The sequence below is a fragment of the Squalius cephalus genome (genome assembly GCF_949319135.1).
Source record: "Squalius cephalus genome assembly, chromosome: 2".
Taxonomy (NCBI): Eukaryota; Metazoa; Chordata; class Actinopteri; order Cypriniformes; family Leuciscidae; genus Squalius; species Squalius cephalus.
The window spans coordinates 387,267-459,355 of NC_137123.1; the positions used below are offsets into that span (position 1 = coordinate 387,267).

The 72,089-nt window shown below is 43.9% G+C and overlaps 2 protein-coding genes across 3 annotated transcripts; both read left to right on the forward strand.

The window, feature by feature from the left end:
* Nucleotides 1-8,541: 8,541 nt before the first annotated feature.
* wfikkn1 (WAP, follistatin/kazal, immunoglobulin, kunitz and netrin domain containing 1) lies at nucleotides 8,542-13,155 on the forward strand (the record flags this gene model as incomplete). The annotated part of the gene is made up of 2 exons (XM_079864855.1): nucleotides 8,542-8,700; nucleotides 11,653-13,155. The coding sequence occupies 2 exons, from the start codon at nucleotides 8,542-8,544 to the stop codon at nucleotides 13,153-13,155; spliced, it is 1,662 nt and encodes a 553-aa protein (XP_079720981.1).
* Nucleotides 13,156-15,529: 2,374 nt separating this feature from the next.
* On the forward strand, nucleotides 15,530-53,810 carry LOC307154374 (integrin alpha-L-like). 2 transcript variants are annotated; one of them, XM_079864264.1, is made up of 31 exons: nucleotides 15,530-15,822; nucleotides 16,662-16,776; nucleotides 16,922-17,019; nucleotides 17,184-17,251; nucleotides 26,595-26,709; nucleotides 26,999-27,129; nucleotides 27,239-27,381; nucleotides 27,619-27,769; nucleotides 28,228-28,363; nucleotides 28,471-28,544; nucleotides 31,487-31,616; nucleotides 31,694-31,836; nucleotides 32,618-32,764; nucleotides 33,177-33,368; nucleotides 33,541-33,671; nucleotides 33,927-34,075; nucleotides 34,155-34,321; nucleotides 34,396-34,518; nucleotides 34,674-34,744; nucleotides 34,883-35,024; nucleotides 37,830-37,928; nucleotides 50,899-50,981; nucleotides 51,128-51,208; nucleotides 51,429-51,507; nucleotides 51,602-51,706; nucleotides 51,788-51,820; nucleotides 52,324-52,437; nucleotides 52,514-52,615; nucleotides 52,809-52,829; nucleotides 52,910-53,020; nucleotides 53,112-53,810. In XM_079864264.1, the coding sequence occupies exons 1-31, from the start codon at nucleotides 15,789-15,791 to the stop codon at nucleotides 53,364-53,366; spliced, it is 3,543 nt and encodes a 1,180-aa protein (XP_079720390.1). In that variant the 5' UTR covers nucleotides 15,530-15,788; the 3' UTR covers nucleotides 53,367-53,810. The 2 variants fall into 2 exon arrangements, with proteins under 2 accessions (XP_079720390.1, XP_079720389.1); XM_079864263.1 differs by having other exon boundaries at nucleotides 15,574-15,822; nucleotides 16,644-16,776.
* Nucleotides 53,811-72,089: the final 18,279 nt, after the last annotated feature.

Here is a 72,089-nt window from a genome sequence, read left to right on the forward strand (position 1 = left end):
GATTGTCTGCTATATTTACTTCTTAAATCCAGGCAATTGGTTCACGAAACATTGATTAAAATTAAGACATAATTAATACAAAACGAAATTCGATTTAAAGAAAGGCAGCTGTTCTGTTTAAGGTCTCTGTGAAAGTTTTAAAGCAGACTTTTATTGCCGCTTTTAGAGCGCTCACGTCCATAACCGTAAACTGACACGTTGTTTTTTCCCTCATAAATGCGAACACGAAAATTAAAATAAAATGAATATTATAATTTTTTTTTGTTGTGTCAGACAATGATTACAAAAATTTTCTCTCATATTGCTCCTCATAACCACTGAAAACGGTCAACGGAAGTTAAAAGTGGTGGGTACAAAATGACTCATGGCGAAATCTGGTGGGTACACGTACACTGTCTTTGTATCTCTTTAGAATATTGCTTTTAGAAAAACTTTGAGTTTTTTTACTTTTACTTTTAGAAAAAAACGACATAATTATGAATCAAATTATTATGAACAAGTAATGAAACTGTGTCAAAATTCGACAACACAAATAATGATCAAAAAGCGATATAACGCACATCTCAGATTAAATTAATTATATAAAAAACAGGGAACATTTTGTAAAAGCAAAACTGAACAAAATGCATACTTAAAATAATTGTATTAGGCTATGTGTTACCGAATATTTAATACCACTTCCCCATAATGTTGTAATTATTTTTTTAAAACAACATCTGTCAAACTGTCAATCAGATACCTCTTATCTGGTCATTTTTATTATATTTTAGAAGTCATAACTGTTGATCACCCTTTGTATGGAATTTGTGAATATGAATATTTAGAAGATTTACAAACTGTCGGCAAGACCTCAAACCAACCCCGGACATTCTGAGACTAACGTGGAAAAATCTTTATGCTTAATGCATTAAGACAGTTCAATTAAAATATTTATTAATAATGTAATGGCAAATCAGATGCGCCCAAAATATAAATGCTACGCGTTGAGCTGCAACATTACCTCACAAGAAATATCTGCACAAGAACAATCACACAAGAAATATTTTCACGAATTAAGAATCTGGGTAAGTCGCATTATTTAATTGCATTATGTTAGGATGATTTTGTGTATATATATAAAAAATACTGCTGGGTTTTTACAGGCAGAGTCACGTGTATTATGCTCACACTAAATTCTCTGTTGCACTTATATAAATGCGCATTGCATGCACAATCATCTTAATAGTTGTACAAAAAAGTTATGCGCTGGCAAGAACGTCACTTTGCTGTTTTAATAAAAGCAATGTTAAATATTCTGCATGCACTCATCTCCTGGAAACCACAGCAATGACAAAGCATATAAAAATTCGTAAACGTTGTCCAATACCCCTTCTTGTCTTAATGAACCTTTTGCATTTACAAATATTTTCAAATGTCTGTATAATACAGTAGCCTACTGTAAATATTTGTGTCTATTACTATTTATAATTTATATTTTATTGTGGATGTTTTCTCACAATCGTGACGTAATGAAGTAAAAGAAAAAATCTAACGTAAAGTTGTTTTTTATGCGCCACCTGGTGGATATTCTGTGAAGCGAAACACATTGAGGGAATTTGTAAGTAGCGCCCCCCGAAAGCACTTGCAGAATTCTGCGAGACTCTACGAGACGAATTGCCGAATGCCGCGGGAGAAAACGCGCGTTTTTAAAGGCCAGATCTGTAGATCAAAGGTTTTTTTGCAATGCTTGCAATATATAGAGCTAACTTACCTTATTGATTGTTCTGTTGTGCCTTAAAGTCTAGTTAGTGGTTCCCTCCCTATAAAACAGAGTTATAACCAACGCTTCAGTGAGATCAAGGAAACGGTGATAGTATAGAGTGCTTGCCTTCTTAATGTTGGTATGTTGGTATGCATCAAGCTTAAGGCGGGCATACACTGTGTGAATTCAGCAAGGTTACCTACTCACACTGAACGAGTAGATCGCATGCGATGTAAAGTCACAGCTCAGGATTTGTGCTCACACGTCCATCGAGCTGCGACTTCTCACACTATACGTGTGAAATATATGTGTGATAAACCGCTCTGCCTGCTAGCGCCAATAGACAATATCATATATCCAAAGATATTGTCAAAACAAGCATCAGCTATCAATATCAAGATGATTTAGCATTTCCAATTTATGTATTCAATTATTTTTAGTATTTTTGTATTATTATTATTATTATTAGGGAAGGCCTAGGCTATTTTTATTATTAAACTGATAGGCTATTATAATTAATTTGCCACGCAATAATTTCATAACCAACGCGCTGTGAGGATAATAAAATATTACATAGAAGCTTCCTCCTTATTGAATATTGTCTAAAACATTTAGGTGATTACAATGAATTATAGGCAAATCATTTATTATTAACAGTCTATAATATGTCCGAACACTGCAAAAATTAGTCATCAATGAAAATTAAAAACAGCTCTATTTCAAAAACATTGTTTAACAAATTAATAAAAGAGGCACGGTGTACATCACAGGTGGCTTGGAAGACGTGGGTAATGGTTAATCCATTCTGCAACACGAACTGGAGGTAAGCAACAGTAACTACAGAACTTAAAGATCTCCCTCTTTTCGTTTTATTTATTTTTTAGCTGCAGGTGAAATGGTTAAACTTCTGTTTTCGCGCTGGCGCAGTGAGGGAAAAAACACTGAGTTTAGGGCAATCGGTTCATATCTTTGCTTTGACTGTGCGATATAGTCACGAGGAGCGACCAACATTTCTGACATGCCAGAAATTCATCCGACCATCCGGTTGCCTAGCCTGGATGCCAGCAGAACTTAGCCCCGCCCACAACATTTTAGGTCGGGAAGTTCGGTCTGGACTTGATCCGTTGTGGAGCTGTTATGCCCGAACAAAAGATGTTCGGACCAATCAGATGGTCAGGGCGGGCTTTATACGATGATGGACAGATGATCAACAGGAACATAATCATCCACGTCACCAACGAGCGCTTGGGTTGAATTCGTTTACAACAAAGATGACTGCCGCTGGAGAATCGAGATTTCACGAGTTCACACTTACAAATAAGTCAGAGAGAATAAATGCATATTTGGCGTGCTGTCCGAGGAGAGGCTCCGGCTCGGTATTCGGCCCGAACCCAGAGTACTCGATCCACCCGTAGACCAGGCTGTGGAAGAACAGGCCGAGAGTGAGTGGAGGGATGTAAATATATGCTTCCTCTCATGCTGATAGGGTAGACATGGTAATTGTTTGATGACAAGTTGATTGGATTGATTATTTGAACGTGCTCCTCCCGAACTTTGTTTATGAAACATCATGTGTAGATTCTGCCATCTTCATGTTATAGAAGATATCGACCGCGCATTCATTTGAAAAGGCATTCAAGGCGTCTGTCGATCGGAAAGATGAATGAAGAACACACGTCACTTACTCCGTTGCTCTGATTGGTTGTAGGTCTATCCAATTGAGTGCAGAGGCATTTTCCTTCCTGGTTCGGTTGAAACACACCCCATAATCACAGCCCAGTGGAGCAGATCAGACTCACATTCTGACTAGAGTCTGAGTATGACGACGCCAGGCTAGCGACTGCCGGTCGGGAGAGCTTAATCGCCTCTCGTTACCCCTGTACACGGCACGAACACCGCACGACAAATGACGCACGATAAAGATGAAAATCGACCCGAAAAAGAGTCGCACGAGTCAGATTTCGGCTCAAAATCTGACGAAAATCGCACAGCATATGCCCGCCTTCAGTCCAGACTGAAAAACAAGACATCAGCTTATCTGTAGGCTTGGTGATGCCTTGGATGATCTGGGTCTGGAGCAAGGTATAGACTGACCTGTACAGAAACTCATCTCCCTATTATACAGTAGGGCTGTTGGAACGAATTCCGAAATTCGAATATAATTTGAATATTAACAAAATCAATACTATACAATACTATAGAATTACTATTCGAATATTGCTTTTTTATGTATATATATATATATATCTTTTTTTTCTATATGCAATCTTGCCTTTCTCGCCGCCTTGGCTTACACGCATGTGAAAATGAAATGCTTTTGTTTCGTCTGATGAACAATAACGTTTTTGAATCGTTACACAATTCCACGCTGTATCATCATAACAATACTGTCAAAAATGGCGGAGAGCAATGTCTCCACGGAAACGGAGATCACCACTCCTGACAATCTGAGAAGCGATGTGTGGAAGGTGTTTGGATTTCAAACCATAAATGGAAAAATTACAAATAAAGAAGTGGCAATCTGCAGAATTATGCAAAATCCGAATGAAATATCACTCCTCAACCAGCAACCTGAGGACACACCTGACAACGCTACACCCTGACAAGCCAGGCGATCTGTCCGAGGAACCGCCGCTAAACAGGCAAGAATTACTTCTTTTCTCCCTCTCTCCTCCTCAGGGCTTAACAGGCGATAACAGACAAACTGACACGGTTTATCTGTGAAGATATGAGACACTCTGAGGTGTGAGGCCGTACACTGAAAGATGTTCAGCAAAGATAACATTCGTTTATCAGCCTTGCATGCTCATTGGATAAATACTTCAGTACTAATTCACTGTCAGTCCAAAATATTTATGTTTATAAATCCAGCTGTAGTAATTCTGACTTGAGAAGTGTGTCCACCTTAGTGGCTCGACCTGCTGAACTGCTCCAGTCAAAAACTGCTCCACTTTTTCTTCCTGGACTGGTATACCTTTTCCACCACCATTTCAACAAATCCTTTAAAAACTTCAGGAGGAAAGTTGTTATATTCCTTGTTAAAATCAGGATATCTTTTGAATTTCCTTTTTAATCTCTCCAGGTGCTTCTAGGCAATGTGTCGTCGTTGTACTGGGATATCATCGAGTCATGCGAGCTAACACAGCGATATACGGCTCACATTGACTTTAGTACTTCAATAGCTCCTCTTAATGGACTGGTAACCGCCAAACCAAGCAAAGCTCTTACGGCAAATGGCCTTCTCCTTGGCTGTTGGTTATTTCCCAGGGATCCAGTACTTTAGAGGCCCGTGTGATGATTACCAGGCCAGTATCTGCTCCTGTAGTGGGAAGGGATACTCCTTCAGGTAAGGTCCTCTAGATGCTTTGCTCTGGGTTAGGTTAGGTGTTCACTGACAGGCATGGAGGTTTGTGCGTGCATCTTAAAGGGCCATTAAGCAGTGCACTCACTTCCAAACCAGGCACCACAAGACTGACCACTGGCTTTTCTTCATGTCTCAGTCCCAGCAGAATGTTGGTCCTTCTCCCAGTCAGATCCAGCTGATTCATGAGGTCCACGACTCTAAGTGTGGCAGAGCTGCCGGGGTCCAGATATACATACGTTTGCACCCTTTTGCCTTAACCTTGACTGGCACACTGGATGGTACACTTGTTCCTCACCGGCCCCAATGTGAGTTTTGGGTTGTCATGATCAGGACTGGTAAAATAATGGATCAGGAGCATAATGCATTTCGGCTGTTGTTCAGCTGAACTCACTAATAACTATATTATATATATCTCACTAATAACTCAGTTCAGTGCTGATTCAGTTCTGTTGTAAAGATCTTAAATTATTAAATTATTAAATGAGTTCATTTCATCTATAAAGCAGCTTCAGTACACTGAAGAAAAAGTTTTTTGTTTTCCAGTTCAACTTAGAAAATCTACAATAACTGTTTTTGTTGAAATGAAATACATTATTTAAGATGACTTATTATAACTGAATTCAACCAACCTGAAAAACAAGGTTTTACTGAATCATAACTGTTGGTAGATGTAACCTGATTTCTCCAGCTAGGTAAAATGACTGAAGTTCGATCAAATCTTTTTTGTTTTATATGATGAAAGTTTCCCACTTCTCCACCTTGATGTAAGTACACTCAACAAATAATTCCTTAACCTTGTTTAATTTAATTGAAGACACTTTTACACAGGATTTCCTTCATCTTCGTGACAGATGCAACATGATGTGTTGAAGCTAAATGTGCCAGTTAGCCAGAGCAGCCAAACACTCTTTTCTTCTTTGTCCTTCAGAGGTCCTGTAGCTGACAGGAGTCACGGCTATACTGCCCTCTATAGGCCTGGATAAGTTTGAATAAACCAGATTCAATAAGGTTACAGCAACAGAATTATAATGTATAGGTAGAAAAACCTCCTTAAAAAGCAACAACTGACCATGTTCCCTTTTTACAGTGTACAGTCAAATCAATAATGTTGTTGAACACTGAGTGAAGAACACACACACACACACACACACACACACACACACACACACACACTTCTTCTTACATCTGGTATTTTGCAGAACTGAGAGACGACTGCGCAGGGAGGGAGAGTGTTTGGTCAGAAGACTGAGAAACTGGTCATTATCAGAGCTTTACTGTAACGCAGTTTAGCCGAGGTTGCTGAATTAATCTTTTATTTTTTACTGTACTGTAATTGACTATAATGTATTGTATTGCAATTCCAATGTTATGTTCAATTCTTTGGTATTTCAGCTTTTCTTTTCCAGTGTTCTTCATCTACTGTGAGATCTCTTTACAGTAGTGTAATGAACATCTACTCTTCTGAAGGCTTATAGTTGGATATCTGCACCGCTGTATATATGTAGAGTACTGTAATAGACACTGAGCTGAACAATTATTCCTGACTGCCAAAAGATGATTTTTGTAACTGTTTTGAATTGATCTGACTAGTGTGCAAGATTATGTTGTAGTGTGTGTGTCGTGTGTGTGTGTGTGTCATGAGGGCAAAGTTTATCAGCAAGATTGAATGGTTATGAGTGTCTAGTCGAGTCTCCTTCATCTATACAGCGCTTTAATAGAGTTTCACAGCAGCTTTACAGTGATAACAGGAGATTACAGTAACAGAGAGTGTTCAGGCTTTACAGCAGATCTAGAATAAAGTTATTGTCCAGATAAAGTTAGTTTTGATTGATTCACTTCGGTCACAACGATCATTAGTTATTAACTTAGGGGCCGCTAACACACACCGCTCTCACAGGAAACCCTTAACACACTCCCGCTCACTCTACAACAGCAGTGCCTGGAGCAACACACTCGCGGTGACTCTGAACAGAGGGAAAGGGAACAGGAGTGGAGAGCTTCATCTTCATACTTCAACCACACACACACACACACACACACACCTGCACTCTCTCTCTCACACACACACACACACACCTGCACTCTCTCTCACACACACACACATTGAACACTAGTGTGAGAAACCAGGATCATTCGAGACCCGTTCTCCTCTAACGAACACGTGTGGTTTAACACACACACACACACACACACACACACACACACACACACACACACACACACACACACTCACACACACACACACACACATTGAACACTAGTGTGAGAAACCAGGATCATTCGAGACCCGTTCTCCTCTAACGAACACGTGTGGTTTAACACACACACACACACACACACACACACACACACACACACACACACACACACACACACACACACACACACACTCACACACACACACACACACATTGAACACTAGTGTGAGAAACCAGGATCATTCGAGACCCGTTCTCCTCTAACGAACACGTGTGGTTTAACACACACACACACACACACACACACATTGAACACTAGTGTGAGAAACCAGGATCATTCGAGACCCGTTCTCCTCTAACGAACACGTGTGGTTTAACACACACACACACACACACACACATTGAACACTAGTGTGAGAAACCAGGATCATTCGAGACCCGTTCTCCTCTAACGAACACGTGTGGTTTAACACACACACACACACACACACACACACACACACACACACACACACACACTCACACACACACACACACACATTGAACACTAGTGTGAGAAACCAGGATCATTCGAGACCCGTTCTCCTCTAACGAACACGTGTGGTTTAACACACACACACACACACACACACACACACATTGAACACTAGTGTGAGAAACCAGGATCATTCGAGACCCGTTCTCCTCTAACGAACACGTGTGGTTTAACACACACACACACACACACACACACATTGAACACTAGTGTGAGAAACCAGGATCATTCGAGACCCGTTCTCCTCTAACGAACACGTGTGGTTTAACACACACACACACACACACACACATTGAACACTAGTGTGAGAAACCAGGATCATTCGAGACCCGTTCTCGTGTGGTCTAACCCAGTGCAGGTCCTGGGCTTCCACACGCCGCTGACCCCGCCGGCTGCTGTGAGACGAGCACTGGTCCTCGTAAATCACCGCTGCTGCTGAATGGAGGTCTGAGGGGTCGTGACCCGCTCAGGTCAAAGGTCACGGCCGCGGTCAGCCAATGAAAGGCCCGAGGCTCCTCACAGGACAAAGAGTGTGTGAGAGTGTGTGTGTATCACGGTCAGATCCTGGGCTTCACTCACTTTCCCAGCGGGCTTTGCATTCGAGAGGATCTCCGAGAGTCTCCACACACACACACACACACACACACTCCTGAAGACCAGTGTTAGTGCAGCTGAGGGACGGGATCGTCTGCACGCCTCACTCATGCGGATCTCCTGCTGCTCGTGGGTCTCTCTGCTCCTGGTGCGCCTCTGGCTCGGCTCTGCCGCTCCGGATCATCCCGGCGTCTGTCCGAACCACGTGAGCCTGAACCTGTGGGTGGACGCGCAGAGCACCTGTGAGAGGGAGTGCCGCACCGACCAGGTGAACACACACTCTTCTCAGTCGTCAGTGTCACATGATCCTGCATCCTCTCTCTGATGATCTGAGAAACACGAGTGATTATGATCAGTGTGAAGAGTGGAGGCAGAGCTGTGTTCAGGACGCACTGACGAACAGGAGCTCTGAAGAACTGCAGCTCTGCGGGGGTTTTGTAGCTGTTCTCCTGAATTCACACCCTGCTGCACTTTTCACACTCACACACTCACACACACACACACACACACACACACACACACACACACACACACACACACACACTCAGACAGACAGGAAGCCGCTTGCAATTGTTGCTCATTTTAAAACAAGCTTTGCCGTTTGTGTCACATCTGTGTGCATTTGTTCACAGGATCTTTCATCAAACACTGATGTGTGTGTGTGTGTGTGGGGTGGGTGGGGGGTGGATGTGTGTGTTGGAGGGGAGTGTGAAAGACCTGCACTGCGTTTGAGAAGAACTAAATCAGTCAGACTGTGCTGTTTTCAGAACGTCTGCATTTACTCTAATAACCCTAACACTAACACACCCGTTTCCTGCACAGCCTTCCATCCTGCCAGATCACTGAGATCTAACGGCAGATCAGAGGGGTTTATATTTATTAGTCTGGGTGAACTAGACCTGAGTGTTACTAACTCTGAAATGCTGTGTTGCTTATAGACTGTTGAGTGTGTGTGTGTGTGTGTGTGTGTGTGTGTGTGTGTGAGAGAGAGAGAGAGAGAGTGTGTGTGTGTGTGTGTGAGAGAGAGAGAGAGAGAGTGTGTTTGTGTGTGTGAGAGAGAGAGAGAGAGAGAAAGAGAGAGATAAGAGAGCCCTGATAGCAACATTGTTTCGGCCCGGATACGGCCCACATCTTTCATTTAAAGTCACCATAAGAGTGATTAGTGTTTCCATTAGTTGGGCTCTTAACTCTTAGTATAACTTATGTCTTTTTTGTCTGCTGTGACAGTGTGTTAGTTGTTGATACACACACAGATATCAACAATCAGCGTATGAATCTCAACAATGGTGACAATCACAAATATTTTGATAAACAGATTAATTCAGTGAAAAGCTATTAATTCACAACAAAAACAACAGCAAAAGATAAAAGCAAATATTTAGAATCAAACAAAATTATAGGACAATTCAGCTGCATAATTTATCCATGTTGCAATGCATGCTGGGAATTTTGCACTATGCTGGTACCCAGCATGCATTGCAGCAAAGTACTTTTGATTGTCACCATTGTTGAGATTCATAAGCTGATTGTTGATGTCTGTGTGTGTCATATTAAACTGCTTTTTTGTGCTCATGTCTGTTAAAGTCTTCTAACTTGTTATGATATTGCTGGATCTCATTCTGCAGTAACACAGGGTTTGTGTTGTGACAATATTAATGGATCAACACAATTGTTAGATTCCAAAGACATCAGTGAATCAGGTTATTTCATGATGAATATAAAACCATCACCAGGTAACCATCATCACCTGAACTCATTTCACTTTAGCTTTCTTTGCTGCTGCAAATGTGTTTGACTAACACACTGTCACAGCCGACAAAAAAGACATAAGTTATAATAAGAGTTAAGAGCCCAACTAATGGAAACACTAATCACTCTTATGGTGACTTTAAATGAAACACATTAGAGTTAAACCTCTGTTAATTCTCAATAAAACTTCTGTAGACGTCTGCCAGAAATAAAGTCAGTCTGGTTAGTAATAAGTGAAGCTGGTAATGCTGTTTGTGGAGTTGTTTAATCCTCCTTTGCTGAGATCTTCACAGATTTAATGTCTTCTTTTCTCTTCAGTTGATTTCATCTGAGGCTGTGGCTGAAGTCAGTTGTAGTTCTTGTGTTTCTGCTCGTCTCTTTTTCTGTTCTCTTCTTTCTTTCAGTGATTCTGCTTGTTAACAGGCTTATTAAGGCTGAGATGACTCCATATTTAATATACACAGACTTTGTGGCTCAGATAAGGTCCAGTTCTGGTTTATTTCTTTGCTCTTGGCTGACATGTGGCATTGCTATGGCCTGCTTGTGGCCCAGATCTGGCAAACAGGAGCGGCCCACCCAAGGGCCGTCATTCCACGCCGCATGTGGGCCAGATCCGTATTCCACAAGTGCCAGATGTGGGCCGTATCCGGGCCGAAACAATGTTGCTATCTGGGAGAGAGAGAGAGAGAGAGAGAGAGAGAGACTGTGTGTGTATGTATGTGTGTGTGTGTGAGAAAGAGAGAGAGAGAGAGAGAGACTGTGTGTGTGTGTGTGTGTGTATGTCTGTGATGGGTAAGTTTAGGGTTAGGGTTAATGTGTGTGTGTGTGTGTGTGTATGTCTGTGATGGGTAAGTTTAGGGTTAGGGTTAATGTGTGTGTGTGTGTGTGTGTGTATGTCTGTGATGGGTAAGTTTAGGGTTAGGGTTAATGTGTGTGTGTGTGTGTGTGTATGTCTGTGATGGGTAAGTTTAGGGTTAGGGTTAATGTGTGTGTGTGTGTGTGTGTGTGTGTGTGTATGTCTGTGATGGGTAAGTTTAGGGTTAGGGTTAATGTGTGTGTGTGTGTGTGTGTGTGTGTGTGTGTGTGTGTGTGTGTCTGTCATGGGTAAGTTTAGGGTTAGTGTGTGTGTGTGTGTGTGTGTGTGTGTGTGTGTGTGTGTGATGGGTAAGTTTAGGGTTAGGGTTAATGTGTGTGTGTGTGTGTGTGTGTGTGTGTGTCTGTCATGGGTAAGTTTAGGGTTAGTGTGTGTGTGTGTGTGTGTGTGTGTGTGTGTGTGTGTCTGTCATGGGTAAGTTTAGGGTTAGTGTGTGTGTGTGTGTGTGTGTGATGGGTAAGTTTAGGGGTAGGGTTAGTGTGTGTGTGTGTGTGTGTGTGTGTGTGTGTGTGTGATGGGTAAGTTTAGGGGTAGGGTTAGTGTGTGTGTTTCCACACAATAGAATGGCTGTACTAACTGGTGTCTGTGTTTCTGCAGGACTGCGCGGGCTTTGAGAAGTGCTGCACTAACGTGTGTGGCCTGTTGAGCTGCGTGGCGTCCCGCTTCTCTGACGGAGATGAGGGCCAGTCGGGGGCGGGGCTTCCAGCAGGGGGCGTGGCCAGCTGTGACGGGTTCGAGTGCAGCCAGCAGGGGGCGGTGTGTGACGTGTGGGAGGGCCAGCCGGTGTGCAAGTGCCAGGACCGCTGCGAGAGCGAGCCCGGCTTCACCTGCGCCTCGGACGGCCTCACGTACTTCAACCGCTGCTACATGGACGCGGAGGCCTGCGCTCAGGGCGTCGCTCTCGCCGAGGTCACCTGCCGCTTCCACCTGAACGCCAACCCTCTCACCACAGCTCAACCCACACCCACCGCCGCCGACTCCGAGCCGCTCCCGCCCGCTCTCTACTCCAGCCCGCAGCAGCAGGTCGTTTACCAGGGCGGCACGGCTAGCTTGCACTGCGACGTGGTCGGCCACCCGAAGCCACACGTCACCTGGGAGAAGCAGACCGAAGCGCACGAGCGGATCGTGATGCGCCCGGACCAGATGTACGGGAACGTCGTCATCACCAACATCGCTCAGCTAGTGGTGTACAACGCACAGATGTGGGACACGGGGATCTACACCTGTATCGCGCGGAGCTCCTCAGGAGCGCTACGAGCCGATTACCCGCTCTCCGTCGTTAGGCGTGACCCTGAGGAGTTCTTGGACGATGCTGAGGCGGGTTTGCCGTTGGGACGCCCGTTCTCGCCGGCTGACTGCGTGGCGGATGTGGAGCGGGGCGAGTGCGGAGAGAAGCGGGTCGACTGGTTCTACGACGCGGCCCGCGGGGAGTGTCACGCGTTTGCGCACGGAGGCTGCGAGGGCGGCCGGAACCGCTTCGAGACGTTCGAGGAGTGCCGTGCGTCGTGCCAGCGCTCAGGGCTAGCCGTGTGCTCGCTGCCCGCCGTCCAGGGCCCCTGCAAACACTGGGAGGCTCGCTGGGCCTACAACCGCCTCGTGAAGCAGTGCACGCCGTTCGTCTACGGCGGCTGCCGCGGAAACAAGAACAACTTCCGCACGCGCAACGAATGCGACGCCGAGTGTCCGCAGCCGAAGCGCCGCCCGTGTAAAACCTGCCGGCCGAGAGGAAAGATATTCGCGAGTCTTTGCCGCAGTGACTTCGCCATCGTGGGGCGGCTCACGGAGCTAATCGAGGAGCTGGACTCGGGGATCGCGCGGTTCCACCTGCAGCAGGTCCTGCGTGACGAGAAGATGGGCCTGGAGATCTTCAGGACGCAACACCTGGAGGTGCTGCTCACCCGCATGGACTGGAGCTGCCCCTGCCCCAACATCACACAGCACCACCAGCGCCCCCTGCTGGTCATGGGAGAGGTGCGGGACGGCACGGCGCTGGTTCTGCCGCACAGCTACGTCAGACCCGTGTCCCATCGACGCCTGAAGAAGATCCGCCAGCTTCTGGCCAGTAAGACTTGTGAGATGCTGCTGAGATCACAGGACTAGTCTTACACGTCAGTCATCCAGACTACTCATATCTTTTACACGTCAGTTACATAGAAAACGTAGATTGATCTAATTTGATTCCAAAAGTCAAGTCACATTTATATAGCGCTTTTTACAACACGGAGTGTTTCAAAGCAGCTTTACAGAGATAACAGGAAAATGATGCAACAGAGTTTGTTTCCAGAAGAAAATAGTGTCACAGTCCAGCTTAAGTAAGTTCAGTGATGGTTCATTTCTGTTGTAAAAAAGTTATTAATTTAGTTCATTTATGTAAGGGATAATGTAGAGCGAGGCGGCTGTTATAGCGAGTACACCCCCGACAGGCTGATCAGGACACTGACAGGCGGAGCTTGAATCTTGTATTCGCTATAACAACCACCTCGCTCTACATTATCCCGCTTATTACACGGCTACCCACCAAATAAATCAATAATTTGACACAAAATATTGATTTAAAAACGATTGTATTGCTTCCACTAAAGAAAATAGTTTGTTCCGTCTCTACGGTTAGAATCCTGCGTCCATAGCAACGCTCTGTTTATCATGGCAACGGTGTGTTATACTCAGCAGCGTCTGATATCAAGAAATAACACACCGCACTCTACACTAGAATTCAGCCAGGCCATGTAATAAATATATATATACAGCCGCTCTGGAGAAAACCGTGATGTTATCGTCCAGCTCAGTTCTCATATAATGGTGTCAGTGCAGGAGATCAATAATATTGCTGAATATTAAATGAAATGTCCCCAAGAAAAGTAAGACCCCTAACTAACTGTACAAGATCTTCAGACACAGTCTTGACATAATGGCTATGCTTCTGCAACCGGGCCCTGGAGGTGTAGCATGGTCTAGATTCAGTTGGAAGACATACACACACACACACACACACACACACACACACACACACACACACACACACACACACACACACACACTGTACATGCATATATATAGATTTATGTGCTACAATGTGATCTTTAAGTTCAGGACTGCACTAGTTCTCACATAATGTTCCTCAAATCTGCCTTGCTGATGGTACACATGCAAACTAACAAAGTGTGCAAGAGTTTTATCTCTTTATCTGTTGCTCTGGAAGTGTAGCATGGTCTGGATTTAGTTGGAGGACACACACACACACACACACACACACACACACACACACACACACACACACACACACACACACACACACACTATACATACCTGTGCCTGCAAAACTAACTTTATCTGGACAATAACTTTATTCTAGATCTGCTGTAAAGCCTAACACTCTCTGTTACTGTAATCTCCTGTTATCACTGTAAAGCCGCTTTGAACAACGATTTTCAGTGTGAATAGCTGTCTGTTCCTTACACAAAGCATCATACGGCGACTGCAGACGACTTGAAAAACAGCACTGGAGTCATAAGGGCCGCTGTTATGGCCGTATTAATGTGCTTATAAAGGCTTAGAGGAGCTTGATGCTCACAGAGGCCAATCTCACCAGTTTTACATGGGAGGAAGACAGTCTTACGGGTGAGTCAGTGATGACTGAACTTTCATCTTTTGAGTCACAGTTCCTTAAATATTGCTTTTTATTTATTGTTTTTTTAGCCTGTTGCATATTTCTTATAATTAGTTTACTCGATTCTATAATTAATAATTGTTTAAAGCAATGAAAATGTTATTCTACAGGAAAAGCGACAGCCGAAAGAAAGAAAAGTTTATTTTTTTCACTACACTTTTTTCAATAAAAATGATTAATGTAACTTCACGGTTGATATAGTGGCTCGTTTGTTACAATGTTTGTGTATTTCTTTCATTTTTATGTGGCTTTATACAAAAGTGTCTGCTAAACAAGTTACTGTACATGATGTACATGGTTTTATTTTGGGAAATTCGGTGGCAACAGCATCATCATAAAACTGATCGGATAATAATGTTCAGATTACTGGAGACATACACGTTATTGGCTAAAGCGTCTGCTAAAGGATTAAATGTAAGTTGGATGTTCACAAACATTTTTAAATGTTCCAGAACGTTCAGAGAACATTCAAAAGAAACATTCCCATAATGATTGAAGAAAGTGTTCCCTTAATGTTTGCTTAACCAAGAAAAGAAGTTTTCAGGGAACATTCAGAAATAATGTTTTCATTATGGGAACATGTTTTTGTAGTTGTTGTCCTTCATCTTTATTTCTGTGTAAGTGTGTGTATTAAGGTTTGTGTGGATCTTAGTTGCACAACATACAAGTTTGAGTTTGAGAACTTGCTAAATAACATCCGAGTGTGTGTGTGTGTGTGTGTGTGTGTGTGTGTGTGTGTGTGTGTGTGTGTGTGTGTTTGTGTGTGTGTGTGTGTGTGTGTGTGTGTGTGTGTGTGAGAGAGAGAGAGAGAGAGAGAGAGAGGGAGTGTGTGTTAACTACACCCTTCCTGTGATGTGCACTTGTTCTACATGATCTTCAGTTCAGATGTGTGTTTCTCAGTGATGAGTACGATTGCAAACATCATGACTTCATCTAAAGTGTTGCTGTTCGACCTGTGAGAATCACACACACACACGCCCTGCGAGGGTGAGAAAACTGTTTTAATGAGGAAATGAGTTTGTCATGAAGAAATGAACAGGAAGATGTGTGTCACAGGCGAGCAGCGATGAAGACGCTCAGCTGGATTCTGCTCATGTGGGGTAAGAGTCTCAGAAACTCAGAAACTGCATTATCATTTAGTAAAGACTGAGAAAAAGGGACATATATTACCCATATATTAAATATATAATTTGTTCAGTTTACAAGTTTTAGTCTGTAATCCTTATAATGAACCGACCCAATTCATTAGTCTGTAATCCTTATAATGAACTTTATAAACAACAGAAGGCTGATGTGTTCATTTAGATCAGAGAGTGTGTGTGTGTGTGTGTATATGAGTGTGTGTGAGACACATTTGTGGAATGCCTTCTTTAAATTTACATTAACTTTTACATTAAGTTGAGGTGATGTGTGTGTGTGTGTGTGTGTGTGTGTGTGTGTGTGTGTGTGTGTGTGTGTTGGGAACAGGGTGTGGTGGTTTTGTGGTATGGCTATATATATGTTGCCAGAAACTCACACATGTACATGCACACACACAAACACACACACACACACACACACACACACACACACTGCTCTTTTCTCCTGATGTTGCTGCACATTGATGGTAGTGATTGTGTCTTTAATTAATGTCAGACTCAGATGAATGATGCTCATGTCTCTCTGTGTGTGTGTGTGTGTGTGTGTGTGTGTGTGTGTGTGTGTGTGTGTGTACACGCTTCTGTCCGTTAGACAGACAGACTGAACGCTCAGAGCTACAGTGAGTTTCTATGGCTCTGGTTAGTGCTGGTGAAGCTAGTCATTCAGTTGGTGGTTCTAGTTTTGGCTGTTTCAGCGTCTTATGAAACACCATCAAACAGGAAGAGAAACTCAGTGAATCTTTTAGAAACAGTCTCACAAGCGTCTCCTGATGTCTCAACAGTCTCTCTCGCTTCTCCAGCGTCTCTTTCAGAGGCCTTCAATATCGACACTGAACATCCCCTGAGATTTAACGGCGCGGCAGAAGATTTCTTTGGTTACAGCGTTTATCAGTCAGAGTTTGAAAACAGGAAACAGTGAGTGAAACACACACACACACACACACACACACACACACACACACACACACACACACACACACACACACACACACACTGGTTGCTAGGGTGTTCTACATGTGTTTTCTGAGGGTCTGATTGATTGTGAGGGTGTTTTTGGCAGGATCATCGTTGGAGCCCCATTAAAAGGAAAAAACTCAACGGGTGAAATGTACAGTTGCACAGAAGATCTGCAGTCCTGCACACCACTGCTCTGGACAGGTATCACCGTCACACACACTATCTGTCATAACCACCGTCACACACACTATCTCATGATCACCGTCTCTCCCCCCTTCCTCTCTCTCTCTCTCTCTCTCCCTCCCTCCCTCTCTCTTCCTCACTCTCTCTCTCTCGCTCTCTCTCTCTCTGGTGATGATTGACAGGCCCAGAGAGCGCTCGGTTCTTCGGCATGTCTTCTGCTGTGTCGTCTGATGCTGTCGGACGCTTGACTGTAAGTTCAACTGCTTCCTTCATTAGTCACTTCAGTGTTTGACTTCTCATCACTGTCTCTTCTGTACTTGTGTCCATTGAACTGCAGGAATCTTCTCTGCTTTTAGTGACTGTCATACTGATTGAAGGAGAGAAATTGACAACTCTCTAAAACTTCTTAAACAGTCCCTGAAATTATTTCTGTCATCACTTACTCTCCCTCGTGTCCTTCTAAATCCACATTGCTTTCTTTCTTTAATGAAACACACAAAGGCTGAATGTGAAACTGTGGTATTCTAGGCATTTCCAATGACCTCAGACTGAAGCTAATATGCTTCAAAAAGATCATGACTGAATAAACACTTCAACTTCAGTCTGCTCCTCACACAAACACCACATGACTTAAAATTGTACTTTTATGGTGCTTTTTCTTTTGTTTTTGAAGTTTGAAAGTCATACAAGTTTAAAACAATATGAGGGTGTCATGGTCATGTTTAGTTTCTCTGTCTTGTTTGGTTTCTGTTCATAGGTTTCGTTCTCTGTATTTTTCGAGCTATTCATTAGTTGTCATGGTTTGTAATTAGTTCTACCAGAAAGACTCGGGAGGCAAAATAACGTAACAAGTATACATTTATTAACAGCCCAGCAAGCATTATGACCATATTGGTGGTGGTGGAGAGGATGGAGGGGAAGGGACCATACTGGTGGTGGTAGTGAAGATGGAGGAGAAGGGACCATATTGGTGGTGGTGGAGAGGATGGAGGGGAAGGGACCATACTGGTGGTGGTAGTGAAGAAGGAGGGGAAGGGACCATACTGGTGGTGGTAGAGAAGAAGGAGGGGAAGGGACCATACTGGTGGTGGTAGTGAAGATGGAGGGGAAGGGACCATACTGGTGGTGGTAGTGAAGATGGAGGGGAAGGGACCATACTGGTGGTGGTGGAGAGGATGGAGGGGAAGGGACCATACTGGTGGTGGTAGAGAAGATGGAGGGGAAGGGACCATACTGGTGGTGGTAGTGAAGATGGAGGAGAAGGGACCATATTGGTGGTGGTGGAGAGGATGGAGGGGAAGGGACCATACTGGTGGTGGTAGTGAAGAAGGAGGGGAAGGGACCATACTTGTGGTGGTAGTGAAGAAGGAGGGGAAGGGACCATACTGGTGGTGGTAGTGAAGATGGAGGGGAAGGGACCATACTGGTGGTGGTAGTGAAGAAGGAGGGGAAGGGACCATACTGGTGGTGGTGGAGAGGATGGAGGGGAAGGGACCATACTGGTGGTGGTAGTGAAGAAGGAGGGGAAGGGACCATATTGGTGGTGGTAGTGAAGAAGTAGGGGAAGGGACCATACTGGTGGTGGTAGTGAAGAAGGAGGAGAAGGGACCATACTGGTGGTGGTAGTGAAGATGGAGGGGAAGGGACCATACTGGTGGTGGTAGTGAAGAAGGAGGGGAAGGGACCATACTGGTGGTGGTGGTGGAGAGGATGGAGGGGAAGGGACCATACTGGTGGTGGTAGAGAAGATGGAGGGGAAGGGACCATACCGGTGGTGGTAGTGAAGATGGAGGGGAAGGGACCATACTGGTGGTGGTGGAGAGGATGGAGGGGAAGGGACCATATTGGTGGTGGTAGTGAAGATGGAGAGGAAGGGACCATCCTGGTGGTGGTAGAGAAGATGGAGGGGAAGGGACCATACTGGTGGTGGTAGTGAAGATGGAGGGGAATGGACCATACTGGTGGTGGTGGGGAGGATGGAGGGGAAGGGACCTTATTGATGGTGGTGGAGAGGATGGAGGGGAAGGGACCATACTGGTGGTGGTAGTGAAGATGGAGGAGAAGGGACCATATTGGTGGTGGTGCAGAGGATGGAGGGGAAGGGACCATACTGGTGGTGGTAGTGAAGAAGGAGGGGAAGGGACCATATTGGTGGTGGTGGAGAAGATGGAGGGGAAGGGACCATATTGGTGGTGGTGCAGAGGATGGAGGGGAAGGGACCATACTGGTGGTGGTAGTGAAGAAGGAGGGGAAGGGACCATACTGGTGGTGGTAGTGAAGATGGAGAGGAAGGGACCATCCTGGTGGTGGTAGAGAAGAAGGAGGGGAAGGGACCATACTGGTGGTGGTGGGGAGGATGGAGGGGAAGGGACCTTATTGGTAGTGGTAGTGAAGATGGAGAGGAAGGGACCATCCTGGTGGTGGTAGAGAAGATGGAGGGGAAGGGACCATACTGGTGGTGGTAGAGAAGATGGAGGGTAAGGGACCATACTGGTGGTGATAGTGAAGAAGGAGGAGAAGGGACCATACTGGTGGTGGTGGAGAGGATGGAGGGGAAGGGACCATATTGGTGGTGGTAGTGAAGATGGAGAGGAAGGGACCATCCTGGTGGTGGTAGAAAAGATGGAGGGGAAGGGACCATACTGGTGGTGGTAGTGAAGATGGAGGGGAATGGACCATACTGGTGGTGGTGGGGAGGATGGAGGGGAAGGGACCTTATTGGTGGTGGTGGAGAGGATGGAGGGGAAGGGACCATACTGGTGGTGGTAGTGAAGATGGAGGAGAAGGGACCATATTGGTGGTGGTGCAGAGGATGGAGGGGAAGGGACCATACTGGTGGTGGTAGTGAAGAAGGAGGGGAAGGGACCATATTGGTGGTGGTGGAGAAGATGGAGAGGAAGGGACCATCCTGGTGGTGGTAGTGAAGAAGGAGGGGAAGGGACCATACTGGTGGTGGTAGAGATGATGGAGGGGAAGGGACCATACTGGTATTGGTAGTGAAGATGGAGGGAAAGGGACCATACTGGTGGTAGTGAAGATGGAGGGGAAGGGACCATACTGGTGGTGGTGAGGAGGAAGGAGGAGAAGGGACCATACTGGTGGTTGTAGTGAAGATGGAGGGGAAGGGACCATACTGGTGGTGGTAGAGATGATGGAGGGGAAGGGACCATACTGGTATTGGTAGTGAAGATGGAGGGAAAGGGACCATACTGGTGGTGGTGAGGAGGAAGGAGGGGAAGGGACCATACTGGTGGTGGTAGTGAAGAAGGAGGCGAAGGGACCATACTGGTGGTGGTGAGGAGGAAGGAGGAGAAGGGACCATACTGGTGGTGGTAGTGAAGATGGAGGGGAAGGGACCATACTGGTGGTGGTGGTGAAGAAGGAGGGGAAGGGACCATATTGGTGGTGGTAGTGAAGATGGAGAGGAAGGGACCATCCTGGTGGTGGTAGAGAAGATGGAGGGGAAGGGACCATACTGGTGGTGGTAGTGAAGATGGAGGGGAATGGACCATACTGGTGGTGGTGGGGAGGATGGAGGGGAAGGGACCTTATTGATGGTGGTGGAGAGGATGGAGGGGAAGGGACCATACTGGTGGTGGTAGTGAAGATGGAGGAGAAGGGACCATATTGGTGGTGGTGCAGAGGATGGAGGGGAAGGGACCATACTGGTGGTGGTAGTGAAGAAGGAGGGGAAGGGACCATATTGGTGGTGGTGGAGAAGATGGAGGGGAAGGGACCATATTGGTGGTGGTGCAGAGGATGGAGGGGAAGGGACCATACTGGTGGTGGTAGTGAAGAAGGAGGGGAAGGGACCATACTGGTGGTGGTAGTGAAGATGGAGAGGAAGGGACCATCCTGGTGGTGGTAGAGAAGAAGGAGGGGAAGGGACCATACTGGTGGTGGTGAGGAGGATGGAGGGGAAGGGACCATATTGGTGGTGGTAGTGAAGATGGAGAGGAAGGGACCATCCTGGTGGTGGTAGTGAAGAAGGAGGGGAAGGGACCATACTGGTGGTGGTAGAGATGATGGAGGGGAAGGGACCATACTGGTATTGGTAGTGAAGATGGAGGGAAAGGGACCATACTGGTGGTAGTGAAGATGGAGGGGAAGGGACCATACTGGTGGTGGTGAGGAGGAAGGAGGAGAAGGGACCATACTGGTGGTGGTAGTGAAGATGGAGGGGAAGGGACCATACTGGTGGTGGTAGAGATGATGGAGGGGAAGGGACCATACTGGTATTGGTAGTGAAGATGGAGGGAAAGGGACCATACTGGTGGTGGTGAGGAGGAAGGAGGGGAAGGGACCATACTGGTGGTGGTAGTGAAGAAGGAGGTGAAGGGACCATACTGGTGGTGGTGAGGAGGAAGGAGGAGAAGGGACCATACTGGTGGTGGTAGTGAAGATGGAGGGGAAGGGACCATACTGGTGGTGGTGAGGAGGAAGGAGGAGAAGGGACCATACTGGTGGTGGTAGTGAAGATGGAGGGGAAGGGACCATACTGGTGGTGGTGAGGAGGAAGGAGGAGAAGGGACCATACTGGTGGTGGTAGTGAAGATGGAGGGGAAGGGACCATACTGGTGGTGGCGAGGAGGAAGGAGGGGAAGGGACCATACTGGTGGTGGTAGTTAAGATGGAGTGGAAGGGACCATACTGGTGGTGGTAGTGAAGAAGGAGGGGAAGGGACCATACTGGTGGTGGTAGAGATGATGGAGGGGAAGGGACCATACTGGTGGTGGTAGTGAAGAAGGAGGGGAAGGGACCATACTGGTGGTGGTAGAGATGATGGAGGGGAAGGGACCATACTGGTATTGGTAGTGAAGATGGAGGGAAAGGGACCATACTGGTGGTAGTGAAGATGGAGGGGAAGGGACCATACTGGTGGTGGTGAGGAGGAAGGAGGAGAAGGGACCATACTGGTGGTTGTAGTGAAGATGGAGGGGAAGGGACCATACTGGTGGTGGTAGAGATGATGGAGGGGAAGGGACCATACTGGTATTGGTAGTGAAGATGGAGGGAAAGGGACCATACTGGTGGTGGTGAGGAGGAAGGAGGGGAAGGGACCATACTGGTGGTGGTAGTGAAGAAGGAGGCGAAGGGACCATACTGGTGGTGGTGAGGAGGAAGGAGGAGAAGGGACCATACTGGTGGTGGTAGTGAAGATGGAGGGGAAGGGACCATACTGGTGGTGGTGGTGAAGAAGGAGGGGAAGGGACCATATTGGTGGTGGTAGTGAAGATGGAGAGGAAGGGACCATCCTGGTGGTGGTAGAGAAGATGGAGGGGAAGGGACCATACTGGTGGTGGTAGTGAAGATGGAGGGGAATGGACCATACTGGTGGTGGTGGGGAGGATGGAGGGGAAGGGACCTTATTGATGGTGGTGGAGAGGATGGAGGGGAAGGGACCATACTGGTGGTGGTAGTGAAGATGGAGGAGAAGGGACCATATTGGTGGTGGTGCAGAGGATGGAGGGGAAGGGACCATACTGGTGGTGGTAGTGAAGAAGGAGGGGAAGGGACCATATTGGTGGTGGTGGAGAAGATGGAGGGGAAGGGACCATATTGGTGGTGGTGCAGAGGATGGAGGGGAAGGGACCATACTGGTGGTGGTAGTGAAGAAGGAGGGGAAGGGACCATACTGGTGGTGGTAGTGAAGATGGAGAGGAAGGGACCATCCTGGTGGTGGTAGAGAAGAAGGAGGGGAAGGGACCATACTGGTGGTGGTGAGGAGGATGGAGGGGAAGGGACCTTATTGGTAGTGGTAGTGAAGATGGAGAGGAAGGGACCATCCTGGTGGTGGTAGAGAAGATGGAGGGGAAGGGACCATACTGGTGGTGGTAGAGAAGATGGAGGGGAAGGGACCATACTGGTGGTGATAGTGAAGAAGGAGGAGAAGGGACCATACTGGTGGTGGTGGAGAGGATGGAGGGGAAGGGACCATATTGGTGGTGGTAGTGAAGATGGAGAGGAAGGGACCATCCTGGTGGTGGTAGAAAAGATGGAGGGGAAGGGACCATACTGGTGGTGGTAGTGAAGATGGAGGGGAATGGACCATACTGGTGGTGGTGGGGAGGATGGAGGGGAAGGGACCTTATTGGTGGTGGTGGAGAGGATGGAGGGGAAGGGACCATACTGGTGGTGGTAGTGAAGATGGAGGAGAAGGGACCATATTGGTGGTGGTGGAGAGGATGGAGGGGAAGGGACCATACTGGTGGTGGTAGTGAAGAAGGAGGGGAAGGGACCATATTGGTGGTGGTGGAGAAGATGGAGGGGAAGGGACCATATTGGTGGTGGTAGTGAAGATGGAGAGGAAGGGACCATCCTGGTGGTGGTAGTGAAGAAGGAGGGGAAGGGACCATACTGGTGGTGGTAGAGATGATGGAGGGGAAGGGACCATACTGGTATTGGTAGTGAAGATGGAGGGAAAGGGACCATACTGGTGGTAGTGAAGATGGAGGGGAAGGGACCATACTGGTGGTGGTGAGGAGGAAGGAGGAGAAGGGACCATACTGGTGGTGGTAGTGAAGATGGAGGGGAAGGGACCATACTGGTGGTGGTAGAGATGATGGAGGGGAAGGGACCATACTGGTATTGGTAGTGAAGATGGAGGGAAAGGGACCATACTGGTGGTGGTGAGGAGGAAGGAGGGGAAGGGACCATACTGGTGGTGGTAGTGAAGAAGGAGGCGAAGGGACCATACTGGTGGTGGTGAGGAGGAAGGAGGAGAAGGGACCATACTGGTGGTGGTAGTGAAGATGGAGGGGAAGGGACCATACTGGTGGTGGTGAGGAGGAAGGAGGAGAAGGGACCATACTGGTGGTGGTAGTGAAGATGGAGGGGAAGGGACCATACTGGTGGTGGTGAGGAGGAAGGAGGAGAAGGGACCATACTGGTGGTGGTAGTGAAGATGGAGGGGAAGGGACCATACTGGTGGTGGCGAGGAGGAAGGAGGGGAAGGGACCATACTGGTGGTGGTAGTTAAGATGGAGTGGAAGGGACCATACTGGTGGTGGTAGTGAAGAAGGAGGGGAAGGGACCATACTGGTGGTGGTAGAGATGATGGAGGGGAAGGGACCATACTGGTGGTGGTAGTGAAGAAGGAGGGGAAGGGACCATACTGGTGGTGGTAGAGAAGATGGAGGGGAAGGGACCATACTGGTGGTGGTAGTGAAGAAGGAGGGGAAGGGACCATACTGGTGGTGGTAGTGAAGATGGAGGGGAAGGGACCATACTGGTGGTGGTAGTGAAGAAGGAGGGGAAGGGACCATACTGGTGGTGGTAGTGAAGAAGTAGGGGAAGGGACCATACTGGTGGTGGTGAGGAGGATGGAGAGGAATGAAAGCTTCAGCATCTGAAAACTCAGATGTGTGTAAGTACCAACCTTTTATACTGCAAGTATTAGAACACGATTGGATAGATGAGAAGGTAATATGTGACGTAACAATTGAGTCTTCCAGGCAGAACTTACGCTAAAACATTCTTTTCTCTCCTGTTCCCTTTTCTTTGATTATCAGCCTTCATGTATACATGCCAGTGGCGAGCGGGGGTTAGTAAATTACCATGGAGAAAATAAAATACTATGGAAAGGGTTAGGGTTAGGTTAGGGATTCATCGCTAGTTAAGCCCAGCTCCAAGTAGTCTCAGGGTGTATTCACACCATGGAAAGTCCACTAGTTCACTTGCTTTGGTCCGGACCAAATACAGCGTTGATTTTGTTTGTTTGGTGTGGTTCGCATTCACACTGCCCTTTTTGCAATTGAACCAAAATTTGAAAACCAAACCACATGTGTGCTAAGGTCGTCCATTCATTGGACAGAAATTCTCAAGCAGGGAAAAGCAGGAAGTGCAAAAACAGGCAATTTATGGAGATCTTTCGTAGTGCAATTTTTATTCTTTTACTGATTTGGTGTTATCAGCTACTAACGCAATATGAGGAAACTTATGAGCATCAAATGATACAATGTCAACGATACGATGTTGTAATTAGGATTTTGCAAAGACGAAGATGTGCTGCAAGACGGTTCTGGCGAAGAGAGCATGCTGATAAAGTTCAAACATTATTAAAAACAAGTGAACAGTCAGTAATAAAATAAGAACAAATACACAAATACAAGCAGAGATTAATACTAGATAACACAGTTACGAAGTGTGACAGTAGTATTCAGGTAGGCTATATAAATTATTAAGCCTGAAGAAATTAAATATAGTTTCATCTTTCTTAAAGTTTTGTTATTTTAGTAATATTAATAATGACACCGACAACAGTAGGAATATTGGGTGTCTGCTGTCACTTTAAGACTGAATGCATGGACTGAAAAAAATTACAAACATCAACGATGACATATTACCGAGAAAATACTTGCCGAGACGGGTATTTAGATGAGTTTTAACATAATTTTGTGTGCATGTGTGTCCATTCAAGGGAAAGGAAACTATTTGAATTTAAATTTATTTTTATTTGATCAGGGACAATGCACAAAAAACATTAGTCTAAAAAAGAAGAGATGTCATGTGCCAGGTTATAGCAAAAAATGCTAATTTCCACCCGCAGTCCCTGGACAGGTTGATGTTATACTTACAATTCGGTGTTCGAGCACTGTCTGAAACGCGCCTAACCCTAACCCTAACCCTAACCCTAACCCTAACCCTAACCCTAACCGTGTGGCAGCTGGTCCGGACGGATCACAGATTAATGTATAGGCATTTCATCACCCCAAATTACATAGTAAAAATCTGACCCTGTCAAAAAAGGCGGAGTGCTTTTTGCAATTGAACGATACCGTACCAGAGTTCGTTTGGAACCAGGCCGAGATCACCTCTTCAGCCGGGTCTCGGTACGGTTGTTTGGTCCGCACCCGAGTGCGATTGCTGTATTCACACCTGCCCAAAAGATCCGCACCAAGGGGGAAATGAACTTGAGTTCGATTCAGTCGAACCAAACAAGTCAGGTGTGAATACACCCTCAGTCATCGCTGGTCCTATCCAGTTCCAAGTCATTTTCGTCATCCAGCATCATGTCTTCGTCTTCCAACCCCAAGTGTCCTTCATTGCAGATTTTTTTTTTTAAATTTAACCAGGAAGGTCCCGTTGAGATACAATATCTCTTCTACAGAACTCCCGTCCAGTTCCTCGGCCTGGTCTCTGCTGTCTCCCTTCAGGGGTTGGGGGGGTTATGTCACAGTCATGTTTAGTTCTCTGTCTTCTTAGTTTCTGGTCATAGCTGTTCTTTAGTTATCATCATCTGTGAATATAAGCTCTAAGTTTCTTCAGTTGATTGTCTTGTGTTAATGTTATGTTAGTTGTGTGGTGTACGTTTATCTCTTGGTGTTCATTAAAATTAACTATTCATTCATTCTGCATCACGCATCTTGTTCATTGGATTATCACACAGCAACCCCTGACATAGTGAGAGTAAATGATGACAGAATTATAATTTTTGGACAATTCTTTTAATTGTTAATGTTAATAATAAAATTTGGCATTAAGTAAATAAAAGATGGGAACTGGATTTTTTTAAACATTTTATAGAAACGTCTAGATCATCTTTTGTGTGATTTGATCCTCCTGTTGTCTCAGATATTGTGTCTCTTTCTCAGAGCTGCAGTCCGTATCTTCCTCATGAGTGTGACGAAAACTCGTATCTGAACGGCGTCTGCGTCCAGTTCAACAGCCGTTTACAGGCCGTCTCAAACTTTACCGCTGCTTACCAAGGTCTGACGAGTCTGACACAGAAACCAGCGGATAACGACACTTTTAGCACTGAATGCAGTTTAACTATTTCAGGCTTTAATACTGTACACCATGTGTTGGGTTCTTAGTAACATTCCAGTTGGTGTTTATTGACAACTCAATTAAAGACTAAAGACATGATTAAAGGCATTATGTTAAATACTTGGGAAAAATATGGATTTATTGGCCATCTTGTCAATAATTTATGGTTTGATTGCTAAAAGAAGTTGGCGTAACAGATGTGTTTCCATATCTTGTGGTGTTTCTGCAGAATGCACGAAGAGAGAAGTCAACCTGGTGTTTCTCTTTGACGGATCTGGAAGTTTGAAATCAGAAGAGTTTAAAATGAACAAAAAATTCATTTTAGATGTTATGAAAAAACTTTCAAACTCATCCATAAAGGTAAATCAACCCAGCACTATTAATGTGGAAATATAGACATGTAATGGTCTCTGGTCTGCTAATGATGTTAACGGCACGTGTGCTTGTTGTTTGTCCTTCTGTGGGTCAGTTTGCTGCTGTCCAGTTTGCAACTGCATTCAGAACTGTGTTTGACTTCAACGACTATCGGAACGGCTCCGCTGAAGACAAACTCATGAAAGAGCCACACATGAACAAACTCACAAACACACACAGAGCAATCGACTATGTCTTGTGAGTGAAACCTTCATATGCTTATGAATGTTCACTGAATTTACACTTTAAGAGAAAAGGTCTTGAAATGCACATAAATGAAAATTAAAGATGGCTCTTTCTGTAGATTTGCTCTTTTGTTCAGGTCTGTTAAACACACTGGAGTTGGACATTTGTCGTTCTATAAATTAGAAGTTAAAACACATTGGTGTAGAAACAAATGTTTGTGTCACTATTTATGATTGATCACATCACCAGAAAGAATCTCCTGAATAGCGTGTCGTCTGGAGCCGATCTCAGCGCTCAGAAAGCCCTGGTGATCATCACAGATGGAGAACCCACTGATTTTGATGATGAAAATGCCCTCAGGAGATGTGATAAGCAAAATATCCTCCGCTACGTCATTGGGGTGAGTTTCCTTAAAGCTCAAGCTTGTCATTTACAGTTTGTGGTGTGTCAGTTTCATGTTCAGAGTCACTGGTAGTTTGATTCCTAAGGGTTGAAACACTGTGACTCTGTGGTTTGTTTGAGCTGCCTGACATGTGAACTTGTCAAACAAACACGTGAAGTTTGGGCGGGAATCTCTGATTGACTGACCAATGGCAAACTAGGAGAGTGTTCAAGAAACCTGTCTGGAAACAGTCATTATTTGTGTAATTTGGTTATTACTCTAGTTGTGCAGAAATGACACACTTCAGCTTTAAATGACAAGTGCTACAAGCACTAATTTATATCACATTTATCAGTTTGTTTCCATTTTTCAAGAACAAACATATATAAATTATGTTTTACATATTGGTCTGTTTCAATTCATGTTATCAAAAGTGTTTTTGCACAGACAGACTTAATGACAGTTTTGTTTGTCAGGTGGGAAAAGTTAGCTTAGCCAGACTCTACCAACTGGCTTCAGAACCAAAAATAGACAATACCTTCTACATTCAAAACTACGATGGACTCCAAGGACTTCTTGACAACCTGCAAAAAAAGATCTACAACATTGAAGGTAAAATGCAAGCATAAAGAAAATAGACATACTGTATAATGTTATAAATAAAAGCAGCTAATGAAGAATCCACTGATGATTTAAGAGTTCTTCTTCTGTGGTTTCAGGATCAAAGGACACACACAGCAAAGACAGACCGAAAGAGTTATCGCAGAGTGGATTCAGTGTCCTCTACCACAAGGTCAGAAATATCATATAAGTTAAAAAAAGACAATTTCTTATAAGGAATAGTTCATGTTATTGTATAAAAGTAGTTTATAGAATCTTATAAAATGCTGCTGATTGGTGCAGTGTGGCGATGTGTAGGTCGTGAATGCATCAAGTGCCCTGGAACAATTACGACGGCCGTAGAAACGGGTGATGCACTATAGCAAGCTGATTGAGAAATGTACAATACAATAATCAATACTGGGTTGCCACTTGATGTAAAACCCTGGTCCTAAAGTAAAACCAGAGCACCACTGATCTGCTTCATCTGCTGCTAAACATAAATAACAAAAACTCTGGACATCTTTCAAAGACTCAATGCCACTAACCACGCCGCAAATATAAACCTGCGCACACAAACTCCTGGAAAATGCGAGACTCCTAAGCACAATACAAACTTTTTAAATGAGTTTGCACACTTCTTGGGGGAATTTATACCCAAATATGATAAACTGTTAATTCTTGGTGATTTTAACATTCATGTGTGTTGCACAACGGACTCATTAACTAAAGAATTAACTACTTTGTTAAAGGCATTTGATCTCAAACAACATGTGAATGTCCGACTCATCAGCTGGGACATACTCTTGACCTTGTGCTATCATATGGCTCTCTTTATGATCTTGAGGTAGCTGATAATGGGTTTTCTGACCATAAATCTGTTATGTTTTCTGTTCCCTGGGTACCAAATTACTCTAAAGCCACTAAATATGTCCGTAAATCTCGATTAATTACCTCATCTACTAGCAAATCCTTTTCATTAGCTTTTCGTGATGCTGTGGATCAGTGGATGTCAGTCAGTATGATCTGAGTGCAGAGGAGCTCCTATTTAGACTCAACTCCACATTTGTGAATGCCTTGGATTCAGTGGCTCCTGTAAAAACCTTAAAACTCAAACCTAGATCTGAACCCTGGATTGACGATAACGTACGCTCTTCGAGGCAGATCTGTAGAAGTGGAAAAAGTTTAGTTTTCCAAAACTTACTTACCACTTACTTTAGTTCATTTAGTTGCTTTAGTTGGTTCATGAGATTCATTATCCAAATTCCAGAAGGTAGTGAACAGAAGGCAGTTTTACCGTTTTTAACACCGTTGTTAATCCAGCTGTCTCCGAGTACCCTGTTGTGTCAAAAACAATGTGTGAGGATTTTCTTAGATTTTTTGTTAATAAGATTAATGATTTCAGATTGGGGATATCTTCCCCTACTTCTGATCCGTCCAACCCCTCTGTTTGTTTTGCAGAGTTCAGTCAGTTTGAACCTATTTCTTTTATACAACTGCAAGAAATAGTGTGTCAGTTAAAGCCGTCAGGCTCTTCCATTGATGGCATGCCTCCATATTTCCTGAAACAAGTTTTTGATGCAGTGGGTCCATACCTTGTGACTATGATAAACCGATGTTTTGAAACTAGTACTGTACCAGATGTGTTAAAACATGCTACAGTTTATCCTTAGCTTAAGAGACCAAATCTAGACCCTACTGTTTTAGATAATTATAGGCCAATTTCTAAATTGTCTTTTATTACAAAGATCCTAGAGAAAATAGTTCTTCAACAATTGCAGAGTTTCTTCGATGAAAATAAGATATTTGAGGTCTTTCAATCAGGTTTAAGAAAACACCACTCGATAGAAACTGCACTCCTGAAGGTTTTAAATGATATTCTACTAACTGGCGACTATGCTGTGCTGGTGCTCCTAGACTTGAGTGCTGCTTTTGACACTGTGGACCACGCTGTTCTTCTTGCTCGCTTGGAGCACTGTGTTGGCATAAAAGGAAGTGCTCTTGAATGGTTTAAATATTATCTTTCTAATAGAAGTTTTAAAGTTAACATGGGTGAACATTCATCTGAGGCAGCTCCTCTATCATGTGGTGTTCCTCAGGGTTCATCTTAGCTCCTATTCTTAGCTCTATTTTTAGGAAGCATGGTCTGTCGTTCCATTGCTATGCAGATGATACTCAAATCTATCTGCCATTAAAACAGAGTTTGGATGGTCTGGAGGCACTTATGACCTGTTTGTCTGATGTGAAGGCCTGGCTGTTTTTACATTTTCTTAATTTTAATGAGAGCAAAACTGAAATAATAGTGTTTGGTCCGATTCTGTTAGTACACCAAAAATAAATTTTGGTAAGTTATCCTCGTCTGTGAAGCCTTGGGTTAAAAACTCTAGGGGTTGTCTTTGATGATGGGCTGAAATTTGACAAACACATAAATTCAGTGGTCAAATCATGCATCTTTCATCTTCGACTACTAGCAGAAGTAAAACCTATTCTGTTAAGAAAAAATTTAGAAAAATTAATTCATGCTTTTATTACTTATAGATTGGATTGTGGTAGCTCACTTTATTTTGGGATTAGCCAGTCAGCTTTATCCCCGTTTTTAAAAAAGACTTTTAACCAGTACTAAAAAACGGGACCACATTACACCGGTTTTACGTTCTCTGCACTGGTTGCCCGTGCGTTATCGAGTGAATTTTACAATTCTTCTTTTGGTTTTTAAATCATTAAAAGGTCTGGCCCCTCCTTACCTCTCAAATTTATTAACTGAATATCGTCCAGTCCTGTATCTCCGGTCATCCTACCAGAGATTGTTATGCAGTCCGAAGTCAAAGCTGAGATACAGGGGTGACCATGCCTCTTCAGTGGCTGCCCCCAGACTGTGGAATGCTCTGCCTCCGTGTATTCGCTCTGCATCATCACTGTCTGTTTTTAAATCTAAGCTAAAAACTCATTTTTGCGAATTGACATATTTTCAATGAGGAAGTTGTATTGTATTGTTTTTCCTTTTTTATTAATTATATTGTATTTTCTTGTTATGTCTTCATTGTGCAGCACATTGGACAACCTAGGTTGTGGTTAATGGTGCTATATAAATAAAATTGATATTGATATTGACATTGACTGCTGCGTTTGTTTCAGGACTCTGCGATTGTGGGTTCGGTTGGATCTAATGACTGGAGTGGATCTCTGTATGAAGTGACGGGATCAGGATCTGGATTTAACGAGACCGAGATTAAGGATCCATCTGTCAGTAAAGACTCGTACATGGGTGTGTTGAAGCTGTTGGTCCTTCCTTGTCTGATGTGAAGTGTCTGTGCATGTTTTAATGATGCTGATGATGTTCAGGTTACTCTTCTGTTCTGGGAATGAGAGGCGGCGTCTCTCTTCTGTTCTCTGGGGCGCCGCGGGCCGAACACAGGGGTCTGGTGACCCTCTTCACCAAGAATGAAAGCACATGGACAGTGACGAGGAACATCACCGGAGAACAAGTTAGTGAAGAAGAACCCTCTGACACGATATTAACACTCTCCATCAGCAAGAGCAGGGCTTCCCAAATCCTATGGAAGAAGCAACCACTTAGAAACACTCTTGCAAAACCACTGAAACCATCTCGAAAACCTCACCGGCCACCTACCAACCACTCAGAACCTGCCTAGCAACACCCTAGTAACCACCTCTTAGCAACTGCCAAGCAACCACATAGAAACATCCTTACAAAGCTCTAGGAACTCCCTAGAAACCACTTACTGTATAAACACCCTACAAGTTACCCAGAACATCAAAGCACAATCACCTAGCAACATTTTAGCAGCTAGTTAGCAACCACTTAGCAATGCCCTAGCTACCACTTACGACTTGTAGCAGCTGTAATGTTTTAATAATAGTAAAGTTAACAGAATTAAAGTATTACATCTAGGCTATTTTAATTATAACTGAAAAATAACTGAATAAGTTATTCTGAATATTCTGAATAAATTCAACTGACCTCACATGATTTTTAGCATTTCGTAAGTGTTAATTATCAGTAATAAAAAGCAGTTCACTTACATTAATGGCTCTAAATCAGCATATAAAACAAGGAAAAGAGTCAAATCATTTCTGCAGAGAACGCTTCAGTTTCTAGTGTTCAACATGAAGGCAGTAAGTTGTGGGACTGTGTTTGTGAAGTGTTAGTGGAACATGTTTTCATAATTCTTCTGTGAACATCAGGCTATAAAGATCATATGCTAGAATGCAATTATATTCATTTTGATTCATTTCTGGCATCAGATTGGCTCGTATTTTGGCGCGTCTCTGAGTCTGTTGGATGTGGACTCGGATGGAGAGTCAGATTTCCTTCTGGTCGGAGCTCCATTATTTCACCAGTCTCGGCCGAGGGCAGAAGGGAGGCTGTACGTCTACGCTTTATCAGAGGAGGTATGGACAGATTCACAACATTCTCCATTAGTAAGTACAGTGTGGTTAATGTTCAGGGCCTGTGACTGGAAGGTTGCTAGTCATCACCATTAAGTTACTCCAGTGCAGCGATGGACAACTTCAGTCCTGGAGGGAAACTGAGTTTAGCTCCAACCCTGATAAAACACTCTCCTGCCTGGAGCTGTCTAGTTATCCTGAAGACATTGATTAGCTGGTTCAGGTGTGTTTGATCAGGGTTGGAGTTGTGGATATTATACTCCAGGAATGAAGTTGCCCAACCCTGCTCCGAGGGGATTGCCATTGTAATCGGTTCCCGGTGACGGACTATCGCATTAAAGTCATGGAAATACATTGTTTTGGCGCGGGTCCTCTGCAGACGAATAAAGATTATGTCCTCTTTCTCTCTCTGTAGTATTTTCAGAAGACACTGACCGAGTCAAACACCGGCAGATTTGCTGCATCTCTGGCTTCACTAAAGGACCTGAATGGGGACGGCCTGTCAGATGTGGCAGTCGGGGCGCCGCTTGAGAACGAAGGGGAGGGAGTCGTCTACATCTACCTGGGCGACAGGACACAAGGAATAAACACCGAACCCGCTCCTCAGGTGAGAGTCTGCTTTAGTTCCCTCAATCCCAAACACTGTGTTTGTGCCCAGTTTAACCCAGAATCCCAGATGAGCCCAATGTTCTCAGATGAACAAGACATGGCAGGATAAACGTGTACAATGATGAACCTCTTTAGCACAGTAGATCTGTGTGTGTGTGTGTGTGTTTTAGCGGATCCCAGCGCGCTCGGTTCTGCCCGGTCTGCAGCAGTTTGGAGTGTCTCTGTCCGGTCAGATGGACATGAGCGATGATAATCTGACAGATGTCGTGATCGGAGCTAAAGGAGGGATCGTGCTGCTCAAGTAGGACATTTCACAACACATTCACAAAATAATGGAAAGATTCTCTGACAGTCTAAACACGAGGTCTCAGTTATGACCTCTGGCTCTGCTTGAGTACAGTCACTTCAGTGGCCAGTTTGTAATTGAACCTTTAGTTTGGAGAATTAATGCAATGATTTGAAGAAACTAACTATCAGTTTGAGTTGGTCAAGTTGTTGTAGGCCCAGTTAGTCTCACTGTATCATTAGCTATTTACTCTTTTCTCTCTCTTCTCAGGGCTCGGCCTGTGATGTCTGTATCTGCGCAGCTCAGTTTCAGTCCCAATGAAATCAGTCCGAACGACTTTGAATGCCCGAGTGAGAAAGCGTTTAATGCGTTTAATCTCACTTCGTGTTTCACAGTGAACGAGCGGACCAATAGCAGTGGTAACGTCAAAGACATCTCAGAGTCTCTGTCACATGAAGAGCATGGCCTGCGTATGTCTAACCCTCTCATCTCTCTCAGGATCTCTCAAGAAGAACCTGAATGTTTCTCTGAACCTGAATGTGGATGTGATGAGAAGAATCAATCGAGGATTCTTCGATCAGAGTGATCCGTCATCCAGGACTCTGCAGAAGTTCGTCCTGCTGGATTCTGGGATCTCCTGTTTTGGATTCCCAATCTTCATGCCGGTACGCTTCATCTATCACAGCTTCAGCCAATCCCAGCAGCTTCAGTTTAACAGCAAATGTTGTGTTTGTTTTAGATCTGCATTAGAGACACCGTGTCTCCGCTGAAGATACGAATGAATTTCTCACAAACCGAGATGCTTTCTGGAAACTCCATGGCTATCCTTGACATCCACAGCAGGACAGAGGAGTATGTCGAGGTGAGCTGGACTTCTGATATCACAATTTATACACTCTAGGCTTGTTAAATTCATGTCTTTCTCTGTCTAGAAATATCAGGTCCTTCAGCTTTACTGTATAAAGTTTCTGCAACATTCAAAAGCTCTATGAAAGTTTCTGTTTTGTATGTGACTAGGTGCCGTTTCAAAGGAACTGTGATTTAAACAACAGCTGTGTGGCCGATCTGAAGCTGAACTTCAGTTTTACGTGAGTAACAACTGATAAATAAATCAGACATGATACTAATGTTAAATGTCTGTAAATGCTTCTGAATATTTCCATTCTTCTTGATTTGAAATAAACATGAGAATGTGATGAAGGTTCTGCGTTTGGTTTGTTCTTCAGGAACGACACATTAGTGGTGGTGAATCAAGCTCATCTCACTGTCCTCGTATCGCTGGCCAACCCAGGCGACGACTCCTTCAACACCAGCATAGTGCTGCACTACCCAGAAGGCCTCTCGCTCTCAAAATTTGACACCATTAAGGTACCGCTGTCCACACATCAAACTATGGACTGTCAAAAACAAAAAAAAAACATCTGAAAATGCTTTTGCCATTAAAATCTAAATACCAGCTGAAATAAAGGCTACAGTACCTATATACGCAATATATATAATTGACTGATAAACTCTCAACAGACAACACAATTGATCAGATTTCATTCTCAATACTCAAATAAGTCTTGTCACTTTTAAGTATGATGTGCATATGATGTGATGTGTATATATTTCATGTTGCCGCCGATGGCCTCGTGGTCAGCGCGCCGACATGTAGAGCCGTTGCACTCAGGTGGCCCGAGTTCGAGTCCCGGCTCGTGGACCTTTCCCGATCCCATCCCCCGTCTCTCTCCCACCTCACTTCCTGTCAACTCTCTACTGTCCTGTCCCAATAAAAGGCAAAAACAAATAAAAAATAAAAAAATTATATATATATCATCCAAGATGTCCATGTCTTTCTTTCTTCAGTCGAAAAGAAATTAAAGTTTTTGAGGAAAACCTTTCAGGATTTTTCTCCATATAATGGACTTCAATGGCACCCAACGGTTTGAAGGTTCAAATGTCCGTCTCAATGCAGCTTCAAAGTCTCGACACGATCCCAGCCGAGGAATAGTGTCTTATCTAGCGAAACGATCGGTCATTTTCTAAAAATAAATAAAAAATATATACTTTTTAACCACAAATGCCCGTTCTGTACCAACTCTGAGATGTGCCACGCATTGCGTAATCACGGTGGAAAGGTCATGCGTCACGCCATCTGTCTAAGTTCTTTGTTTGTGTACTCCGGTTCAGAAAGGTAGGGAAGGGCGAAAAACTCCCTCTCATTTTCTCCTCCAATTTCAAAATCGTCTGAAATCTTTTTATTTATTTATTATTATTTTTTTTTTTTTTTGTGACCTTTACAACGTGATGACACTTGGCGCATCTCAGAGATTGTACAAGACGGGCAATTTATTTTTAGAAAATGACCAATCATTTAGCTGGATAACACCCTATTCCTCGGCTGGGATCGTGTCGAGACTGTGAAGCTGCATTGAGACGGACATTTGGACCTTCAAACCATTGAAGCCCATTTTATAAAAATCTTGGAATTTTTTCCTCAAAAACCTTAATTTCTTTTCGACTGAAGAAAGAAAGACATGGACATATTGGAAGACATGAGGCTGAGTAAATTATCAGGATTTTTTTATTTGAAAGTGAACTACTCCTTTAAAAGCTGTACAGCCAATGCCACAGTTGCACAGCTTCTCCCAGCCGCTCTGTATTTTGAGTTTGGAGCACACTTGTGCAACAGCTGAAAGAGACTATTGCTGTACAATTATAAAGCACTTTTGACCCTGCAGAGTTGCACAGGTTAATGGAAGAAATAGACAATACAACCATATCTACACATGATGCTGAGTGAGAAAACCAGCTGCTGCATAGGCAGATATATCTGTACACATGAACATAGACAGAATGAGAGAGGAAAACACACACACACACACACACCCATACACATATTACTCTCTTTTGTGTTTCGCATTCATCCACTAACAAGTTCATATGCTACGAATGACGTCAGAGAAACGTCAGATATAATTGATTTGGTTTGTTACTGCATCGACGCAGAATCATCCACGTCTGGATCGCGATGCATCGTAGACAGGCTAGATAGATGGGGCTATAGCTCAGTGGCAGCAGCCATCCAGGCGTGCACATGCAGTCACACACACACACACACCTTTATGTTGAAAGGAATGGCTACCGTTCTCTGCTCTTCAACAAATAATTTACACACACATTTCTGTCATTTTTCTATCTTGAAGCTATAGTTGCCTGCAACATTGAAAGCTGTCTCTGTGTTTAGCGCAAAAGCTCACGTGATTGCCGCCGGCTCGGGCTAAAATTAACAGTCGTGCCGTGTACCAGCTGCTTTGCCACGATTATCAGTTTAACTGACTCGTAACGTGTGCAATATCTCACGACCTCCCGAGTGTCCGAACTCGCACCGTGTACGCCCGCCTTTAGACAGCATATCCTCACAGCAATGACATACAACAGTCCGCTCGCTGCGGCATAAACACAACTGAGTAAATGCTGCAGCTTATATGCTTAGTAAATCACTCCACAAGATTGTTAATGAAACGCTTACACTGTTATGATTGCTCATTTGGGAATTAATAAGCAAACCACACAATATGCACAGAGATAAGGAGTAAAAGAGTGTGCACTTATCTCAGATGTTGATTTCAGATGCACGCTGCTAACTGCTAACAGCAACACTGCCGTTGTTTGTTTGAATGTTGAGCCGCATCTCATTGGCCACCATGGCAACAGCAACCAATCAGCTGCGCTATACAGATGATGATGCGATCGCTACCAAATAAGTTAAAGACCTAATAGTCTGCGCCATCTAGAGTTTCATTACAGATCAAATTTAAATTCCAATTTTGAAACTGAAATGGTGCCAATTCTACAATCTGAAGTATTCAGTTTAGATTTACAATAAAGATATAGGTCAAAGAATCAAAGATATAAAAGAAGTTTCTAAATATCTAAATATAAGTCTAAATAATTGATGTTGTGTTGTTTTAAGTCTAATGCAGACTGCATCGACAAACATCGACCAACAGCTACAGACACTGTCGAGTTCTGTTGAATCAGTGTGTTATATGTTGCCAGATGCTTTTTGGGTCGAGGAATGTCTGAAAAGTGTCGTACTGTAATCTGGTGGTGATTGTCTGTGTCTGTCGGTGCAGTGTGAATTGGCCTTTAAGGATTATGTCAATTGTGTGTGTGTTCAACAAATAGCCCAGCCGGACTCGAAGCAGCTGTGGTGATCGTGACAGCGGTGCTATGAACAGAACCACCTGCAGTATCAATCTACCAGTGTACCGCAGCGGCACCACGGTAAAACACACACACACACACACACACACACACACACACACACACTGACAGACTGTAGTATCTTTCCTCATGTATGGACAGATGAACATGCAGAGGCTGTTAGTTTCACATCTCTGTCAGCATGAGGAGATGAATGAACACATACAGTCACAAGACAGTGGCAGAACTGAAACATATATCCTTACATTTTACTTCCAAGGGCAGTTATTAACCTTTATAAGGGGAAAGTTGTTTAACTTTATTAAAGGTGTAGCAGATCCCATTCTGCACATAACGAACTTCACACAGCAGACAACAGGATGGCTTCAAAACAGCTGAATTTATTAACCCGCCCTGGAAACATATGGGACAATTTGATCAATATTTTTCGTTGCGCCAACCTCTTCCCACATCACACACAATATTAAGTAGGAAGAGCGAGAGAAAATAAGTGCGTCTTTCCTCGCCAGCGTCCATCCGCAAACTGAGGATGACGTAACTCACATGTATACATACTTAACATTATGTAGCAGATACATTAATGTGCAAATAATACATTTCTTTTGTTTGAGGAAAAATAAAGTAATAAAATGGCTGGATGTGTATCCTTTAAACATATCAGAAATAACATAAGAATAATGTTAGTATGAATCAAACAAATATTCCCTCAAAACATTATGCACAGTCACATTATACTCCTTAGAACTGCAAAACCAGTGTAATAGATGGATGTAACATGATATAATGTATTACAGAATCTGAGAAATAAATATACAATATCTGCTCAAAAGCACAATCCCCATATACATTATAAACTCAAATTACATAAATTAGATCACATTATACTGGTTAAATTAAAGAACTGAACATACCTGGAAACATATGGGACAATTTGATCAATATTTTTCGTTGCGCCAACCTCTTCCCACATCACACACTGTGCACAAATCAACAGTTAGTTCACTCCACGTGCGTCCGATAAGGCTCACACAAAACTCAAAATACACAATATGCATGTGTACAATCGATTTAATATAACATTGTACTCAATGATAAATGAACTTTAATTGAATGAACTCCTCTTACATACCAATATTAAGTAGGAAGAGCAAGAGAAAATAAGTGCGTCTTTCCTCGCCAGCGTCCATCCGCAAACTGAGGATGACGTAACTCACGCACTACAAAGGCATAGCGCGCAACACTGATAAATGTCCCACACAACAACACCCCAACAGATAGTTCCCAACCACAAAGAAAAAAATAGTTTTGGGAAGTTAATCATACAAACCCAATACACAATCATACATTGGGGATGTGATCACACTCCGAAAACCACAGTATCTGCACGCAACAACCCTGTTACCCAACTCACTGGGAGAGTGACAAAAGAAAGTTGGCCAGACTCTCAAGTGCCCACCCGCAAAAAGAAGTGCCATAAACACTACTCCAAAGATACTCAAATGATCACCACTAATATTTTACCCCAAATGAATTATTCTGACTGGAGAACTCAAATGCCACTTAAGAAGTTTTTGACCATAAAAGGCTAAGCGAAGGGCTATGGAAGGGGGTTTTCTGGGTCATAATTTGAATCAGTCTATCAACTGGTTTAATCAATCTGCCAGCCCTAGTTCTGACTGTGTGAGTCATATCAGATGAAGGGTGAACTACTTCTCCAGGAACTCCATCAGTTGGTGTTGACTCTTCCATGTCACGTTCAACTTCCTCAACATTCATATCATGAGGGTCAGATGCGGGACTCTGAACTTTTTCCCAACTCGCAATTTCATCATCTATTCCATCAAGGACATGCTCCGATCCTGATCTGAAATCTGAATCTCTGGTCTCCTCTTCCATTGAAGGGCTCAATTGACAAGCTGGAGAATGAACTGCTCCATCGGAAGGGTCAGATTCTGAACTCTGAACTTCTCCCTGACTCTCACTGTCAACGTCCGTTCCATCAAGGACATGCTCCGATACTGGTCCGAAACTTAGACCTCTGGTTTCCTCTGCATTTGATGGGGTCGACGGACAAGCTGGAGAATGAACTGCTCCATCAATCTCGTTTCCAACATCCTCTAATTCATTTATAGTTTTGTCGATCATAGAGTCATCTGTCTCAAAGTCCGACCCGGAGTCTTCGGAAGCCGGTTCAACACAATCCTTCCTCACATCAACAGGTAAGAAATTTGCACGTAAAAGCAAGTTCCTGTGAACCACCTTCTCCTGATTGGTCCTGGTGTTCCTTACACGGTAAGTATGACACCTTGTATCCACAGATACCACAACATGCACAGTTGAGTCCCATTTGTCGGCCAGCTTGCGCCGTCCACGCTCTCCTTTATTGGCAAGCAACACATAGTCTCCTTCCTCTATATCTCGGCCTTTGACGTCTTTGTTGTAATGCTCAGATTGCCGTTGTTGACTCGCAGTGTTGTTGGCCTGAGCAAGTAACATAGCTTCCCTCAGATCATCCTTCATTTTTTTTACATACTGGTCATAGTCTGTGACGTTGTTATCCCGGACTACACTCTACACATCAAATCAACGGGCAGCCTAGGAATTCGACCATACATGAGGAAAAATGGGGCAAAGCCAGTTGACTCATGGGCAGTACAGTTATAAGCAAACGTCAGGGTTTGCAGCATTTGTGGCCAGTCATGTTTGGCTCTCGGAGGCAATGCTCTGATCATATTGCCCAAGGTAAGATTGAATCTCTCGACTTGGCCGTTACCCATCGGGTGATATGCCGTGGTTCGTGACTTCTGTACGCCAGCAATCTGCAACAGTTCCTTGATCAACCGGCTTTCAAAGTTTGCTCCTTGGTCCGAGTGGATTCTTAGTGGAAATCCATAAACACAGAAGAACTTGTCCCATAATTGCCGAGCGACTTGGGATGCTGACTGGTTCCTGCACGGAAACGCATTAGCCATTTTCGTGAAGTGGTCCGTTACCACAAGTACATCAACACTCTTGCCAGAAGAATCCTCAGCAGACCAGAAGTCTATACAGACTAATTCTAGTGGATGGATAGTTCGGATGCTCTCTAAAGGGGCCCTTCCCTCAGGTTCAGGGGTTTTGCTGACCACACAACGTTGACAGCGTCTCACATAATCACGGGTGTCACTCTCCATTCCAACCCAAGAAAAGCTCTGTCTAGCCAAAGATAACGTCCTTCCTTGACCTTGATGGCCTGCCTCATCGTGGATGCCGCGCAAGACTTCACTGACCAGTGAATCAGGAACTATGAACTGGTAACGTGTAAACTTAGTCACTGGATCCTTGCAGATACGGTACAGGATGCCATCCAACAGCTTCAGTCTGTCCCATTGCTTCAACAGTTTCAAGGCCTTGAAAGGTTCCTTAGCTCTTTCTCTCCGAGACGGTCTCTTACCTCTGCATACATAGAAGAGAACTCTTGAGAGCACATGGTCACCTTCTTGCTTCTCCCGAAGCTCCTCTAGTAAGAAGACTGGTAAGGGGTTCTCACCAGCAGGCATAATTTGTTTGTTTTCTTGAGCAAGCCAAGAAAGGACTCTCCCCTCTGCTCCCACATCCCACTTTGCATGAGCTTCTAAGATAGCAGAGACCTGATCAGAAGACAAGGAACTTTGTTCTGACGAATGTCCAACACTTTGGCTATTGGCGCTGAGCCTAAAGGAATCCTGCACTGTGCCTTTCCTTATTTGTTCAGACTGTTCAAGCAAAAGGTTGTACGGTTCTGTCACTAATCTATGGCTCACAAGACTGGGAACAAACGGCTGACGGCTCAGAGCATCGGCAACCACATTCTTTGTGCCCGGTATGTACTGGATGTCAAAGGTGTACGGGGCCAACTTAGCTACCCACCTCTGTTCGCACGCGTCTAATTTCGGCTTTGTTAAAATGTAGGTCAACGGATTGTTGTCCGTCCAGACTGTGAAAGTATTTCCCTTTAGCCAATGGCTAAATTTATCGCAGACGGACCATTTTAATGCCAGAAATTCAAGACGGTGCGCAGGGTAGTTGGACTGAGCTCGTGTAAGAGCCTTACTTGCAAAGGCAATAGGTCGTGCCTTGGACTCTCCTTCAAGGACTTGTGACAATACTGCCCCTATACCATCCAAGGAGGCATCTGTAGAGAGGATAAATGGCCGGGCGAAATCGGGGTGCGCTAACACTACAGAGTCCACAAGAGCCGACTTAAGCTGTTCAAAGGATAAGGCACATTCTCTAGTCCAATCTGAAGGGCTGAGTTTCCTAAAAACAGCACGACCCCTTGAAAATCCCTTTTTCCATTTGGTTGCAGCGGTTAGTGTGAAGAGCGGTTTGGCGATGCTGGAACAGTTGGGGATGAACCGTTGGTAATACATGACCATACCCAAAAAGGACTTGATCTTTCTTTGGGAAGGTGAGACCCCATCATCCATCATGAGATCCTTTTCAGTGACAGCCGTAATGGCAGCAACTTTGTCAGGATCAGTCGCGACTCCATTCTCATTCACAACATGGCCGAGGAACCTGACGTTCCTTCTAAGGAAGTAGCATTTCTTTGGCGCCAACTTCAACCCGTGAGCACTCAATCTCTCGAAAACCATCTCCAACCTTTCCAAGGCCTTTTCTTCAGTGGGAGCAACAACCAGAAGATCATCCAAGTAACAAAGCAGGGTAAGGAAGTTTTGGTCGCCGAATATACTCATCATAAGCCGCATGAAACTCGCTGGGCTGTTGCATAGTCCCTGTGGAAGACGATTGAACTCATAGAGCCCTAGAGGTGTGGTAAAGGCTGTAAGTTTCTTGTCTTCCTCACACATGGAGATGTTGTAGAAGCCGGACGTAAGGTCCATTGCGCTGAACAATGCATTCCCTCCCAGAGCAGCGAGGCAGTCGGCTTGATGAGGAAGAGGGTGTGCATCCTTAATAGTGCGTGAATTTAGCCAACGGTAATCAACGCAGATACGTAGGTCTCCACTCTTCTTCCACACGAGAACCAAGGGGGAGGCCCACTCGCTGCTGGATTTACGAATGAGATCACGCTCTTCCATCTCTGACAGTACTTGCCGTAACTTCTGATAGTGCCCTGGCAGCACACGCCGATAGGGCAAACGGAAAGGCCGGTGGTCAGACAGGTGGATACGATGTACAAAGTCTTTAGCTCTCCCGCAGTCTAGCTTGTGTTTTGAGAATACATGTTCATACTTCTGGACCAAGCGCAATAGCTGAAATTTCCATTGAAGTGACGCTTCGCAAGAATCGATGTCCAAGTCACTCAATCCCATTTTCTCTAAGACATGCTGGAAGTCTGGGTTGTGTGATCCGTCGTGCACAGTTTGACTCTGGGCTTTAACAGTATCAAAGGGTTGCTCCCCATCCATATCCAAATCTTCTAACGCCACACATGGAGAGACGTTGACTACTTTAGAATTCCTCCTCAAAGTGATTGGCTTGTCGGTTGGGTTAAGCATCCTAACTGGCACCCACCTGTCAGCAGTCATAGAACCCACCACACGTCCCATGATGACATCCTTCTTATGGGTTGGTGACTTAGTCGGCTCAATCAACACTGCACTACCCTCCGAAATAGGTGTTGTAGGAGGGAGCTTGGCCCACACCAGGTGTTCCTGCCTTGGCAGCAACGTGACAGCTTGAACCAGTTTGGCCGTGCCAATGATGTCAGGCATCTCATCACCTCTCCATCTGTTAATACCAGAAAGTACATTAAGGAACTGCTCAACCTCAGCATCTTTCGTTGATTCAGGCCTATTTACGACATGCCAGTATGTGGGTCTCTGCTTAAACTGGCTCAAGATGAATTTGAGGACGTTGGTGCCCAGTATCAAATCATCCCGCTGTCCTGTAACAACCAGCGTGGGTACACTGACTTCATACTCGTACACTCTCATCTTCAGCTGATATATACATTTTGGCGTAACCTGAACACCACCACATCCAATCAGCATAATATTGGCCTGCATCTCACACTGATCCAGAGACATACCTGCGTCCAATAAGCGAGATTCTGCAACTTCACTGATGGTGCAAGCCATAGAGCCACTGTCTAACAATGCTCTCAAGGGAATGCTGTCATTGACTAGAACGTCGGTGTAGAAAAGGCTGTCTGCCCGTGCCAGCTGCGTCACATTCTGAAACAGGACCACATTATCACTAGTAACTGTCTTACAAGTCGACTCATATATGTTTGATGCATCATCTTGGAGGGTCTGAACTTCTTCACCCACACTATCCCCTCCCAAGTGCAGGTGTGTCAGTTTCCCTGAATCTGGGAGCGGCTCCCATATTCAGCACTTTTCTTAGGGCAATCCCTGCGCTGGTGACCGACTTCTAAGCAGTTTAGACATCTTTTCTCAGACATGCAGTGAGACCATGTGGAATGGGTTCTCTCACCACAAACACGACATTTGGATGGACGAGACCAAGAAGGCATTTGTGGTCTATCAGAAGCAGCCTGTGCATTAGTGCGTTCAAGCACTCTTTCCAGCATGCTGAGCACTCGCTCTAATGTACCTGTGTCAGTCAAGGCCGTGTGTGGAGGCACTGTGGCGATCTCAGGCTTTGTGTTATGGGTACTGGGGATGCACGCTGCTGAGTTAACTGCAGTGTTGTCCACTGTAGAGGTCTCTGTGTGGCTGACGGCGGCAGTTGCTACTTGAAACGAATTGCCAGGGAGAGAGTAAGGATGTGGTTTCTTGGTTCTCAGCTCCCTTTGATGCTCGTCAATTGCTTCTTGCACCTCTGCTGATGACCACTTCGTGATAGGCTTGTACCTGAACATACTAGAAAGTTCAACATTAGGGCAGCTTCTAATGAACATCATTGCAATTTCCTGTGAAATGTTCTTCATTCGACTACCCTCTTTCTGCAGGTGATTATCAGCGATTTCGGCCGCATTATTGAGACGGACCCAATAGTCGACAGGGCTTTCTTTGGCATATGGCATTGTAGAATAGAAGTCTGCCAGTGGAAGACAAGATTCTGGGGTCTCACTGAAATAGCGTAAGAGCATTTTGTAAATGGTTTCAGGGGTAACAACCATGTCAGGTGAGTGATTACTTTTTAGCCCCACTTTTACAATATTTTTAGCTCTACCCAAAAGGTTGTTCAAAATCTCAATGGAATGCTCTGCTTTCGGGCGATCACACTTCTGTAAGTAAACCTCCATTAACTCTATCCACTCATGAACGGTAAGTTTATCCGTACCATCACCACGGAAAATAGGAGGGCTCCTATTGTCAGAACGTACAATCAGATTCAACCTGGATAAGTCAAGTGTAGTGCTAGCTAGATCGCTTTTAGCTGGTTCGGGGGCAGTCTGATGCCCCAGAGCAGAAGGACTATGATCAGCTAAGAGCCGGTCCAAAATACTATCGCCAATTTGGCTACCAAGCTCTTCAAGTAGCTCTGTTATCTGCAAACGAGAATCATCACATATTGGGGCAGGTGTAAAAGATGAAGCACCAGCGTTGACTTTTCCTTCCATTTGTGAAGAGCCTAAATTAATATCGCGAATCTGATCATTTTCTTTACGTCTCACAACACCATCTGAGCTGATGAAACCCCTACCCCTCCCCAAGACTGGTGTAGACATATTGTACATCTTACTGTCCAAATTGGTCACTATCGTATAACAAAATAAATTGACTCAATGTCTTAATAATTCAATGTTCGAAAGTCAATGTTAAGAATGTAAGAGAACTGTATGAAACAAGGAAAGTTCTTTAGCTGACACTGGAAGGCAGGACCCGATCCACAGCTTGACACCTGGCAGACGACTCAGGCCGGCTTTCTGAATCCAGGGAAGGCGCAGCAACAGTTCCACGTAAACGAACAACACCCGGCGATCGGCTGTGGCTGATCAGTTGTATCCAAGAAGGTCACGGCACCAGTTTTATGTAGCAGATCCCATTCTGCACATAACGAACTTCACACAGCAGACAACAGGATGGCTTCAAAACAGCTGAATTTATTAACCCGCCCTGGAAACATATGGGACAATTTGATCAATATTTTTCGTTGCGCCAACCTCTTCCCACATCACACACAATATTAAGTAGGAAGAGCGAGAGAAAATAAGTGCGTCTTTCCTCGCCAGCGTCCATCCGCAAACTGAGGATGACGTAACTCACATGTATACATACTTAACATTATGTAGCAGATACATTAATGTGCAAATAATACATTTCTTTTGTTTGAGGAAAAATAAAGTAATAAAATGGCTGGATGTGTATCCTTTAAACATATCAGAAATAACATAAGAATAATGTTAGTATGAATCAAACAAATATTCCCTCAAAACATTATGCACAGTCACATTATACTCCTTAGAACTGCAAAACCAGTGTAATAGATGGATGTAACATGATATAATGTATTACAGAATCTGAGAAATAAATATACAATATCTGCTCAAAAGCACAATCCCCATATACATTATAAACTCAAATTACATAAATTAGATCACATTATACTGGTTAAATTAAAGAACTGAACATACCTGGAAACATATGGGACAATTTGATCAATATTTTTCGTTGCGCCAACCTCTTCCCACATCACACACTGTGCACAAATCAACAGTTAGTTCACTCCACGTGCGTCCGATAAGGCTCACACAAAACTCAAAATACACAATATGCATGTGTACAATCGATTTAATATAACATTGTACTCAATGATAAATGAACTTTAATTGAATGAACTCCTCTTACATACCAATATTAAGTAGGAAGAGCAAGAGAAAATAAGTGCGTCTTTCCTCGCCAGCGTCCATCCGCAAACCGAGGATGACGTAACTCACGCACTACAAAGGCATAGCGCGCAACACTGATAAATGTCCCACACAACAACACCCCAACAGATAGTTCCCAACCACAAAGAAAAAAATAGTTTTGGGAAGTTAATCATACAAACCCAAGACACAATCAATACTTTTCTCTTCCCAACTTGCTACAAAGGTATGTGTCATATTTTATGTAAGATTCTTAAATGTAATCAATTACTTAAATTAAAATGCTGTTATAAAATGAAATTGGTATCAACATAATCCATGTTTGCGCTGTACAAGTGGCTCAGTAGTGGCATTTATATGTATTTACCCAGACAGTTTAATGCAGCTCAGAGGTGGCATATGCATTTACACTGCAGTTAAAATGGCATAATTAAAATTATGAAAAACTTACATTATACTTTTTCGATCTAAAACTAAATCCGCCATTAGGTGGCGTCTAGTCGCTGTGATTCATTTAATCTTTGATTCGTTCCAAACCGCGATTCATTGGAACCCAGCTGTGTTGCTAGGAGACCTGCAACGGTTCTGTGACTTTGTTTTGAAGGACATTCCTTGGTGAAAGAGATAAAAATTAAATAATATTGAAAACTCTGAGTTTAAAATATGAGCCACTTAATATTAATTTCTTTCTATTATTTAACTGTTGTGTAAAATTAATATCAATTTGCACTTGTGCTGTTATTTTTGGAACTCTTGCTCGTGTTAAGTAGATGTGTGTGTGTGTGTGTGTGTGTGTGTGTAAAGAGAACTAATACAGGGCCATTTTTCGCCTAATATTTAGAATTTTGTGAGCATTTGTGTTGATTTTGGTGGTATTTTTGAACGTTAATTTCCGCTCCTGTCACAGAGTCAGTGCTACTGGGTCTCGGGCACATTTAATATATGCCATATATTATGTCTTTCTCAAGTCTTTTACTCTGTAAAAAAATAAATAGAAATATCTGCAAATCAAAGGAATATATGTCTAAATTACCTGTGAAACTAGTAACGGATCCTGCGGAGATTCTCAGAGGAATAACGTCTCCGGTTACTATCGTAACCACGGTTCCCTGAGAGGCGGGAACGAGACATTATGTCAGCTATGACGTATATGGGAACTCCTCCCTTCACCACTTTCGCTGAAATCTTATGGGCTAACGCCAGCTGGGGACAGCTGGCCAATCAAATACTGTCAAATACTGACAGGTCAGCGGGCAGTATAAAATGCATGGCCGTCAAAATTACTTCAGAATCACGACTGAACGCTAGCACAGCTGATCAAACAGCAACCACGGCAGCTAACGTAATGTCTCGTTCCCGCCTCTCAGGGAACCGAGGTAACGATAGTAACCGGAGACGTTCCCTTTCAAGGCGGTAACTCAACATAACGTCATCTATGTATATGGGAACTGTATTAAATCCCGCTGTGAGAGCAGTGAAGATAAGCCCTGAACGGGGTCAATCACACCCACACATAAAACCAATAGCCGCGTCTCTAAGAGTACTCGCATCTGATAGGTGGAACTAGACCAATGAGACATCTGCTCCGACCCTAACAAAATTTGCATATCTTAATGCAATGAACGCGAAGGCTGCACTGAATTGGGCAGACACAACACAATAAGCACTCAAGCACGAGAGTTAAACACAGAGTCGACGGAGTTTGCGGTGACAACTGCATAAACCTTATAAACCAAAACACAGAGTTAGCAGCCATGGTAACTACTGTATAGCTGGTTATAACAGTTCACAACACATGAATAAAACTTAACTCATAGAAAGTACATGTGACGCTACAGAGGGTACATCCAGCTTGTAAAACCTGGCGAATGTGTTCTGGGAAGAATAGCCAGCAGCAAGACATAAATCCTGGATAGATGTACCTCTAGACCAGGCCCATGAGGAAGCAATTACCCTTGTAGAATGAGCCCTGATGTTAAGGGGGCAATCTTTCCCCTGGCATTCGTAAGCCAATGCAATAGCGTCCATAATCCAGTGAGAAAGTCTCTGTTTTGAAACAGCACGTCCCTTATTACATCCACCAAAGCACACGAACAGCTGGTCCGACTGATGGAAGGCGGCAAAGCGATCCACATACATCTGCAAAGCCCTAACAGGGCAAACAGCGCTGTGAGCATCAGTGTCACGCGAGGCTGATGGCTCAGCAGATAAGGCGGGCAGGGAAACAACCTGTGCTCTAAACGGTGTATTGAGTGACTTCAGAACGTAACCTGGTCTCGGCCGGAGAGTGACATTACAGTCGCCAGGTCTGAAACAGATGCAATCATTGTTCACCGAAAACGTGTGTAAGTCTCCAATACGCTTCGCCGAGGCGAGAGCAAGAAGCAAGGCCGTCTTCAGGGAAAGCTCCTTAACCGCAATCGAAGCTAAGGGCTCTAATGGTGGTAGAGATAGAGCCCTCAAAACTAGAGCTAGATCCCACGGCGGCACGGAGGGCGGCCGTGAAGGACACAATCTCCTCGCTCCCCTGAGAAAACTGATTACCAGAGCGTGCTTACCAATCGATTGCCCATCAACTGGGGAATGAAAAGCAGCAATAGCGGCCACATACACTTTCAGCGTGGATGGCAAACTCCGGCCATCCATTCTGTGCTGTAGAAAGCTCAAAACATCCGACACGGAACAGGTCCCTGGGTCAATACCGATGTCCTGGCACCATTTTGTGAAAACTCCCCACTTCAGAGCGTAGAGGCGCCTGGTAGAAGGCGCACGCGCCTCCGTAAGTGTGCTCAGCACTCGTGAGTGCAGAGCGTCCAGCTCATTTAGGGTCCCCGCAACGGCCACACATGAAGGTTACACAGCTTGGGGCTGGGGTGCCGTATCGTGCCGTTTGCCTGAGACAGCAGGTCCTTCCTGAGGGGGATTTGCCATTGGCACCACTAACCCTCTCAGGTCCGCGAACCAGGGCTGATTCGGCCAGTTCAGGGCCACGAGTATAACTGACGCTCTGTCCTCCTTGATTTTGCACAACACCATAGGCAGAATCTTCACCGGAGGGAACGTGTAAAGCCTGGCTTTAGCCTGACGCAACTGTGAGTGACCGTAATGCGCTTGTGGCCCGAAGACCACGCCCTCGGGCGGAGCTCGAGTTTGCAGCCAAAACTGCAGCGGCCACATATATGCAGCAGACCCAGATGGCACACTGAAGAAGCCGCCGCCATCAGTCCCAGAAGCCTCTGAAATTCCCTCAGTGAAACTGACCTGCCCGTTCTGAAACGGCGCAGAGTCGATGAAATTGCCTCTATGCACTCTTGAGAGAGACTGGCTCGCATCGCCATCGAGTCCAAAATACTCCCCGATATGTTATATTCTAACATATCCAGCTACGTGACGGCCTTGCCGAGGACCCTGACGAGCTCCTCCTGGAGCTCCTACTGAGACGCCCAATCCTTTTCCGATGCCGAGAGCGACATGGAGTCGTCTTCCTCGCCAGCTCCGAAGGAGACAAAGTTTGCGACGGCATGGGGGGGGGGGCTATCGTCCGCAAAGTTGACAGCGTTTGGGGGGGGAGGTCCCACCAGTGGCTCGCTGGCGGCAGTTCTCTCATCCCCGCTGTTGCTCGAGCCACTTCTCTTCTGGCTCTGAGGGCGCGCACTGGCAGCTCGGCACAGTGGGCGCACGTGTCATCCGTGAGTGCCGCCTCGGCGTGGGGTGGACCAGGCAGGTGACACAGAACTGGTGAAGGTCGGGCGGGTCAATGGGACCTGCACAAATCTGAAATGTAGCAGCCATCAGATGCGGAGAGGAAAACAGGGGTGAGTAGTCCTCTATTGCAACTTCCACGATGACTTAGATAAGACTTCTAGTGTGAAGAGATTCTAACGTAATTTTCGCACCCATGCATTTTATACTGCCCGCTGACCTGTCAGTATTTGCATGCTTCGTGTCAATTGGCCAGCTGTCCCCAGCTGGCGTTAGCCCATAAGATTTCAGCAAAAGTGGAGAAGGGAGGAGTTCCCATATACGTCATAGCTGACGTGATGTTGAGTTACCACCTTGAAAGGGAACGGCTGTTTTAGTTTCACGTGAACGCACTCCCTCTCCGGTCCGCTCGCTTCTCTTAAAGGGACAGTTCACCCCGGAAAGGACCATTCTCTCTTTACCTGCTAGAGGTAAAAAATATGTGAGAGATTTTAACAAGGTTAATGTTTTTCAACCATTGTCTTGGCAATGCTACCAACACCTGTGATTTCTACTGTCTTCTAGACTCAGTTTCTGGCAACCTTTCGTATGGCGAAATGGGATTACGACTGGTCCGACAGGATGGAGATGATGATCACCGCTAACAGGTGAATGAGGATGAATTTGACAGATTTGTTTGTTTTCAGGGCTGTTTCATATCAGTAATGTTCAGCAGAGATGTGTGCTCGCGATACAGGTTATGAAGAATGACTTCATGTTCAATCATGAGTAAATCCTGTATGTTTGTTCACAGTGATAATAATGGAAACACCAGCGTTGCGGAGGTGAGGAGGAGCGTCCCGGTTCAGTTCGCTGTTGATCTGGCCATCAGTCTGTGAGTGGCATTTATTTAACTTCTCTTCTTCTGTTTCAGTTTGATCTGCTCTTCATCTCTGAATGATTGGAAACTCAACATCTGAATGTCTTTCTGTTCGGATCATTTTCTGTTCTGTTTTATTATTAGCAGTTATGCACTGAGACAGTAACATTATATTAAAATAACAGAAAACCATATGATTGACTGAGAAGTTATTGAGTTATTGTGTGTTTGTCAGAGTGGCTGAAGAATCTGAGACGTATCTGAACTTCTCTCTGGAGGACAGAGGTCCAAAACCTCTCAGCATCGTCTACAAGGTCAGAGAGTCAAACACACATCTACAGCTTCATCGTGTTGTTTCTGGGCTTCTCGTGATCAGATTGCTGTGTGTCTGTGTGTTTGTGTCCACAGGTGGAGAATCTGGGTCTTAAAGGTCTGCCGGTGTCGCTCGAGCTCACCCTGCCCTGTCAAACTACACATGTGATTTTAACTTCTCAGAGCTTCAGCATGCAGAAGGTGCGTCACTCGTTCATCAGCTCATACCATCAGACCAGCATGTGTTCTGCTGAATAAAACATCTTCTGTTCTTCTCTACAGAACTCAGTGCCGTGTGGATTCATCAAACCGCAGGTAAGAGATCATAGACCCTTTTACAGCTGCTGTTGAAGTGATCGTTCACCCAAAACATGACCGTTCTGTCATCATTTACTCACTCTCATGTCATTCAAACCTGTATGACTTTCTTTCTTTTGTTGAGCACAAATGGGATGTTTTGAACTGGTGTTTAAACAACAGTGCAGCCCAAAAACACATTTCTTAAAATATCTTCTATGTTCCACTGAAGAAAGAAAGAAAGAAAGAAAGAAAGAAAGAAAGAAAGAAAGAAAGAAAGAAAGAAAGAAAGAAAGAAAAAAAGAAAGAAAGAAAAAAAGAAAAAGGTTTTGAACAACATGAGGCTGAATAAACGATGACAGAATGATCATTTCTGGGTGAACGATCCCTTTAAGATCCGATCTCAAGCAGTCACAGTAAACGCATCTTCTGTCTGCTGGATTCATCTCTGTTTAGTTCAGTGTATTCTCTGGTTCATTGGTGTCAGTGTTTCAGTTCTCAGTGTTGTGTCGATGTTTCAGGACGGTCACTGCGGGAAGTTCGAGTGTGGTCAGTTTGATCTGCAGAAAGCTTCAGTAGTTCACTTCATCCTGAGGGCAGAGGCAGCTCTCCAGAACGTGGAGGAATACGAGAGCGTGAGTGACGAACACAGACAAACACCAGTTTAAGATGGACTAACTCTGAAATCAGACTCTGTTTCTTCTTCTGTAGAAACACTCCTTCTACGAGTTCAGAGAGGATTCTGCCTTGGACATCAGCGCCGAGCTCCACTACAACAGAAGCCGCTACAACCAGACGTCCACCGGCCTGAAGGTGATGAGTGACAGAAATCTGTACCTTTGCCGTAACTGATGTTGTGCTTGTGCTGATCAGCGCGTGATTGTCAGTGTCGGCCTGAACTCACACCACAGACCTGCAGGAGTCCATGACTGACGGCACTCTTACAGTATTACAGATACAGACACTGTTCCGTCATATTTCTAACTATTTCTTCTTCACTCTGCAGGACGACCCTCACACATCACAGGTATCTCACTCCTTCATCCATCATGTAAAGACGATCAACGTTTGTACAGTTGGTGATGAGTTTCTCTCTGTTCCTCTCAGATTGCAGTGAAGGCGGAGTTTGTCGTTCCACCCAGTCTAATACTGATCGTGTGCACTGGTGCAGGGGGCGGGGTCTTCCTGCTCATTATCATATTGATCCTGCTGCTGAAGGTAAGAACCAATCAGATCACCTCACACCTGATGTCATCATTCACCTCTCAAAGTCTCAAGCTAATCTGTTCATCTGTGTGTTTATGTGTAGTGCGGGTTTTTCAAACGAAAGCGTCCTGAAGATTTTCCCTCAGAAGATGAAGATCTAATTGGGGTTGGAGCCCCTCTTTTCATGAACTTCAGTGCTGAAGAAAACACAGGAGACAGTAAGAACGACAGCGCAGAGAAAAAGAACGGAGTGACAGAAACCGCAGAGAAAGAGAGCCGAGTGACAGACAGCGCAGAGAAAGAGAGCGGAGTGAAAGAGACGAATCCCAGTCCTGAACCACCAAACACTGACAAATAAACCCACAGTTTATTTTCAGCAAGTAAATGAAGGTGAAGATGTTTGTTTGAAAGGATATGAATATTGTTAACAATCTTTAATGCTCTATTTGTATGTTTCTTGAGGATTATTGTGTGTTCAGTAAATTTAATCGAATGATCCTAAACTTGTGATGCAATAGCTAGCCTTGTTATTCTGTACATTCAAATTTTTAAAAGAAGATAAATTAATAATTAATAATTCAAATAAAATAAGTTTATTATGTGTAATATTGTTGGCTCTGTTTATTGTTAGACTGATGTTTTTGGCACTATTACAAGACATACATGAAAACTAATTAACACAATTTTTTAAATTTATGTAAACTAATTACATATCCTCACTACAAATCTCGAGATTACAGTCACATAAAAACTCACACACATCATCTTTAAGGTAATCATTAGAGAATGAAACACAAAATGTAAAAAAAATAAAACTAAAGATATAAATGCATTACATTACATGTCACATGATAATGCAACCTTCTACAGATCATTTACAGATGTGAATATTGTCGCGATAGAGCGCAGGCGGCTCCGTATCGCTCTTGTGGAACTTAGAGCTTAGAGGAATCTAGCCAGTAGTGGCATTTTATGTAGCGTGTTTTAGTCACTGTTTATCGTTAGTTATACTACTGGAATGCTGAATGCTTGATTCTGATTGGTTGACGAACGTTCTAAGGTGTGTGCAGTTATTTTCAGGGAAACGCATGGCTGAAGTAGTTCCAGCAGGTCTTGACCGCATCACAGTTCCATATCACTACGCCAAATGATTTGTTATTTCAAAGGTCTTTACATTCGACAGAACAGAGAGAGAGAGAGATAGAGAGATAGAGAGATTTTTTTTGTGAGATTTCAATACCTCTTTATTTTTTCGAAACAGAGTTCTCTACAACACAAAAAACTTTATGTTCCTGTGTTTTGGAAATAAATAAATGAGCATGAATTAACTCAAAACAGTCCCAAAACACAGAACATTCTCCACAACAGCACATTAAACATTTTTAAAGCTGTTATGTTAATGTTAATGAAAATGTTAATGAACTCTGGGTTCTCCTCCGTTGCCGGCCGCCAGTTCTTGATCTCTCATAAATCCCCTTTTTTGGGGAGAAGAGTGAGGATTGCTCTCCTGCAGCTCAATGGTAAATGTCCTTTACTTAAACTGTCTCCGAGAACAAGCAACAAATCTTTGCCAATCACAGGCCAGAAAACTTAATAAAAGTCCACAGGAAGGCCATCAATGCCTGGAGCTTTACCGCTTTCTAGACTCTGCGACATAGAATGTAGTTTATCAGCAGAGATCAGTGCATCAGTGCAAGGACTGCACCCCCTCTGGTCTCTCCTGGAGCTCACTCTTGAAGAGCTTCTCTGCGTTAGCCTCCTCGGGGACCTCTGGTAAGCCCTCATCGAAGCACTGTGCCCCCGCTGGTCTCTCCTGGAATTCACTCTTGAAGAGCTTCTCTGCGTTAGCCTCCTCTGGGACCTCTGGTAAGCCCTCATAGAAGGACTGTGCCCCCTCTGGTCTCTCCTGGAACTCACTCTTGAAGAGCTTCTCTGCGTTAGCCTCCTCGGGGACCTCTGGTAAGCCCTCATCGAAGCACTGTGCCCCCGCTGGTCTCTCCTGGAATTCACTCTTGAAGAGCTTCTCTGCGTTAGCCTCCTCTGGGACCTCTGGTAAGCCCTCATAGAAGGACTGTGCCCCCTCTGGTCTCTCCTGGAACTCACTATTGGAGAGCTTCTCTGCGTTAGCCTCCTCGGGGACCTCTGGTAAGCCCTTATTGAAGGACTGTGCCCCCTCTGGTCTCTCCTGGAACTCACTATTGGAGAGCTTCTCTGCGTTAGCCTCCTCGGGGACCTCTGGTAAGCCCTCATAGAAGGACTGCGCCCCCTCTGGTCTCTCCTGGAACTCACTCTTGAAGAGCTTCTCTGCGTTAGCCTCCTCGGGGACCTCTGGTAAGCCCTCATCGAAGCACTGTGCCCCCGCTGGTCTCTCCTGGAATTCACTCTTGAAGAGCTTCTCTGCGTTAGCCTCCTCTGGGACCTCTGGTAAGCCCTCATAGAAGGACTGTGCCCCCTCTGGTCTCTCCTGGAACTCACTATTGGAGAGCTTCTCTGCGTTAGCCTCCTCGGGGACCTCTGGTAAGCCCTTATTGAAGGACTGTGCCCCCTCTGGTCTCTCCTGGAACTCACTATTGGAGAGCTTCTCTGCGTTAGCCTCCTCGGGGACCTCTGGTAAGCCCTCATAGAAGGACTGTGCCCCCTCTGGTCTCTCCTGGAACTCACTCTTGAAGAGCTTCTCTGCGTTAGCCTCCTCGGGGACCTCTGGTAAGCCCTCATAGAAGGACTGCGCCCCCTCTGGTCTCTCCTGGAACTCACTCTTGAAGAGCTTCTCTGCGTTAGCCTCCTCGGGGACCTCTGGTAAGCCCTTATAGAAGGACTGCGCCCCCTCTGGTCTCTCCTGGAACTCACTATTGGAGAGCTTCTCTGCGTTAGCCTCCTCGGGGACCTCTGGTAAGCCCTTATTGAAGGACTGTGCCCCCTCTGGTCTCTCCTGGAACTCACTATTGGAGAGCTTCTCTGGGGATTGCTCTCCTGCAGCTCAATGGTAAATGTCCTTTACTTAAACTGTCTCCGAGAACAAGCAACAAATCTTTGCCAATCACAGGCCAGAAAACTTAATAAAAGTCCACAGGAAGGCCATCAATGCCTGGAGCTTTACCGCTTTCTAGACTCTGCGACATAGAATGTAGTTTATCAGCAGAGATCAGTGCATCAGTGCAAGGACTGCGCCCCCTCTGGTCTCTCCTGGAGCTCACTCTTGAAGAGCTTCTCTGCGTTAGCCTCCTCGGGGACCTCTGGTAAGCCCTCATCGAAGCACTGTGCCCCCGCTGGTCTCTCCTGGAATTCACTCTTGAAGAGCTTCTCTGCGTTAGCCTCCTCTGGGACCTCTGGTAAGCCCTCATAGAAGGACTGTGCCCCCTCTGGTCTCTCCTGGAACTCACTCTTGAAGAGCTTCTCTGCGTTAGCCTCCTCGGGGACCTCTGGTAAGCCCTCATCGAAGCACTGTGCCCCCGCTGGTCTCTCCTGGAATTCACTCTTGAAGAGCTTCTCTGCGTTAGCCTCCTCTGGGACCTCTGGTAAGCCCTCATAGAAGGACTGTGCCCCCTCTGGTCTCTCCTGGAACTCACTATTGGAGAGCTTCTCTGCGTTAGCCTCCTCGGGGACCTCTGGTAAGCCCTTATTGAAGGACTGTGCCCCCTCTGGTCTCTCCTGGAACTCACTATTGGAGAGCTTCTCTGCGTTAGCCTCCTCGGGGACCTCTGGTAAGCCCTCATAGAAGGACTGCGCCCCCTCTGGTCTCTCCTGGAACTCACTCTTGAAGAGCTTCTCTGCGTTAGCCTCCTCGGGGACCTCTGGTAAGCCCTCATCGAAGCACTGTGCCCCCGCTGGTCTCTCCTGGAATTCACTCTTGAAGAGCTTCTCTGCGTTAGCCTCCTCTGGGACCTCTGGTAAGCCCTCATAGAAGGACTGTGCCCCCTCTGGTCTCTCCTGGAACTCACTATTGGAGAGCTTCTCTGCGTTAGCCTCCTCGGGGACCTCTGGTAAGCCCTTATTGAAGGACTGTGCCCCCTCTGGTCTCTCCTGGAACTCACTATTGGAGAGCTTCTCTGCGTTAGCCTCCTCGGGGACCTCTGGTAAGCCCTCATAGAAGGACTGTGCCCCCTCTGGTCTCTCCTGGAACTCACTCTTGAAGAGCTTCTCTGCGTTAGCCTCCTCGGGGACCTCTGGTAAGCCCTCATAGAAGGACTGCGCCCCCTCTGGTCTCTCCTGGAACTCACTCTTGAAGAGCTTCTCTGCGTTAGCCTCCTCGGGGACCTCTGGTAAGCCCTCATAGAAGGACTGCGCCCCCTCTGGTCTCTCCTGGAGATCACTCTTGAAGAGCTTCTCCACGTTAGCCTCCTCTGGGACCTCTGGTAAGCCCTCATAGAAGGACTGTGCCCCCTCTGGTCTCTCCTGGAACTCACTCTTGAAGAGCTTCTCTGCGTTAGCCTGCTCGGGGACCTCTGGTAAGCCCTCATTGAAGGACTGCGCCTCCTCTGGTCTCTCCTGGAACTCACTCTTGAAGAGCTTCTCTGCGTTAGCCTCCTCTGGGACCTCTGGTAAGCCCTCATAGAGGGACTGTGCCCCCTCTGGTCTCTCCTGGAACTCACTCTTGGAGAGCTTCTCTGCTTTAGCCTCCTCGGGGACCTCTGGTAAGCCCTCATAGAAGGACTGTGCCCCCTCTGGTCTCTCCTGGAACTCACTCTTGAAGAGCTTCTCTGCGTTAGCCTCCTCGGGGACCTCTGGTAAGCCCTCATAGAAGGACTGTGCCCCCTCTGGTCTCTCCTGGAACTCACTCTTGAAGAGCTTCTCTGCGTTAGCCTCCTCGGGGACCTCTGGTAAGCCCTCATAGAGGGACTGTGCCCCCGCTGGTCTCTCCTGGAACTCACTCTTGGAGAGCTTCTCTGCTTTAGCCTCCTCGGGGACCTCTGGTAAGCCCTCATAGAAGGACTGCGTCCCCTCTGGTCTCTCCTGGAACTCACTCTTGATGAGCTTCTCTGCGTTAGCCTCCTCGGGGACCTCTGGTAAGCCCTCATAGAAGGACTGTGCCCCCTCTGGTCTCTCCTGGAACTCACTCTTGAAGAGCTTCTCTGCGTTAGCCTCCTCGGGGACCTCTGGTAAGCCCTCATAGAGGGACTGTGCCCCCGCTGGTCTCTCCTGGAACTCACTCTTGGAGAGCTTCTCTGCTTTAGCCTCCTCGGGGACCTCTGGTAAGCCCTCATAGAAGGACTGTGCCCCCTCTGGTCTCTCCTGGAGCTCACTCTTGAAGAGCTTCTCTGCGTTAGCCTCCTCAGGGACCTCTGGTAAGCCCTCATAGAAGGACTGCGTCCCCTCTGGTCTCTCCTGGAACTCACTCTTGATGAGCTTCTCTGCGTTAGCCTCCTCGGGGACCTCTGGTAAGCCCTCATAGAAGGACTGTGCCCCCTCTGGTCTCTCCTGGAACTCACTCTTGAAGAGCTTCTCTGCGTTAGCCTCCTCGGGGACCTCTGGTAAGCCCTCATAGAAGGACTGTGCCCCCTCTGGTCTCTCCTGGAACTCACTCTTGATGAGCTTCTCTGCGTTAGCCTCCTCTGGGACCCTCTGGTAAGCCCTCATAGAAGGACTGCGCCCCCTCTGGTCTCTCCTGGAACTCACTCTTGAAGAGCTTCTCTGTGTAAGCCTCCTCGGGGACCTCTGGTAAGCCCTTATAGAAGGACTGCGCCCCCTCTGGTCTCTCCTGGAACTCACTCTTGAAGAGCTTCTCTGCGCTAGCCTCCTCTGGGACCTCTGGTAAGCCCTCATAGAAGGACTGTGCCCCCTCTGGTCTCTCCTGGAACTCACTCTTGAAGAGCTTCTCTTTGTAAGCCTCCTCGGGGACCTCTGGTAAGCCCTTATAGAAGGACTGCGCCCCCTCTGGTCTCTCCTGGAACTCACTCTTGAAGAGCTTCTCTGCGCTAGCCTCCTCTGGGACCTCTGGTAAGCCCTCATAGAAGGACTGTGCCCCCTCTGGTCTCTCCTGGAACTCACTCTTGAACTGCTTCTCATGAAAAGCAACTGCACATGTACGGATGCCCACAGACTCTTGCAGCAGTTGTCGGGTGCTGGACTCAGAGAGTGCATAAGTCTCCTTTGTCCATTTTTTCGTTCAAGGCCGAAAAAAAGAGAAGGTGCATCCATTTTGGCCACATTTTGATGACGTGAGCTAACCAGAGCACCTTGGGCAGAAAACCCCAAAAGGTTAGATAGAGCTGACTATTTCTTTTGAGAACTTTAAAATGTTCTCCTTCTCTTGTTGAGTCAAATCTTGCAGCTTCACTATTTCACTCTCCAAAGCTTTCATAGATCTAGTCATCTCCCTGGTGACATTGAGAGTATACTGTAGGCACAGCTGATTTATATTGACCTTCCCCATGTCCCACCACTGTTGTAAAGAAGTGTATTCAGATTTTTCTTTTATGTAACCACTCCAAAAATACTTAAAAGCATATTTAAAAGCATTTTCAGAAAGCAAGGATACAATAAAATGGCAAAAGACACTTTTGCATTTCACATCCTTAACAAAGATAGCAGCTTGCACAAGGCAATGATCTGAAATATCAACTGGGTGTATTGAACAACCTTTGAGTACATTACTCTGATGTTTGAAACAGTAAAATCTATCAAGCCGAGCCAAAGAATTATCTTTAACATGAGTCCAAGTATATTGACGCTGAGTTGTATGAAAAAGCCTCCAAAAATCACATAGATCATTCGTCTCAATTAATTTAACAAGACTATTCTTACTGGCTTCATGTGGTTCTGGGTGGTTTCACTGAGTTACTTATTACAGTATAGAGTGTTTAAAAAGACCACCCTTTCTGTGCATACAGTTGGAGCATTAGTGAAAGTCAATTTACTTTTCAAATACCGCTTTTATTTTTAACAAGCGACCTTCAATGATTTCCTCAGTAACGCAAGAAATGGGTAAAAGATCTCTAGAAAACAGGAACCAACTCCACCACTGTTACTACTCTTATGACTGAGAATAGCTTCCCCATCCCAATCTTTCTTCCATGCAGTTTCATTTTCAGCTGTGCTATGCGTGTGTTTATTGTAAAAAAATGACATTTAGCTTCTTGTGTTTCTTGTTCACACACAACCTGTAAAATCCTGTAAAGACATGTGACATCGATGTGACTTGTAATGTCTCAGCAGCGTCTTCAGTTTGCTTATGAGCAGCAATTTCTCTCTCTCTCGAGAAACTACGCTTGTGCATTTTTTTCTCTGATTCGATCATAAACTTGTGCATTACGTGCCGTTTCACAGCTGGCGAACGATCCCGGCTTCAGCGTCATGACTACGACACGGCATTATTACAGCTTTTGTTCACACAGCGCGCGTTCCGGGACTGAACACGGCAATGTTACTAGGTCCTCAACCCGGCCTCGATGGCGGGATCAATCCCGGGTCGTGTTTGCATTCACACAGAAGGCGTTCTGGCAATTTCCCGGGATCACCGCGCAGTTTGAAAGCTAGCAGGGCTATAGCATGTCGTCGCGTGAGTCTGTGCAAACTAATGTGTTCTCCTGCTGAAGCCATGCTGACTAGCTGACCACTGCCTCCACAAAACTAGAAAAACCCAACAAACACTGTTTCTCTAAGCTACTCCTCAAAACATCAACAGAGAAACAACAGTTTAGGATAAAAGAGAATTAGAAAACTCACATAAAGGCACGCTCTCAGCAGCACTCACCGACTCACTCCCAACACACACACACACACACAGAGAGAGAGAGAGAGAGAAAGAGAGAGAGAGAGAAAGAGAGGGAGAGAGAGAGAGGGGGGAGAGAGAGATTTTTTTTTGATTTTTCAAAATTACTTTTATTACAATAAAAAATTACCAACCATAAAAAACCAACAAAAAAAAACAACAATTTTTCACAATTAGTTAATTCTTTACAAATTTAAAGCAAAACACAACTCTCCATTCACAACTGAACATAAGGCTTCTCTATAACACCATATAGATTCAAACTTCATTAAGTTATTCATTACTTTATAAAATCGAAAATCAACAACAATTCTGGATTTCACCATTACTTTAAACACCTGTACCACATCACTATCATTCCTTTGTTCTACATGATTTCTCCTACTAATGTATATAGCCATTTTCGCTTTTCCAAGTACAAAATTCAACAGCTGACATTCCCCACTTCTACTTCTCGCATATTTAAAGCCACAAATTAAAATCTGTACAGAAAATACTTCATTAAAACAATTGAAAATTGCTTTTAACATTTCAAACAAAGGCTTTAATCTGAAACAATAAGTAAAACAGTGGAAAACAGTTTCTCTTTCAGAACAAAAAGGGCAATCTTGACTTGATTCAGAATTTAAAATAGAAACAAAAGCATTGACTGCAATTATTCCATGTAAAACCCTCCAATGAATGTCAGCTGTTTTTTTAGTTAATGGTGGCTTATATAACGCTCTCCACTCTGGTCTTACATTTTCATTCAATCTCAAAACATCACGCCACGGTGTATCAACTTTTTTATGTAAACCTTTTTTGTTAAAAAACTTTACACATACCTTATACAACTGTTTTCCATTAACATCATTAAAATCTAAACACAAACTCTTTAGTTGTAGGAAAATTCCAGAATGATCATTTAAATTGGGGGATAAAACCATTTTAGGAAAGGGATCCAAATCATTAGGACAAACAAGTCCTTCACAATAGTCTTTGAGCATATTAGATTCCTCTGATGTAAGAGCAGATCGCATCCTCTGTAATATTTGAGCCATTGTTCGAACAGATTTCATCTTCAGACAAGCAGTCACTTCTTCAGCATTAGCAAATTCAGCCCCCACCAAAGTTACAAGTTTTTTTAAAGTTGTGATTTCAGCTTGAATAAAAAGTTCAGTAAATGTGCTGCTTGTGCTCATTACATCCAGTCTCGCACCATTTATCAGGGGTTCTTCCAACAACCAAAATAAGGAGTTTATATTTTCAGATTTCACATTAAAACAACTCCAAACCTTAAAAAGATTTTGATAAAAAACAGGTAAACATGAAATTTCAATCTTTTTAGGATCCATTAAAAACAGGGATTTGTCAAGGTTCATCTCTTGAACAGATTTTAAAATACTGCTGGTCACTGTTCTCCAACTTGCATTTTCTGAAGTTTTTAGAAATCTCTGCAAAAACTGCAATCGAAAAGTAGCAGTTCTGCTTTGCAGATGGACCAGTCCTTGTCCACCTTCCTCTTTTGGTAAATACAAAATATTTTGTATTACCCAATGTAGCTTGTCCCAAAAGAATTCTATCAAAATTGATTGTATCTTTGCCAACAAATATGTTGGTGGATCAACACAAGACAACCGATGCCACAAAAAGGATGCAACCAAGTTATTTATTATGATCGTCCTTCCTCTATAAGACATTGCTGATTTAAGCCACTTCCACCTGTCCAATCGACCTTTTATCTTCTCAATTACTCCTTCCCAATTCTTCTGCACAGTATTTTCATCACCCAGATATACGTCCAGATATTTAAAACCATTCTTTTTCCATATTAAACCACCTGGTAGATCTGGCGTTTTTTCTTTCCATTTTCCCAGTAACACTGCATCACTCTTTTTCCAATTGATTTTTGCAGAAGAAATAGATTCAAAATCATTGGCTACTCTTATTAAACTTTGTATATCTTTTTGACCTTCGGTCATTACAACAATATCATCAGCATACGCCGATAACTTGATTGCATTATCACATTTTGGAATTTTTAAACCAGTCAACTCTTTTCGCAGTTTATGTAAAAAAGGTTCAATTGCCAGTGCATAGAGCATTCCAGACAAAGAACAACCTTGTCTGATCCCACGATGAACCTTAAAAGGAGCGCATAAGCCACCATTAAACTTCAACACACCCTCAATGTCATTATACAAAGTTTTGATTTTATCACTAAACGCCGAATTAAAACCGAAAGCTTTCATAACTTTCCATAAATAATCATGTTCAACACGATCAAAAGCCTTCTCTTGATCAATGGAAATCAAGCCTGCATTTAAACCAAATATTTTAACTACTTCAAAAATATCTCTAATTAATGAAATGTTATCGATTATTGACCTGCCAGGGATGCAATAAGACTGATCTGGATGTATAACCTCTTCTAAAACCTTTCCAAGTCTTGTTGCTAACACTTTCGAAAGTATTTTGTAATCACAGCATAACAAAGAAACAGGTCGCCAACTTGTTATATGAGTTAAGTCACCTTTTTTTGGTAAAAGAGTGAGAACTGCTCTTCGACAACTTAAAGGTAGACATCCTTCTGTTAAACTGTTATTTAGAACTTCCAATAAATCCTCACCTATTATATTCCAATAAGACTTATAAAACTCAATTGGAAGTCCGTCCATTCCAGGAACTCGACCACATTCCATGTTTTGAAGATTCTTATACAACTCTTCCAATGTTATGGGTTTATTAAGATCTTCATTAGATTCTTCAGAAATCTGGGGTAAATCTCTAAAGAAACATTGTTCTATACACTGATCTTCTTTGGACTCATTTTTATACAACTTTTCATAAAAACTGACTGCTCTCTTACGCATTTCAATTGGATCTGAAAGTAAAACCCCACTTTCAGATTGTAAAACGTTAATAAATCTTCGTTGGCCATTTTTCTTTTCTAACCCAAAAAAAAAATTTGGATGGAGCATCCATCTCATTTGAGTTTTGAAAACGTGATCTTATTAATGCTCCTTGTGCTTTTAACCCCAACAGATCAGATAAAGCTGATTTTTTAAGTTTAAAATCATCAATAAGGTCTTGATTTCCAGTTTGTGTTGAACTTTGAAGTCTCAAAACTTCAGCTTCTAAAATCTGAACAGATCTAGTCAATTCTTTGGTGACATTCAGGGTGTATTGTTGACATAGTTGTTTTATTCGAATTTTTCCAAAATCCCACCAATTCTTTAAAGATTGAAAATAATTTTTTTCCTCTTTAAAATTAATCCAGAAACATTCTAAAATTTCTTTAAACTTACTATCATCTAAAAGTGTTGTATTAAGATGCCAATAGGCACTATTTGGCTTAACAGAATTCATGGAGATTACATATCCTATTAGACTATGATCTGAAATACCAACCGGAGAAATAAAACATCTTTTAAAAATATTAAGGTGGTGTTTAAAGACAAATAACTTGTCTAACCTTGCTAATGATAACAAGTTATCTCGAGCATGAACCCAAGTATATTGTCTAACATCTTTATTAAAATTTCTCCATACATCACTTAAATCATGCGTTTCAATCATTTGAATGAGCCTTCTACGTGATGGCATATGTGGCTCAATATGATTTCTGTCTAGACTGCTTACTGCACAATTGAAATCACCTCCCAAAAACAAGTATTCTTCCCCTTTACACTCTTCTAAAATTTTACAAAGAGTATCTAAAAAACACATTCTTTGTATTGGTTGACTTGGGGCATAAATACATAAAAAAATGAATACATATTTTTCAAAATTCGCAATCACTTTTAAAATTCTTCCTTTTATAATTTCTTCCATTTTAACTGAACTGGGAACAAATTTTTTATCAAATAAAATACCAACTCCACCACTAAGAGAAGTATTATGGCTTAAAAAAGATAAACCTTTCCATTCTTTAAACCATTCAACAGCATTTTTATCATCACTATGGGTCTCTTGCATAAATAAAACATCAATTTGTTTCTGTCTCACTACCTCATATATTTCCAATCTTTTCCTCACATCTCTGGCTCCATTCACATTTAAAGAGGCAATGCGAAATTCACCCATAGTACAGGATAAGATTAGCCATGGAAAACTGAGTAAGAGACAGGCCCCAAACATCATTAAATCAAGCTTCATTGTCGCTATTACTCAGTTGATTTTGAACCTTAGTGACAATTTTTTTAAGACGATACACTTCTTTATCTAAGAAGCATCCTTCATTCATTGAACTCTTAGTCACTTCAACAAATCTTTTAAGATTTGGAAAATAATCAACGACTTGTACACCTCTTAGATTTTTTGTCACTCTTAAAAATATCTTGATTTTTTCAGTGCTGCAGTCGTGACATGGCCAATCACTCTGAGAACAGATTGAAGCAGTGGAATCAGAAGAATCGCTCTCACTTCCAGCACCTTGGTCAATTTCATTGGCCTGTGCTTTTGTTTTTCTTGCTTGTTTATTTACAATGCATTCATTTCTCTTCTTCCTTTTCAGGGGTGTTTTAAACAGGTCTACTTGATCTACTTCCATCAATAAAACATTACCCTCATTGTTTGGATTTTCAGTGGCAGAATCAACATCAAGCAACTGACTCACTGGGACCAACTCCATTTTACTATTCACAGACTCATTTTTCGCCGATTCTAACTGTTCGCCATGCTCTTCAACGACAGTTTTTTCATTTCTTGATTCAACCACAGACTCTTGATTTACACCAGCATCAATTGAAACGGATTCATCCGCAGCATTAGAAAGAACCACTTCACGCTGTACACCCGAAGGCCCGGGTTTATTGACATTCACGTTGCTGGTCGGACAAGCGCGAATCTGATGACCCGTCTTTCCACACCCAAAACATCTCATAGAGTCAGTCGATACAAAGACTGTATAGTCAAAATCATCTATTCTGAATTTTAAATTCAGATCAAGTTCGTTCCCATTGTTTAAAACCATGTATGTAAACCTTCTAAATGAAACAACATGTTTCAAAAGTTCAGATTTACTACCAATTGCGATCTTCTTAACAGGTGAAACAAGTTTGCCAAAGCGTGAAAGCTCTCTTGCTAACACCTCATCCTTGATAAAAGGTGGAACATTTGACAAAGTCACCTTCTTAGCAGGTGTAGAAAGTGGAAGTACAGATGCAAAAGAACCCCTCAATTCAATGCCCTTTTCTACCACCTCATTTGCTTTTTCTATCGTGCTCAGAAAAAGTACAATTGCATTGTTCATCTTTGAAGCAGCCAAAACGCATGCATGCCCAATCACATTTCCAACAGCTAAACTACATTCCTCTGCACTGCCCGCCGCCACGATTTTAACTCCATGCCGACGCGTGAGGGAATCTAAAACACCACCTGTATGGGCCGCCATAGTGTACGAAAACACCGGCGTAAAGCGCCCTTAAACTTTTAACAGTCCTTTTATCACCCAGTCACAACACATACGGTTTGAACAAAAATACAAAACAACAACATACAACATAAAAAAAGAAAGTTTGAAAAGAGAAGCCACAGCGGGCACAAACACCTCGCACTCACCACGCGCTCAGCTGTCCACTCACTCTCACCACCATTCGCTTCGCACATGCGCACAAAGAGAGAGAGAGAGAGAGAGAGAGAGAGAGAGGGGAGAGAGAGAGAGAGGGGGGGGGAGAGAGAGAGAGAGAGACAGACTTTTAAAGGTCTATTTATTTACACACAAAAAAAAAACGTTAACTTTTCACATTAACAATGTTTCCAGGAGAATATATATTTTTAAATAAAATAATAATGTTTTTTTTTCAAACACAGATACACTTAAATATACATTTCCAAGCAGCCATCATCAACATCACAAATGCATTGATTTATTCCCCATTTATATTTAAACATTTCAATGTCTCTGACCAGTTTAAAAAAAAAGTAAATAGTAAAAAGTAAATTCAATTTTAATACGAGATTTTAGTAAACCTTTTAAAATGGACGCAACATCAGTTGATCCATCCCCACTCAAAAGCTTTTTCCGTGACAACCATATGGCCAGTTTTACCTGCCCAAATAAAATATTAATTAAAACATGAACTTCCCTTTTATTACTACTAATTTAGTCCCCTTATACTTCCTGTTTCGAATGCGCATGCGTCGCGTCTGAACGCATTGTTGTCTTTGGAGCTCCATCGATTGATTTATAATTCTTGATTTCTCTTTAAACTCACTTACAACGAACATTTTCTACTTTTCCTCACCTCATAGTTACAACGCGGACTGTTGAGCAGACGCGTCTCAAGCCTATTAGTGATCCAACGCTGGATACTCTTATAGGTTACTCCCTTGGATCACGGCTGAACGCGTCTTCTCAACACTCACTTACAAACATTTTTTCGCCTATCGTGCTTCTACTCTACACCCGTACCACTAAAAAGACGGATTATATCCAAGACTTCAGCCATAAACTAGTATTAATACTGATAGCATCACTGGTAGCGTCGTTGCTAACTTAACGTACTGTCCATCTGTTAAAATGGCGAATATATCAGATGTAAGTAGTCTACCTTTTGGTGCAGGTGAGGACACATTTGAGCTGCACGCGGTGCAGTCCGAGCTGGAAGCTGTTGAGAAACAGATCCACGACCTTTTAGTGAGACAAGCCGAGCTGATAGACCGGCGTTTGGCTCTTGAAACATCACACGCCAATGCACACAAATCAGAGATTAACGTTACTAACCCGCTGATTCCAACCTCGTCTACTCCGTGCGTTTCTCACCATCGGTCCCGAGCGTCGAGGTCGCGATCAGCCATGGTCTCGTTCACTCCGGCTCCAACACGCCACCACGAAGCCTGGATATTTCCGCAGCGGAAGACGCGAGTCAGGTCTAGACCAAGACCATCTCCGACCTTCCCGGTTTTCGAGATATCCACACAAAACCGCTTCTCCCCTCTCCGCGAAACAGAACGCGATGCTGTGATCATCGGCGATTCCATCGTTCGACACATACACGCTACGTTAAATAAAAGTAAGGTGCAGATAGATAGATAGATAGATAGATAGAGATACGGACAGATAGAGATACGGACATATAGATAGATAGATAGATAGACAGACAGATAGACAGATAGATAGATAGATAGATAGATAGATAGATAGATAGATAGACCGATAAATAGATAGATAAACAGACAAACAGATAGATAGACAGACAGACAAATAGATAGATAGTAACCAAAAGTCCAAATCATAGTCTCTGCTGCACCAACTTAACTGATATAAATACTAGTGTTGAACATTGCATAGAAACTATAATTGTTAATAATTGTTATTAAACCAGAAAATGTTGCTATTAGTAATCAAAAATTATTTCTAAAGCTAGGTCTTCTAAACATTAGATCACTCACACCTAAGGCAGTTATTGTAAATGAAATAGTCACAGATAATAGCTTCGATGTACTTTGCCTTACTGAAACCTGGCTTAAACCAAATGATTATTTCGGTCTAAATGAGTCTACTGAACGGGCTATAAGTTTATTTCGTTTGAAGTACTTGTACTAAATGTTACGCTCTTAGATGTTAGAAAAAAATCCCTATTATCTCTAGCCTTGGCTACCGTATATAGACCGCCTGGGCCTTACACTGATTTCCTAAAAGAGTTTGCAGATTTTCTCTCAGACCTATTAGTTAATTTCGATAAAGCATTAATTGTTGGAGACTTTAATATCCACGTAGATAATTCAAATGATGCGCTAGGGGCTGCGTTTACAGTAGGGCTGCAACAAACGATTATTTTGATAATCGATTAATCTAACGATTATTAGAACGATTAATCGACTAATCGTCGATTATTTTGTCAACTAATCATTAAGTTTGGAACAATTATTCAGCTTTTTCAATTAGTTAAAACACTGAGTTATACATATTCTAACTATAATATAAAAAAGATAATCACTTCAGCTTTTGAAATGGTTGTTTTAATGAACTTTGAGACAACTAAACAGGTCATTCTCTTTAAGTTTTCAGATTTCTGTCCAACTCAAATCACACACAAATGCTCTAAGCATTGGTTAAATATTCTGTTCTCTTTCAATAGAAAAAAATAAACAAAAAAAATAATCAGCTGCATTACAGACAAACTTAAACTGCAAACAATTATTATAAGAATGAAAAAATAAAAAAATTGACATGACAATTGAGCTGAGCTGACAGAGACACTCATTCACCTTTTAATTTACAGAATAAAAAAGTAACTGACAGGATATTCTTCATAACATCTCCTTTTGTAAGTCTTCATGAATATGGAACAAAATACAGGCAAGTCATAAGACCGTAGTAAGTTATAGCCTAGTGTTAACTTACAATAATAAAAACAGCCCTGACTCCTAAGCTCGATCAAGCTTTATTCTATGCAAAAATAAATCATCACATTACTGTAATTATATTATTATTGTTAATATTATTGCTATTATTAGTAGTATTGCATTCTCTAAAAAGAGATTTACTGCTAGTTATTTAGCTCCAGCTGGAGAACATTCACCCGTGCCGGGTTTTTCCTCTTTAAGTGCTTTAACATGCATGTTGTGCTCCCGTGAAAAGCAAGTTATGCCTTGCATGTATTGCACACGACAGTATTCTTGGTTTGAAGTTTTGTGAAACTTTATACACCTTGCTAGTTCGGATTCGTTTGCACTCCGTCATAATTCGCGCTGTGTTTTCTTCTACTGCAAATAGCATTTGTAACGGCTGCATTACACTAGCGCTACAGCGCCGTAGCGGTCAAATCGCGATATTGCAGGCCCTTACATTAGGCCACCTGAGATCAAACGACTACTCGACAACAAAGATATTTGTCGACAATTTTTTATTGTCGACGTTGTCGACAATGTCGACTAATCGTTTCAGCCCTAGTTTACAGATTTATTAAACTCCTTTGGGGTCAAGCAAAACGTTACCGGACCAACTCATCGTTTTAATCATACACTCGATTTAATTATATCACATGGAACCGATCCAACCGATATAGATATCATTCCACAAAGTGACAATGTCACTGACCATTACATGGTAACTTGCATATTACGTACTCCAGTAATATATCATGCTGCACAGCGTTATCGATTAGGCAGAACAATCCTTCCATCCACCATAGATAATTTTTCAAAATAGCAAATCTGTCTCAGCTGCTCAGTGAACCCAAACAAATAGATGAACTAGAGGAATTAACTAGCACTATGAGCACCATTCTCTCTGGAACATTGGATATTGTTGCACCCATTAGATTAAAAAAGGTCAGAGAGAAAAGTAAAGCACCATGGTACAACAATACTACGCATGTTCTAAAGAGAGAAACCCGTAATTTAGAGCGTAAATGGAAAAAAACTAACTTAGAGGTCTTTAGAATCGCATGGAAAGACAGTATGTCACGTTATAAAAAGGCCCTAAAAGCGGCCAGGGCTGAGCATCTCCGCAAACTAATAGAAAACAACCAAAACAATCCTAGGTTTTTATCTAACACCGTGGCTAGACTAACAAATAAACAAGCGTCACCTGAACAAAATATTCCGTTACAGTTTAGTAGTAATGATTTCATGAAGTTCTTCACTGAGAAAATAGAAAACATCAGAACCACAATTGTAAACGTTCAATCCTCAATCGCGCCTTATAATTCAGCCTCAATTATCACCCCGCAAGAACAATTACAGTGCTTTACAACTATAGAACAAAAAGAGTTAAATAAACGTATCACTTCATCTAAAACAACAACATGTTTACTAGATCCTATACCAACTAAACTATTGAAAGAAGTGTTACCTGTAGTGGAAGAGCCTCTCCTCAGTATTATTAACTCGTCTTTATCTTTAGGTCATGTTCCAAGAACATTTAAACTGGCAGTTATAAAACCTCTCATTAAAAAAAAACCACAATTAGATCCACATAATCTAGCAAATTATAGACCCATTTCAAATCTACCTTTTATGTCTAAAACACTAGAAAAAGTTGTGTCCGCCCAACTGGGCTCTTTCTTGCATGAAAATGACATCTATGAAAAGTTTCAGTCTGGGTTCAGGCCGCACCATAGCACTGAAACGCCTCGGTTACGACTGTAACCTCGGTTCCCTGAAGAGGGAACGAGCGTTGTGTCGAGTTTGACGCTATGGGAACGCTTTGCGTGAAGATGTCTTGAAGCACATGTAAAATCAGTCCAATGGCGTGGCAGAGCGTCAGATGCGGGTGACGTCACGTTCCAGGAAACTATAAAGCCTGCTTGAAAACAGAGAGCGACAGCTTCGTAAAAAGTCTGAAGTAGCCGCTGACAGGCATGAAGGAGATATGGCAAGGTGACGCAACGCTCGTTCCCTCTTCAGGGAACCGAGGTTACAGTCGTAACCGTCGAGTTTGACGCTATGGGAACGTCTATACCAACGCCTCCATAGCTACAAATGTCTGTCCTGTGTGAAATCTGGTGAGCAGCACTAGGAAGACAAAACATGAGACCCTGGAGCAGAGTCTAGATCCAGAGAGTAGAACCTGACGAAAGTGTGCGGTGAGGACCAGCCTGCCCCATCACAAACGTCCTGTAACGACACTCCTGAAATAAGGGCCTTAGAGGCCGCCATACTCCTCGTAGAGTGCGACCGGACAGCCAAAGGAGAAGGCTGTCCAGCCGCCTCATAAGCAAGTGAGATAGCCTCGACCACCCACTTGCTCATCCTTTGCTTAGACACCGGACCTCCTTTGTTAGGGGACCCAAAGCATACAAACAACTGATCACTTTTGCGCCACAGGGCAGCTCTGTGGACATAGGCGTCTAACGCCCAAACTGGGCAAAGCAAATTATTAGCCTCCTGGTCCGCATTCTGAAAAGGAGGAGGACAAAAGGCCTGCAGAACAATAGGTCTGACCACATTAGTGGGGACCTTGGGGATATAACCCGGTCTCGGATGTAGAAAAGCTTTAACCATACCCGGTGCAAACTCTAAGGATGACGGAGCAACCGACAATGCTTGCAGATCCCCAATTCTCTTGAGAGAAGAAATAGCCAGAAGGAAAAGAGCTTTCAGGGTTAGAAACTTCTCAGGAACCTCCTCAATGGGCTCAAAGGGGGCCAGGGATAAGCCTTGTAGCGCAATGGACAAATCCCATGGTGGCACCCTAGAGCGAACTGCAGGCCTCAGCCTCCAAGTGCCACGAAGGAAACGAGATATTAAAGGGTCTTTCCCCACAGACATTCCACCCAAAGGAATGTGGTAAGCACCTATGGCCGCCACATAAACCTTTAAAGTGGACGGGGTCAGACCTGCCGTGAACCGGTCCTGCAGGAACTCCAGCACTGTACTAATTGGGCAGTTAACTGGGTCCAACCGACGGTCACTACACCAAGAAGTGAATACTCTCCACTTCAG

Excerpts from the sequence above, each read along its gene's own strand:
- LOC307154374 (XM_079864263.1), top strand. The coding sequence starts at position 15,789 with ATGAAGACGCTCAGCTGGATTCTGCTCATGTGGG. Across the intron at positions 17,252-26,594 it reads ATGCTGTCGGACGCTTGACT|AGCTGCAGTCCGTATCTTCC; the intron begins GTAAGTTCAACT and ends TCTCTTTCTCAG. Across the intron at positions 52,616-52,808 it reads AGACGTCCACCGGCCTGAAG|GACGACCCTCACACATCACA; the intron begins GTGATGAGTGAC and ends TTCACTCTGCAG.